This window comes from Lissotriton vulgaris, chromosome 3_1 (assembly GCF_964263255.1).
Source record: "Lissotriton vulgaris chromosome 3_1, aLisVul1.2, whole genome shotgun sequence".
In the NCBI taxonomy this organism is placed as follows: domain Eukaryota; kingdom Metazoa; phylum Chordata; class Amphibia; order Caudata; family Salamandridae; genus Lissotriton; species Lissotriton vulgaris.
In genome coordinates this window covers 489,313,320-489,376,126 of record NC_141689.1, presented here as the reverse complement: position 1 = coordinate 489,376,126, position 62,807 = coordinate 489,313,320, and the positions used below count along the sequence as shown (strand labels likewise).

The 62,807-nt window shown below is 45.0% G+C and overlaps 1 protein-coding gene across 1 annotated transcript; it reads right to left on the bottom strand.

Annotated features, from left to right (window-relative positions):
* Positions 1 to 3,087: 3,087 nt before the first annotated feature.
* LOC147726657 (uncharacterized) lies at positions 3,088 to 51,154 on the bottom strand. The gene is made up of 5 exons (XM_086960715.1): positions 50,880 to 51,154; positions 38,134 to 38,291; positions 28,870 to 29,038; positions 20,010 to 20,145; positions 3,088 to 3,458 (listed from the first exon to the last, which is right to left on the bottom strand). The coding sequence occupies exons 1-5, from the start codon at positions 50,926 to 50,928 to the stop codon at positions 3,203 to 3,205; spliced, it is 768 nt and encodes a 255-aa protein (XP_086816841.1). The 5' UTR covers positions 50,929 to 51,154; the 3' UTR covers positions 3,088 to 3,202.
* Positions 51,155 to 62,807: the final 11,653 nt, after the last annotated feature.

The following is a 62,807-nucleotide window of genomic DNA, read 5'->3' as shown; positions in this document are numbered from 1 at the left end:
CACTCTATTTCTCTATCTATCACCCTCACTCTATCTATCGCCCTCACTCTATCTATCTATCTATCTATCTATCTATCTATCTATCTATCTATCTATCTATCGCCCTCACTCTATCTATCTATCACCCTCATTCTATCTATCTATCGCCCTCACTCTATCTATCTATCACCCTCTATCTATTTATCTATCTATTTATCTATCGCCCTCACTCTATCTATCTATCACCCTCACTCTATCACCCTCACTCTATCTATCACCCTCACTCTATCTATCACCCTCACTCTATCCATCGCCATCACTCTATATATCTATCGATCGGCCTCACTCTATCTATCTATCTGTCTATCTATCTATCTATCGCCCTCACTCTATCTATCTATCTATCGATCGCCCTCACTCTATCTATCAATCGCCCTCACTCTATCTATTTGTCTATCTATCTATCGCCCTCACTCTATCTGTCTATCACCCTCACTCTATCATATCAGCCTCACTCTATCTATCTATCGCCCTCACTCTATCTATCGCCCTCACTCTATCTATCACCATGTAAATGTAAATGTATTGCGATTTATATAGCGCACGTATCACCCGAAGGCATCAAGGCGCTTGCCTTGGGAACCCGTCCTGGTATTCCCCTGTGAGATAACCCCAGCAGGGTATCCACAAGGTGAAAGCCAGGCATCCCGCCGCGAGGGGCCGTAGTGGAGATTAAGCAAGCTATTGCCCAGAGTCGCAGAGTGTGAACCCGTGAGTCGAGTAGGCACCGGAACGAGAATTATCGAGTCTGTGGAATTTTTGAGCCCAAGACCCGCCGAGGCGGGGAATTGAACCCTGGTCCAAGACCGATCTCAGCTTCCGGGTCTGCCGCCTCTAACCCCCTGAGCCACACTTCTCCATCAATCTATCTATCGCCCTCATTCTATCTATCTGTCTATCTATCGCCCTCACTCTATCTATCACACTCACTCTATCCATCGCCATCACTCTATCTATCTGTCTATCTATCACCCTCACTCTATTTATTTATCTATCGCCCTCACTCTATCTATCTGTCTATCTATCTATCGCCCTCACTCTACCTATCTATCTATCTGTCTATCTATCTATCTATTGATCGCCCTCACTCTATCTATGTCTATCTATCTATCGCCCTCACTCTATCTATCGCCCTCCCTCTATCTATCTATCACCCTCACTTTATCTATTGCACCACCACCACATCACTCAGGGGCACCTCAACATCACTATGCGCTACCACAGCATCACTGAACGCTACTGCATCACTCGTCGCCACCACAACATCACTCAGCACCACCACAGCTTCAATCTGTGCAACCATTCAACAACAACTGGTTCAAATATGTTCTCTCAATGTTTCAAGCTTCATTACAAATGTCACAAAAAGATGTTAATATTTTACTTCTGTTCTTGGATTTTCGTCACAATAAAATACACTGAACATAATCTTCACAAAAGTTATTTACAAAAGTTCATGCTATTGCCATTATAAATTACAATAACTTTTATTATAAAAAATTTAAAACCATTATTTGTAATATCAATACATCTAAGTCACGTAAATACAATACATAATGAATTACAAATGCTATAGATGTCACATTTGCGAAAGTTATAACTATTGGCATTGTAAATGACAAAGCTATTAATTTCGCTATTTTTAAAACCAACACATAAATAAAAAAATGTGTCATTTACAATACCAGTAGCTCAAACTTTCCTAATGCGAGACCTATTGCATTGCAAATGCTTGTTTCTAGTTGGTTGCAGCTGACGATTTTGCAGCCCATGTGACCCGTGAGTTATTTCCTGTGCCAAGATGTAAATAATGCTACCTCTGGAATTTTTGACACCAGGTTACCCAAAACATTTGTCCCCATGAGGCCTTTTCTCCAAGCCACAGTTTACTATGCTGCACCGGGAAAATGCCCAGGTACAGGAAAGCCACAGGTTTCCCATGAGTACATCCGGGAAACTGTGACTCACATAGTCACATAGTTTTTCAAACATAAGCTGGGACAGTTTAGTGATTACATAACGAAAATAAATACAACAAAAGAGTACACTCAGATGGGAGAGGACATTTCCAACATACTTTTACATTTTTTTGAAACGCAGTCATAGGGTCCGATTCACAAAAAAGCCATGCAATTACACCTGTAGACATACACATGGCTGTGCAAGTAAGATTTTTTTTACAATTCACAAACATTCCAATTAGAATGCCTGATAAGCAGTGCCCGTGGGCACTGGGGCAATACCAATGCTGAGATCTACGCCAGATAATACTCTGCGTTGGTGAATACGGGCTGCTATGCAAATACATCTTTTTTTCTTCTATATCATTTCTCCACAAGGAATAAAAAGTTCTCTGTCCGAGACCACTTTCCGCACGCCCATAGTTTGGGAGTATTCTGTTCCTGTTTTCACTCTGGAACAGCCTTTTGCTGTGTTAAATTTTAAACTGTTCCATGGTGGGAAAGGGACAGAGAGGTGTTTGTGAATGCCAACATGAACTCACGTTATTGAGCGTTCATAAACTCTCAAGGCAAACCACGCCTGGATTCACCCATTTTCTGCTCCACGTGTGTGGTGTTTACTGCCACTGCAGTTGGAGTGCTCAGTTAGGTATTAGTAAAAGCATGTATGCCAGCCAGGAATTCATTTAGTAGAGCTATTTTTGACTATAAACATGAGTTACGGCCATGGATGTCTGTGAATCGGGCTCCCCTGTTTCTGTTTACGCCTCTATCTTTAACAGCAGCTCTTTGCCAAAACCCAGATCTGGCCATGTACTAATGAACAGGAAATCCCAACAACACAAACCTATCTTTTTATTTTGCTCATTGCCAGAGAGATTTTAGTTGATACCGCCTCTTTGGTATTCACTCCTCTAACCTTTTATGGAACAGAGTTACCCTCCTGACGTATAGTGCACAGAAGATCGCAGAGTAACAGTCATTTTCTTGAGTTTTAGGCAAAATGCACATTTTGTAATGGAATGTTTACGTTTATATCCACACTTTCACATTTGAAAACGTATAAAAATAACAGCTTTATAAAAAAAACATATTTCCGAACTTGAAAATAAGGAATACATTCCAGAAAATCTATCAAAACTTGTATTTTTCTTGTAACATATATACAAGCCATAATGCTCTGTGGTTTTCTACTTTAGAATTCAGTGAAACATAAGTGCCAAGTGTGTCCTTCTTTGGGGTGCATGCGCGCTTCCAGGCAAGAAATCCACGCTGAGTCCTAAGTCCTTTACAGTCACCTTAGACGTTGCTGTTCCCTCCAGTCTTGTGATCAGGGCTTGCAGCTCACCGTTGAGGTTTTTCAGCGCTTCGTTTTCTCTCCTTGTGATATCGTGTTCGTTTAATGCCAGATCTGTCTGCCACCGGACAAAGGCAATTCTTTCTTCAAGTTGCTTCAGGCTAAAGAAGAGCAGAATTGATTATCGTTGATCAGGCAGTTGGTGATATATTTTACAAGAACTGTACTCAACCAAGCATTATGCATTAGTTGCTGCTGTTTGTTATCAAATATACATATACATCGTCCATCTGATCTCAGCGGGCATATTCGTTATACCGGTTTGATTTACGCGTGCGGATGTCTTGGCTTACTCGTGCAAGCTACTGACAAAATGTTCATTTGCAATAATAAATCGTTTTACTCACAAGTATCATCATCGCATACGATTTTTTTAGGTCTCGCCTAGGCAGCACTTGCGCTATGTCTTCGAGACATGCTGTATTCAAGTATAGACTTGAAGCTCCACCCACTCTCAACCCATATTTTGAATTGGCTGCTGTAACTGTCCTGTGTAAATGTTGGCTTTTGATTGGTTTATAGGCTTATTAGTACCTCCTTAGTACCTCCCTGTTTTCAATTGTTACCTCCCATCAAGGCTGGCCTTTTTACATGTGTTGTTGCTAAGTATATTTTATTTAAACCCTGTCAGCACTATTTTCTTAAATGACTTCTCCTGACTGTTGTTGCAGGCAGGACATGCTCTCCCGCAACTGCTTGTTTTTTATACATGTGGGGCATGCCTTATGTTTTACCGCTTCTAAGGTGTAAAAGAAGTGGCATGACATGAGGGGCCATTGTGTACCTCATCTGCTCCTCCTTTCGGCCCAAAACAGCATCATCCTTATTGCCCTTTCTAGTGTTTCTCCCTCCAATGACTCTTCCTACTCTCACCCAACTGTCTTCCTTCATAGTATGATTTTTGTTGCCTCCTACTAAACGTCTCTTCCCTCTGTAGCATCTTCTTGGTCATTGTCTCCTCTGCTCTTCTCTTCATGGCTTCCCTTTTCAGGTTGCCACTCTATAAGCAAAAGCACAAAAACATCAATGGGCAAGGTCTGAACCCGCGGTCACACGGCACACATAATACATTTTTAGGCCATTTTAGTCACTTTGAAGCCTTGGCCAGCGGCTCTATGTGAAACTGAAAGTGGAGAATTTCACATGCAGCTCTGCTTGCGGCAGAGGGGCAAGGGGTGGAGGGATGCAGGCTTGCAGTACAAAGGCAGTTCTCAGAAGAAGCCATGGCACAGCTAAGGGGGAAAAACAGGCTGCTACTGGATTGAGCAGTAGGAGGTTACTGAGGCAATGTCTGCTGGTGGTAAAGAAGGTGTTTCAAGTCGCTACAGACCAATACAAAAACAAGGACGTTCCTGCATAAGACAATGCACAATGAGTGGAAAGAGTTAATTTAACATCCGAAAGGCTAAAACAAAAAATGTGAGACATAACAGTGGCAGAAAGCAGCAGTCTAAGGTTGTTCATTATGTAGCCGCGTGAAACAAGGTACACAGACAGTTACATCATTTTTAAGGTTATTTACCTAAGATTCCTGGACAAAAACAGTCCTATCGACTTCCTTACTTAGTCAGGATTGGATTACATACATTTTGTTTTTAAAATCAGCATTGAAGCAATTACCACACAAGTTCCGCTCTGCCGGTCACGTCATGCACAAGAGTACGCCGGAAGCACCATAGTAGGCAGGGAGCTAACCTCAGCTTATATGAAGAGAAGCTTACTCTTCCCTTGAGTGTGTCAAAATCAGATGCAGCCGTTTTAAGTCCCAGGAACACGTACAGCACCTTGAGCACAAAGTGGTTGACACTGGCCTGTGCAGGAGTGGACATGGGTCCCAATTAAGCATAGACAAGAATATGTGCTCACAGCTGTAGTCCTCATAACTTGTACCACATTTATTACTACATTAAAGGGGTCCCGTTTTACAAACAGTTCAACACCAGCCATAGCCAAACAGAACCAATAGACATGCAACATTATATAGGTTCTTCCTACAGGTGATAACCACCAACCCTTCTTTCTACATCCTCCAATTCCATGCTATCTCAAAAGCCCCCAATCCACTACAGCCCTAAACCCCTGCATGAATCTGACTTAAAATAATGACAACTGTTCCTCTTCCCTTCACCCTGTCCTTGCCCTCCATCCTCTGCATGCCTTACGGTCAGAGTATAGCCTGCGTACTGACCACACCTCTCCTCAAATCACAAACACACCTGTGTGACCATTCACTGCAATCTAACAATATCTACTCTCTGCTAGCCTACTTAATCATCTCTTTTTGCTCTCTAGGGGCAGAAGACTAACCCCAATAATCAACAAATACTAATAATCACTAAAATAAATCACCAACCTTTTGGTAGTAGTATGCTACCTGCCACAAAGCACTTCAACAACTTGTCAAGGTGTAGTAAACGCCGTAATAAATTCAATTACAAAACACAGTGGCACTCAATATACCACACACTCAGTGAATCCAAGCATTTCAATCACAAGTGCAGAAACATTACACAAGACCATCTGCCACCCCAAATCCACAAAGCCACATCTTAAGTGTACAATAAAAAGCTTCCAGGGGACAGAAAAGAAATAATGGCTACAACAATTTCACCAAAGATGCCTAAAATGTTTGGCCCTCAAATGTGTCCAAGCACAACCCTGAATGTAGCATGAAAACATCTGTAATCATTGACACCAACATTTGTGAGAGGCAAATGGAGAACAACATGCAGAGTAGTAGAACTATGCAATACTTCAGGACCGTAAAAAACATTTCCTTTGGTGCCAAAGCTTTGAAAACCTGCAAGGGGTGCGTAAACACGCACTTTGTACATATAGTCCTTGCTTACTAGAAGCATGGCTGGCAGTAAAAGAGGCGCAGTTACTGCCAGCCTTGCTTCTTGTAAGCAATGACTAGAAGTGCAAAGTGTGTGTTTACGCACCGCTTGCAGGTTTACAAAACATAAAAAAAGGCATTGTTATTTACAATGCTGATAGCTCGAACTCTCACACATGCAAAACCTATTGCTTTGCTAATACTCGCTACAGTTTCAAGTAGGAATAGCTCCAAGAAGCATAAGGTTCCAATGATAGTCAATGGTCACTGTAGATTGGAAATTAGGTGCAATTTGATGCTGACCACAATGGAGGTTGGTCAGATACACCAACCAGAAATGTTCTGGTCCAAGGTTTTACCTTTTGACTATAGTCTTTATAGTCCCAATCCACCACAGAAGTAGACTTCTAAAGCCCCAGGACCACAGCAGAGGCACTTAGCGACTCACAGTGTGTTAGGCTTAGGTCAAATAGTGGTGTCCAGTACAGGTCCAATTGCCACAGGTCAGCATGGAAGTTGCAGTCTTATAGCTTGTTGTGTTTCTGTAATTTTAACAGGAGGTCAGCTTATGACCCTTGAAATCCAGTTATTTGTCCTTGGTAAAAGAAATAGTAGGTCCAGTCCTGCAGAGTTCTTCTCAGGTCGCAGATAGCAGGTTCAGTCCAGCTCTGATCTTTCTCAGGTTTAGGAGTGTTCTGAAGTGAGTGCCTGGAGGTGCCTCATTTATGCCTAGCGGAAACTAGGGGGTGATAATGACTTCTGGGCATGGTCTAACCAATGGGCTAAGAAGTTCCTTGGCCAAACACTTAGGGCTTTCTCAGGATGGCAAAAGTCATCAGTCACACTAAACTTGGGGTGTGAGGGCAACACTAAACTTGGGCTTTGAGGGCGGGGTGCCTTTAACCGCCACATAAATATTTTTCTTAAAAACTGTACTTAAAAAATTAAGTGCATCCTCAAAATATCGAAATATTTCCATTTCAGAATCACCATAAGCCACAGCTTTAAGAGCAGGTGTCTTTAGTAAAACTTTACACCAATGCTGTTTAAATGTGTCTTCAGCATTAAGGGTGAACCAGAATCAGCCTAAATTCCTAACTCTACATTTCCAATAAACTGAACAATAAGGTCCTTTCTGGCTGGCTACACCACCCATGTCAATTTGTACTTTTACTGTAAATATCACTTATGAAACATCTTCCCTGACTGGTTCTAGAATTGTTAATCCTGCACACATGCATAAAGTGACCAACTGTCTTGTACTTGTTACATTTCCTACTATGCACAGGGCAAATAGAATTCTTATCAAAATGTGTGCCTAAACCACATCTAAAACACACTAAACTTCTAAAAAAATATGGTGGATGTTGAATGTGACCACTCATAGCCATTTTAAATTATAGCCTTGCAGTACTGTTAGGACCACAAAGAAACTTGTAACTATTGTGGTACCCCCAAAAATTATCGGGTGAAATAATCCACAAAATCAATGATTCAAACTTCTGACTGTCGATAACGCTCAACGGCGCAAAGTAAGCTAGTTCCATTATTTTCCAGAAATACACGTGCACTGTTGAGTGCTCTGTTTCAACTTTGGGGCAATATTGCCTCCAGTGCATCAAGAGCGGGGGTGCTGGTAGCCAAAGGGGGTGATCAGGTGTGAGTCACAACGTCAGCGGAATATTCTGAGGGCGAGAATGTGAAGTAGCGCCAGCACTGCCGAATCTTGAGTTGGTGGGAAAGCATGTTGTGTGTCTCGGTGTTTGGCGGGAGCTCCAAGGCAAAGGCATGTGCACTTGGTGCAAGCTGGCAGCTCGTCCTTAATTGGTGGTTTGAGTGCCAAACACTATGGTTTGGCATCTGGTGGCACGGGTCAGGGTAGACTGTTAGAAGAAAGGGTTAAGTTCACCTTCTGGCGGCAATATGCTGGCAGTAAGTACCCCAAGCAGGTGCTATTGGTCTATCCTCAGGGGGGGTTTAGGCCACAGGGTGTCACTGCCCCATTGTCCTGTTTTTACAGTAGGGTGATGATTTTAAAACAGCTGGGTATGCTGGAGTCTACTAGGGAAGAGGATGTGGCCTCATGGCTAGAGCGGTCAACCTCGTCGTTGGGGACCAGGTTCGAGTCTCATCAGGAACGCCCATCATCCTGTGAGTCTTGGCAAATCACTCAATCCCCCCCGAGCCTGAGAACAAAATGAATGGTTACGTTTTTGACGGAAGTGGAGTGGTGTGGCTCACTGGTTAGAGGCGGCAGACTCGGAAGCAGAGAACGGTCTGAGACCAGGGTTCAATTCCCGACGTGGCAGGGTCGTGGACCAGGGTCAGCGGACTCGCTAATTCTCGCCTTGGTGCCTACTCTAACCAGGGATCACACTCGGCAACTCTGGGCATTAGCTTGCCTCATCTCTACAATGGCCCCACACATTCGCCGGGGATGCCTGGTTTCACCTTGGAGATACCCAGTAGGGACCATCTCACAGGGATAGCCAGGACGGGTTCCCCAGCGGTCTACAGCGCCACGACGCCTCAGGGCAGCAGTGCGCTTTACAAGACGCATACATTACATTACAAGACGCATACATTACATAAATTGGTAGTTTTGTGTATTTTATGAGACTGTGATGTAACTTCAAAGAGACTCATGATAGAGCTTGCACAGTCTCATCAGTTCAAAAAGGAAGCATGTTTAATATTCTTACAATGGTAGCCGTAGTTGTTGCTTGATTACCTTATGCAACTATGAAACAATGACAGTCAATAGTCCTGGCTGGCTATAGGTCCAATGTTACGGGATGAGCAAATAGATGGATACCATGGCAGAAGAGGCAGAACTATGCTGCACGCTATGCCTCGCAAAGATGCCAGCGTAACTGTTAATCCAATGCCAAGAGAGAACCTCTATAATCGGGCTAGAATCAGTAGGACATCAGGTGGCTTTACTAAATATGTTGAAGTGTGCAGATGGCACAGTTGATAATGGTGCAGGATAATTACTCTTTAAGGTCCGTCTTGTGCAAGTCAAATGGGGACGACTTGTACATAGATAAACATGCTGGTTTTAATCAATACTTTTAGTTAGAAGGGATGATTGGCCTATTTCTGACATGCCAATGACTATTATTCTTTGACTTGAAACAGGGTCATGTCCAGCTGGTCTAAGCTGGGTGGGGTGAGTTTCCTAACAGCCGATATGTATCATTGACAGTTCACAGAGCACCTTCCCAATGACCAGGTAGGCACATCGTGAAAGTCTTAAATCTTTATCACAGTTTGGTTTATGAGTTGAGATCAGGATATGGGAAAGGACTGGTTCCAAACCACTATATTAAGCTCAAGTAACATCATTGTTGAGTGATATTAAAGAGCGCCGAAATGAATAACTCCTTTTCTCGTACAGCCACACGGACGGCAGAGTTTGATAGTAAAAGTGGAGCAGAATCTATCGGTTGGTGTGCAAGTCAGTGAAAGCCAAAAGGGTATTACGAGGTGTTGGAAGCTGGGTCTTAGAAATCCAGATGGAGCATGGGTAGATTAGTGGGCAGCAGACCCATAGCACCCCACAAGTTGCCCCAGCACTGGTATTAAAGTATTTCCAACTTTATTATTAGGATAGTGAAATTTAGATTGTCATTTCCTCATAAGGGACAGCAAAATCACATTGCCAAGTCCATATAGGCAGCTTAGGAGGTGCACAATGGTCCCACATTTGCTGCTCGTCAGGTTCCCAGGATGGCACCTAGCGCGGGCATTACTGCCCTCTCTTGAGGGCATCAAGCTGCATTCTGGTTGGTATTATAGATGAACAACAAAGCTCTATAATGGAAACACAGGAAAATGTGTTATACAGTGGACACCCTGACCACATGTAGTGAAGGTGCCCTTATGTCAAAGGAAGGTACAAGAAAGAAGTTCAGACAATTGCCTATAAATACACAATGTAGTCAAGCAGGGTATAGGGGCTTCCATTACTTAAGGTAATCTGATTAGAAGTTGTGCCATTATGGATAAGACTCAGCCAGCAGTAGCACGTCCAGTTGGGGATAGTTTGTCTTCAGTCACATGCAAGTGTGTCAAGTGAACTGGGACATGTACCTAGGTCACGCACATTAGGCACAGGGGTTCCAGTAGGATCCACATAAATGGGGACTGCACCAGAACATGAAACTGCAACAGTTCGACTCCGACATAATGTCGCTGCACCACTCAGATTGTTAATCGTTAAACGGCCTTTGAGGAAGATCAGCTGAACAGCAAAGGATTCAACTGCACTTGGAAAATTCCTTTAGAGGATTATTGGACAGATTGAATCATTTCTCAGGCCACTTGTTTATAAGCACCAGAAGCTGGGGAGGCTCTTAGCTTGGTGAGGACGGTCACAGACGTTTAATAGCCTGTTGCGGCCAATCGAGCAGAACATTTCCACACCCTTTCTACTAACGGGAGCCTCTATGTGGTTTACAGTGAGGGTTGCTTGCCATGAGTGTGGTGGCTTTGTCTGTTAAAGAGCATTTCAGGATTTCCATGGCTTTTAGTCAAACGACCACTGCTCAAGAGGATGGAGGGTGATTACAAAGGACAGAGGATGATTGATGGCGATGGCAATGCTAGACTGCCAGCTTGCTGAGTAAAATGTATCGTATCACCAAGTAGATGGGTGCTAGGAGGCAAACCAGGGTATATGCAGGCATGTTATCCCGGTGGAGGGTAATCAATTCCGGGAATAAACTTAGCGAGCTAGATCCTATTCTTCAATGGGCTCACTCAGCAGTGAAGAAAGCAAGAATTTAAAACAAATCTAGGTACTCATGTGCAGATGCACAAGAGACAAATATCCACTGGAAACAGATTCAACACCATTAGCTTGTTCGCCCTAGTTTATCAATAAGATTGTCAGTGCAATGTCTGATCAATTGGGCAAAGTAGTCGCATTCCGCAAACAAAGGCATGTTATAGGTTGCACAGTCATAGCAGTTCATACCACACCACAGAGGGTTGCTTCAGTTAAGCTAGAAATTACTGCTACAGCGCCACTGCCGCTAGGCAGGTTGTGGGAGCTCTCATCTAACAAAGGTGCTGGGGTTCCAAAAGTTGGTGAAACGCTGGGTTAGAGCACAAAAAGGCTACAAGGTAGTGAAATTATTGGCATTCCCATTATTCGAGAAAGGCCAGGGAACGGTACACATGGTACTCCTCCTGTTCCCATCATTTGCCATCTCTTTGGTATACATTAGCAAAAGTTTGGAAGTAGATGACGTAGGCCAGGGCGGGGACATCTGCATGAACCTAAATAGCAGTCAGACGATGTAGGGCTCCCCTCCCTCACCTTATTGCATTAGATGGTAGGGCGGTGGGACCGACTACGCTATAGGCGTTACATTTGTCCATATAGGGGGAGAAGGATATATTGGCAAGAACCTGCAATGAAGTGGGTTTTCTATAGGTTTTCCTTTTGTCCATCTCTATAAAAGATGTGCACCCTGTAAAAGTGAGAGAATGGGTAACAGAATCCTGCAGTTAAGCAACACTGGTGGGCTGCGTACATTTGTCACTCCAAAAAATGTGCTGTGACTCCAACTGTGTGCACAATACAAACATTCCCTGAAACCAGATTTGACACCATTAATGTGTTCGCCATGGTTTAGCAATACACATTTCTGTGCAAATATCTGGTAAAATTCAGCAAAGTATGTGCACTGTGTAACCGAGGGCATGTTACAGGTTGCTTCAGTTAGGCAAAACATTAGCCCCACCCCCTGATAGCCAAGGTAGCTAGGCTGGTTGTGGAAGTTATCATCTAACAAGTGTGCTGCAGTTTCAAAAGTTGGGTAAACTGTTGTTTAGAGCACAACAAGGCTATAATGTATTAAAGAACATTTGTCATTTCCATTACTCAAGAAAAGCAGGTATCTGTACATATTGTTCCACTCCTGTTCCCACCCATTTGTCTGCTCCATGGTACACATTGGCAGAAGTTAGAAAGTGCACGACTTGTGCTGGGAGAGGACATCAGCATGGCAACACAGCAGCTAAATATTGCAGTCAGGGGGTGATGGGCTGGCATTCAATATGGACATGTAATGAAGCAGAATACAGGGTAAGGGGCAAGCGCAATGCTATAGGTGTTACATTGGCTATACACGGGCAGAAGGGTATAGTGCCAGGAATCCGCAAATAGAGTGGTTTTAAAAAGGTGAGTTGCATACGTTTTCAATTCCATAAAAGTGTGTGGAGAAACAAGGGTTAGGAGCACAAATGCAGACAGTTACTAGAACACAGTGTGCAATCAAATTTGGAAGGAGCAGGTAAATTTCCCACTGCTGGTGCGGCACACGGTTATCAGTTTGAACCCCCATATTTGTGAATAACCATGTACACGGTTAAACAAGGGCTTAGTCAACCCTAAATGTAAGGCACATATAGCACCCGGTGCACAATGGAGTAAATCAGACATAACTATGGTTCCGAAGAGCAGTAGTTTTGCATCCCCTATTGGGTAAGAATCCTTTTTTCCAAACTCTTTTTCTTGAGCAAAACAACAAAAAGCACAGTAAGACAAGACATCAGTTGTACAGTAAATGTACAGATTGCTCACAGTGTACTGTTCCAGAAATAATTCTTAATTCGGACATCTTCCCCTCGATATTTATTAGGTCTTGCAGTCTTACGTCACGGTGACGTAGCTCCACCGTAGTAGACAAGAATATTTCACCCCTGTGCATGTTCCAGGCAGCCCACTTACAATATCATTTTTTAGGGCTTCCTCTGTGTTTAAAAACTTCCATCTCTGCCATCATTGCTCTTTACATATCTCCAACCCATTCTCTGATTGTTGTTGATTCCCCCACACCCCATTTTTGTGCGATGTTTCGCTTTGCGGGGGCCCAGCCTAATGAAACCCATGATTTCTCAGTTTGGGTTAGATGCGTGGCCTCCCATATGTTTAGTAGGCATAATTTTGGTGTGGCAGTTAGTTTCCCCCTCCCCTGCTCTCTCCATTTGTTCTGTGAATGCTTTCCAGTACGTTTGGGCAACTGGACATTCCCACAATGTGTGAAAGAAAGTTCCTTCCTGGTGGCACTGCCTAAGGCAATAATTGTTGTCTCTCCTACCAATCCTGACCAGAACTCCAGCTGCAAGGTAGACGCAATGCCGAATTTTAAGTCTCATGGGAATGGCTATTTCCCTGGGGGCGCCCAAAGCGGGGTGGCCAGAGCGTCTCGCCAATCGTCTTCCTCTAACTCACCCAGGTCCACCAATGCTGCTGCAAGCGCGGTAACAAGTCAGGTTGGCTATTGATAAATTTTTTGTATGCTAGGCATATGACCTTCTTGGTCATGGGGTCGAGCATTAGTCTGTCTTCTAGAGGGGAAACTTCAGGAAGTGGGCCACCCCCGGTATTGCTTTTTTGAGAGCATGGCTGATCTGCAGATATCTGAATGTTTTGGATTGTGCAAGGTCTTATTCCTTCTGTAGTTCTGCGAATGTGGCCAACCCTCTTGTATTTCACGTCCCCCACAGTTGATATACCAAATAGATCCCACTTATCGAATCCAGGGCAAGCGCTCAGACGGCCCAACTGTTCGGGTTCCCAGAGTGGAGTCGCAAGTGTAATTTTGTTGTGCCAACCCAGTTTTTTGTTGACCGCCTGCCAGACTTCAATTGTGCGGGCAGTCGGCCCTGTAAGACCCAATTTCCTGGGGTTCATGTATTGTGCTCTGTGGTACCCACCCAATTGGTGTGGAAACTCTGGTCGCCCCAAGAACTATGGCCCCAGTGGTTGACCAGCACGAGTTGAGATGCCCAATAGTATGACCTGAGGTCAGGTAAGCCGATTCCCCGGTCATACCATCACACTGTTAATTTCTGCATCAATATGCGCGGCGCCCATCCGTCCCACAGCAGGGTGTGCACGGCGCTATCAATGTTTGAGAAGTAGGCGTCTGGGGCCCTGTAGGGAGTGTTTTGCAGAGCATAGAGAAAGCGGGGCAGTGCCAACATTTTAAAAAGAAGCTCACGCCCCAGAAGAGTCAATGGTAGGGAATGACAGTCTTTTATATCAGTGTAGAAGCACGTCAGGGACCCTTGCAGATGTGTTTCGTAGAAGCGATTGGATCCGTCGTTATGTATATTCCTAGATAACAGAAGCCCTCCGCTGCCACAGGGATGTTATACTCCCTTGATATGCGCGGCTGCGGGCCATGCAATTGGAATAACTGCGACTTGCCGAATATGTGGAAAATGTGGAGGATAAGTGGAAAGGTAGATGCGGGGGAAGCCATATAAAACAATATATCATCCACATACAGAGAGATTCTGCAATTGTGATTCCCAGTTCATTTGAGTCCCCGGATCAGAGGGTCTCCCCTCACCCAGATCGCCAATGAATGGTTCTAATGCTAAAGCAAATTTCAGGGGTGAAAGGGGGCACCCTTGCCGAGTACCCCCACCCAGCTGAAACTGTCGAGATGTGTGCCAGTTCACCACGATTTGGAGTGTCGGGTTGGTGTATAATAACTTGATCCATTTAATGATATTGGGCCTGAAGCCCATTCTTTTGATGACAGCAAACATATATGTCCATTCAATAGTATCAAAGGCCATTTTGACATTGAGGGACAACAGGGCCACATCTTCCCTTATCGTGTGTTCCCTGCCCAGCACCCCATGCAGGCGTCGTAGATTCAATGCCGTGTTCCAGCCGGGCATAAAGCCTGACTGGTCCGGGTATATCAGACCAGTTATCAATGGGAAGAATCTATTGGCTAATAATTTTGTGAGTATTTTAGCCTCTGCTGTGAGGAGAAAAGTAGGCCTGTATGCCTTACAGTCGGTGGTTGGTTTGCCCTGTTTGCCAATTACCACGATCGTGGCTAACCGCATCTCATCTGGCAACAGACCTTTCTCATAACTTTCTAAATACATCTAGCAGAGGTGGAGAGTTAGTTTGGTGGCAGCCGACTTGAAAAGCTCAATTGGGAGCCTTTCGGGTCCCATGGCCTTGCCCGAGCGTATGTCTTGAATGGCATGTTAAATTTCTACTACTGTGGGTTCCCCTTCAAGAGAGTCTCTCATCTGGTGAGAGGCAGTTAACCTTGAGAATGGAGAGGGGGTCCAGTGCAGTAAGTGGAGTGACCGCCACCTCCGACGTATACACTGATTCAAAGTAAGTAGCGAATGCTTCTGCAATTTCCGGGGGATCAGTTATGTCTTCTCCCTCGGGCACTTGTAGTTGGTGTACCCGCCTTTATACCTGCTCCCTCCTTTCCAACCAGGCCAATAGCTTACCCGTTCTCTCCCCATGTCCATACATCTTGTGATAGATTGACTTTTGTTTTGCCTTGGCCGCCTCTGTGAGGAGCGGTTTGTAGTCTAGTGTCTTGACAGCCAATAACTGCTGAGCAGCATGGTTGGAGGACTGTGTCAGGGTTTTTTCCACCCTCAGGATTTCTACTTCACGTTGGTCTATGCGCTTCGTTAATGCCTTCTTATGTCCCACCATCAAGGCCACCGCCCTTCCCTTAATAACTGCCCGAATGCCCCCCACAGAATTTGGGACGAAGTTACAGAGCCATCATTTTCCTTAAAGTATAGGTTGGAATCTTTTAATAGTGTCGCCTTGATGTGTGGTATTTTAAACGCCCATGGGTTTATCGTCCGGCTCGTACGTCTATATTGGGGACCCACCATCATTTTAGTCAGAATGGGGAAATGGTCCGAAATTCCATGCGCCTGGCAGCGGGTCTCACTAAATTCGGACAAGTCCTCAGCATATGTAAGCATGTAATCTATACACAATTGACTGTTGTGGACCCCTGATGGAAGGTGAATTGTGTGGTTGTGGGGTTAAGTTGGCGCCAAGTGCAGAGGGGAATTCAGCCAGTCTAGCCAGGATCTCTGCGCGAGGGCAGGCGGTTGAGTAAACCGTCTACGGTGAGGTTGAAGTACCCTCCTACCGCTAACGTACCAAGCGGGAGATAAAGGATACATTTACTGAGATCTTGTAGGGTGGACTGTTGCAGTGCTGGGCAAACACAGACTGAGAGCACATTGAGTATTTTCCCCTCCCAGGAGCAAGATGCCGCCACAAATCTTCCCTGAGCATCCATGCATGTTTTCTTAACATTATAGGGGAAGTTCCTCCGCAGGAGCATGCAAGTCCCACGGGAACTGGAGGTAAACCCAGAAGGCGCTATCAATTGGTAGCCCCATCTGTTTAGGGCCTTGCAGGTATTGCCTATCAGGTGGTTTTCTTGTAGAAGAGCTATGTCAGGAGCCTGTCTCTTTAGATACTGCCGAATAATTCCTCACTTCCGTTTGTTCAAAAGCCCATTTATGTTCCATGTAAGGAATTTAAGGTCTGCCCTTTGCCCCATTGGCGTAGATGTGTGTGGAAGCCATGTGTGGTAATAGCAGTACAGCCATTACCCAGGGATTACAGTGATATTGAGTTTTAGGGCATTCAGATTATTTACTTGTAGTAAATTTGGACTCTCACAGCTGCTTGAAGACAGACACAGATTACGCCCCGATACTCTATTGTAATGACGCTGGATATTCGGGAGTGAGAATCTAGTTCCAGTATTGACCATTGAGTAATATTTTGTTGCTAAACTAAAACAAGTAACCAAACTACCACCCCCCCCCCACATAGAACTCCCTTCACCCCCCTCCCTGCATAACGGAATCCACTGACCCGCTTTCCCAACTGTGCAGAGTGCCCGTCGCCCTCCCAACCCTGAAGTGGAGGAAACGTAGGCTCAACCCTCTCCTCCCATCCCCCTCCCTGGTAGCCATATCTTATGCTACAGGCACCATTATGTACAGTTAATATATACTCATCGCAGTCCTGAGCAACATTCCCATGTCCTTGGTGCAGTTTTCCCACTCATTCTCTACCTGTAACAGGACTATATTGGCCGCCAGTATATAGACAGTTCTGCGTTAACCTTGGAGCCCATTTTGCCCCATCGAGGGTGAAGCGAAGCACTTTGAATGTCAGGATGAATGTCCACCATTCGAGTCTCGGCTCAAGCTCCTGGAATGATTTCACAAACCCCCCGTGGTGTGTTGTTCTCCATCGTCCTGGGTGGATTCTTGCCACTTTTGCGCCTTTACCACTCTCCGTTCTTCTCGGTCCAGGAGTCCTTTGTCACCCACTCTCCGCCAGCCGTCAAGCCAATACAATGCCTCCGCTGGGTCCGTAAAAAACAGCTTCTGCCCTCCGCCTCCACACGCAGTTTCGCAGGAAACAGTATGATGGATTTGACATCTTTGTCACTGAGAGCCTTTTTAACCTCCAGGAATGAACGTCTTTGTTTCTGGACTTTAGTGGTGGAAACAGGGAAAAACGTGATTGTGCTGTTTTCAAATTTGAGTGGGGGAGCACGTCGGGCCATTTGAAGAATATGGTCTTGGTCTCTAAAGTTAAACACTCTCACCGTTATAGGTAGAGAGGGTGCCCCAGGCTTGGGCCTACCCCCTAGTATACGGTGGGCCCGCTCAATTTGGGTAAGAATTCTTGCCGGCACGGTACTCCTGTATAGTAGGAGGCCAGCTGGCAGAGATAAGGGTATGGTGTAGGCCACAAACAATAGCTTGTTAACAAATACACTGTTGTCCTGAGAGGCGAACTCCAGTATGTTTTCCAGCGGATTCTGAAATCAGTGACTGGGGAGTGATGGGTAAATGTATGACCCGCAACACCTAACCAGTAGGCCTTTATTGACAGAGGGTACCATAGAGATTTTCATCCTGAACTGTGGTTAAAGTGGAGAACAGTTGTTCTCAATTTCGGGGAGGCCATGGAACATGGCTACGGATGAGTAAATAAAACTGTGGTTAAAACAGAGAACAGTAGTTCCCAATTTAAGTGGAGGCCATCGAACTTGCCTACGGAAGAGTAAATAAACTATGCACAAGACCACCAAGCAGGAGGACTTGGTTCAACTCTAATTCAAAACCAAATCAAATAAGAAGGGCTTGGTAAATAAGGCATGGTCCCTTCAATGCATACACCATGAGGTTCCCGCAATAAGGATGGGGAACACTTGCAGAGGTTGTGGAGCCTGCCATGGTGGGGGGTAGGCAGGGGGGGGAGGGGACGGATATGACGGGAGCCACATCCAGGGCTTTGGTGTAGTTACAGGGCGATCCGGAGGCCGATTGGTACGAGGGGTACCCTTTCAGGAGCACACTAGGGGTGCATAATGCCAAAATCCCAGGAGTCTTTACGGCAGGACCCTCGTTGAAAACGACAGCCCCCTTCTAGACCTTTAGGCATTTGTAAGCCTGAGCAACCGGGGGCTTGCCTGGGTACGCTACGCCCCTAAAAAAGGCATGAGTAAAAGTGATCGACTAGGGGTCCATGGTATGTAAGGGGGATAGCCCCCACATAAATGGTAGCACCGATTTGGTTGGCTACGGCAGGCAGGGCAGCTTAGGTTTGTCACCGCTGCCGGCCCTTGAATCACCCATTAAGTTTACCCACCAAGTTGGCATACTCCTTGTATGTAATAAACCTACAGCAAACTGTTTCCCAACAAAATGTGTGTGTCCTGTTTATTTTGCAAAGCACAACTAATTACTGCTAAGCAGGGGGGTTGCCGATATCGGCACTATGTACGTTGGTGCGATGACATTGATGCTCACTTGTCCTGACCTTTTCTTCAAGCATATGGCTCACGAAAGGCTAGTAACATAAGCAAAATGTGCCAGCATCTACCTAATCCCAATATGTCGAAAAATAAAATTGCCGCACACTGCCAGTCCAAGATTCAGCTGAAGAGCTCCGAAGAAGCACAGTGGGCGGGACTCCTGAAAGGCTGGAGACCAAGTATGCTGTGGAATGTCTCCAGGTGATCCAAGAAAGAATAAACACTCAAGCAATGAATTGAAAGTAGTTATGTATCTATCAAGAAAGCAAGCAAAACTAAAGGAGCCACCAGAACTGGAACGCATGACAACAAGCAAGTAGCAAGAGTGTGAATTTGTGTAGTACATAGAAATAGCTAACATAAATAAACAACGTGTACAGATACAACAGTAACCACTTAAAAGGGTCAATGGTGACCTTGTGTGCCGTAGAAAGTGATGACCAAGAGAAAGTGGAGTTGTATAATATGAGTTTACAGAATCCCTACAAAGAAGCTGAACACTGGCAGTGATGGGGAAGAACCACTGATGCTGGAAGCAATTCATCAGAAGGAAGAGCACTGGTATAGACTATTATTCTTGCCCCATTTAAGCACAGAAACGATGGCCTTTCTTACAGTAAAAAAGGGCCTGGCCTGAAATCTGACGGGAGTGGCAATATTACACTACCATGCAACACTCAAAAGGAAACATCACGGTTAAAAAATTCACTTGTTCACAATAAGCGGCAGCTCAAACCTTGCCGGAGAGTGTCAGAGAGTCATCAAACTTGAACACAGAATTTTAAATTCATGACGGTCCTCTCATGATGTTGGGCGCCAGTGGTTGTGGATGGGTGTTCGGCGTGATTGTGTTCAGAGTTGAAGGTGGTATTCCATATGAAAAGACACTGCTGTGATTTTATTACATTTATTTTTAACTCTCCACCCTCCAGCCGTTCCACCCCCAGCATCACTCGGACCTCCTATGCACTGTGTAAAAGAATTGATGGTTTCATTTAATTTGGGAGTATCTAAATTAAAAGAACCATGGGAAAAGGGATGACGATTGAGAACGTATATTTATATGAGCTAGTAGCGTTTTGTTGTTGCCGTGAATAATCTCAATAAACAGATTTTAAAAAAACAGGTAAGTATGTAAGAAAGCCTCAGTGGATACTTACTTATCCTGATATTTGCTCTTCAGATATTGTATTCTCTGGTGGAGTCTCATGTTTTCTTCTTTCAGAGCCCACTCATGCTCATTGCGGGCAAGCACAACTTCCTTCAAATTCCGCTTCTGATATGCTAGTGACTGACCTTTATAAAGAAGATAAGACATTTCTCATAAATTACGCTTCAAATTCCCTTGTTGAAATTGTTTCATTGATGCACAATAAATGCCAGGTTGTATAATGTGTGCAGTGAAAAAATATATGTTCATCATAATTGGAAGAACTATTCAAGCTGCAAAAATGTTAATAGCACATTTAGCAACAAGAGCCTTTACACATGGCGCTCCCGTTCCCCATAAATGAAGTACATAAAATCACTGACTTTTTTATGATTGATGTTATTTGTGAAAACAATATAAAGCGTAGAGATGCACCACAACAATAATCCAAAAACGAGAACAAAGATGTGATTATTTTCTTTATTTTTTTGTTTTTGGAAAAATTTCACATATTTGCAGTGAAGCCAGCCAAAGCATTTCGGCCATGAAATTGCCTTCTTCAGGGCAAGTATAAACAAACGAAGTTCAGCCTCGTAAAAGCATCACAATAAAGTTTAAGAATGGAACCACTGTATTTTGTTAATATTCTATCTTATGTAAATGAATTTATATAGCGCAAATCACCAACCGGTCTCTAAGCGCTTGCTTAGGGAACCCGTCCTGGTATTCCCCTGTGAGATAACCCTGGCAGGGTATCCGCAAGGTGAAAGCCAGGCATCCCGCCACGAGCGGCCGTTGTGGAGATTAAGCAAGCTATTGCCCAGAGTCGCAGAGTGTGAACCCGTGAATCGAGTAGGCACCGGAGCGAGAATTGTCGAGTCCATGGACATTTTAGGACTCAAGACCCCGCCGAGCCGGGAATTGAACCCTGGTCCCGGGCTGACCTCTGCTTCCAGGTCTGCCTCCTCTAACCAGTGAGCCACACTTCTCCACTTCTCTGCATCGCAAGCATTATTAAACATTGTTGTTCTATTCAAAAGGTAAATATTTGCCGCAAGAGTGACACCCTAATAGGGTAGTGACAATAGTTACAAGGGCTAATAAGCCCAAACAAGCACTATGATAGGTGATGTAGCAGCCAGCATCCGTCCGCTGCACCACGGTGTAGAGGATAAGGGAATATACACAGTATAGTGGATACCGAGGAAAGGAGGACCCACTGAGGTGAAGAAATTCTATTTATATAATAGCGACGGAGTGAGATTTTCATACAGTGTATGTACTTCTTTGGATTCCACATGTGTACAGAGTTTTGAAAGTCTTATTGCGTGACGAGACAGGCAGCATGACTTCAATGTCGAATTTTCCCTGAAGAAGGGTGAACTCACCTGAAATGCATTGGGATTCGCAAACAAGTTGTGTTCTACTTTGCTTTATTGTGTGTGATGATGTCTCCTATCTGCTGTGCTGAGAAACTTTGTGAAACAGAAAATTAGTTGCATTGCGATGGGCTGAAGCAGAGCTTTTCCTCCTGCCTACAGGACCTAATGCCTTTTTGTTTGGAGATTGGGCGGAGCAGGGCGCGCCTTACGTCCAGTAGGCTTGGGCAGATGCAGATTATGTGCACAAGATCCTCACTTCTATTTCCACAGAGGCGGCAGATGTGCTCTCCACGTTTCCTTTTCAAGGGAGGTAAGTGCTGAAGGATGCCCAGGCGATATCTTAAAATTTTTTCCTTAATCATGATTTTGAACCGTGCACTCAAGTAGGGTTGTGGATTGAGGGCTTTATAGGCACTGAGAACAGACTAGTTGTGTGCCCTTTTTACCAGAGTTGCTTTATCTTCGATTATAGATTTTAGCTTTTGCAGCTTTAGTTACTGCTATTTTGAAGCTCACATCGGTTGCTGGGATATCCCACAGATTGGTTAAGCCTAGTTTCGATAGGGAGTCTAGGACCTCATAGACTCCCTGGTGGGTGAGTTTCCTCGGTGTGAAAGTTTGTCCCAGAGGTGTGAGATTAGTGAGCCTTGGTCAACTCGCCTGATTTTATGCCAGTTTTTTATGAACGCCCCCCTTCTGGCCACAATCTGTTTCTGTAGACCAAATTCTAACCGGATTTGGGCTGGGGAAGCATAGTTCGGGATGTGGAAGATCGTTCTATAGGCACGGATGATGATTTTGTCCAAATTGATCGCATCCCTCTATAGCATTGGCTCGCTTCCGTAGGTTAACGTTGGTTGTAGCTTAGCCTATAAGACCTGTAGTGGTGGATCTACGGTTAGGTCCAGTAGTGCTTTTTTTAGGGGCTTCATTGCTATTGTTGTTGTGATGTCTTTCCTGTGTAGGGCCTCCATCTGGGGTTTGATGTCTTGTAAAACTCCAAGGTATTTGTATTTTATTGCAGTTTCTAAGTGATACCCGTCCAAGTTCCGGTGCAGCTATTTCTTTCTATTGTACATTATTGCCATTGTTTTTGTTAAGTTAATATGAAGAGTGTTTACTTGCGAAAAGTCTTAGGTAGTATTCAGTAGGTTCTGTAATCCAATTGGCGTTCTGTTTATTAAGACCAGGTTGTCCGCATATATAAGGTTGGAAAGGGACATATTTCCTAGTTTCAGGCGTGTACTGTGCTTTTATCCAGTTTCACCAGGAGGTCAGCCATGAAGAGGTTAAAAGGGGAAGGAGCTAGGACACACTCTTCTTTTAGCCCTTTGGTGGTGTTTATGTGCCTGGAGAGGTGTGGCCCTGATCCCAGCTTTAGTTTGACCCAGGTGTTTGTGTGTAGTAAGATCAGCTGGTTTAAGAGGGCAGGTGGAATACCCTATTTTTCTAATTTCTGCCACGGTCTACATGACCAAATGCAGATCTGTAATATATGAAGCATGTAAATAGTGGTTGCTTTGCCTCTTTGACTGCATCAATCAGCAGTGACAGGGCCAAGATGTTGGTGATGGATCCATTTGTCTGCAGAAGCTGGTTTGGTTTACTGGAATGATGGAATTTGATGAGGGCCAAGATGTAAGTTCTTCTAGGATCACCCCTTCTTAGTATTTAGCCTTGTTATCGATTAGAGAGACTAGACAATAGTTGTTTGCATTACACTTGTCGCCCTGCTTGTAGATTGGAGAGATCGTAAATCCCTTACAAGATTCCAGGATGGTTTCTTTCTCCAGTGCCTCGTTGAAGACTGGCACCAGAGCTTTACTCCAGTTCTATGGGTCATGTTTGTATAGGATGGGTGGTATTCCGTTGGGGCCTGGAGCACCTTCTGATCTCTCTTCGGCTATTTGCCTCCTGATTTACTGCGCTGATGTACTATGGAGTTCTTCGTTGCTGGTTTGAGGTGCTTCAATGCCTACTGCTTCTACTCCTTCGTTGGATGTGGTTTGGCTCTGTGTAGTGCCTGAGTGAGTGCCCCCTTTCATTTTGGCACAGGACTCTTCTCTGGTTTTTTCTCCTCTGATCCAGGCTCTTGGAGTGATGGTGCTGGAGTTTTGGTTTATGGTTCAGTCTGGTACCTGGGTGTGTGTCTTCACCTGGTTTGGCACAGAGTTTTTCACCGATCTTTTCTCCCCCTTGACCCTGGCTGTTAAAGTGGTGATGCAGGTGTTTTGCCCACTTTTCCTCTGAAGTGGGAGTTTATTCCTTGGTGACTTGGCCGCTGGAGGGTGTTAATTGTCCACCAGAACCGAGCAGCGTTCTTGTTCTTTTAATCGTGCAGCAGCCTTGCTCACAATCATTCATTTTCTTGTCTTTTTTGTCCCTTTTTGTTCTTTTCTGGATTTTCTCAGTTCTCCTTGCAGGGTTACGTTTGAGGGTTCCTGCGGAGTTGCCTTAATATTTGGTTTATGGAGCGTTTGAGTCTTCTGACCTGTGGAGTGATTATGTTTATTGAGTGGTTCCTTGCTGTTGACCCCTTTTTAGGTCTCGGCTGAGCGCGCGGAAGCGCGTTCTCACCGAGAACCTATTGTCGGCGGGTGTGCTTCCCAGGAGACAGACACTCCTGGCCGCGCGCATCGCTTGGAGGCGATTCCAAACTGACACGCGCTCAAATACGAGCGCTGTTGCCAGTTTCTTGCAATGCGCGCGTGGCTCCAGTACGAGCGCTGTTGCCAGTTTCTTGCAATGCGCGCCACTCCAATACAACACACTCATGCACAGAAACACACGCACAAGGGCAAACACACGCACGCACATACATATAGAGACATCACCCCCCCACATACACACACGCGCGCACACACACACAAGTGCACCGAGCCCCCCCGCCCCCACCGTCACCGTCGCACACATACATACATACACACACGAGTGCACCAAGCCCCCCCAGCCCTTTGGGAACTTACCGGGCCAATGTCGCGCAACCTCCTGCTGGCGGCTCCGGGGCTCTCCACCGCTCACAGGAGCCCCGGGCCGCGAGACGCATTGACTCCGCCTGCCTCCTCTTCCGGTCTGGACCAAGCCCCGCCCCCGTCACAGGCGCCCTTGCCTGACTTCCGGTGCTGGCGCGGCGGGATTCCGGTGGTGTAGACCTTTATTTTTGGGAGGAAGTGAGTTTGTGTCAAAATAGATTTAACACTGATCCTGCTGAGCCGGGGAGACTTACATCCGGTGTTATTTCATTAATGCCACAGAGCACAGGAATTTGTTCTGTTTTTGTAAAGGGAACGGACAGATTCAAACATGCTCTCCGCAAGAGTTATAAAGCGTCCACAGCACGGACTTACACAATTTGAAGGAACAAACAATGAAGCGTATGTACTGGTATCCCCGTGTTCATTAGAAAGCGCAGGATCCTTTTTTGCCCCGAACTGTGTAGCTAACAAACAGCTCTCTGATACATGGCGTTATTTTCGTTCTATTGGCAAATATCAATCTGTTAGGCCGGCTTTCTGAGACCATCAGAACTACAAGCCTGCTTCACCTCGCACTTGCCAACGATTGGGCAATTTCCATCCGCCTCCTGTCGAGTCTGTTCTCACGATGAGGGTCCTCCTGAGAGCTGGGGTGAGAGTACGGGCTGGAGAGAGGAGGTGCGTTTCATTGACATGAAAAAGAATTAGAGGGGTTCCTGTAAAGGTGTACATAGAAACTGACAGATACAATTGAAAATGAGCAATAGGCGCAAAACGCAAATATGCCTGTGCACACAAGAGCTCTGCGCACCTGGCATTTATGAGAAATAACCACAAAAACTGCACATATAAAGGGAAGCCCTCGGCTTATATGGATCCCTTTTTGCACGACTCGACTGTCCATTCCACCTGTGCCTTCCAACATACCAGTTGCGTAGCCAGGCGACCTTTTTATCATTACCTCACTTGTAAGCACGCAGGCATGCCGTACTAGATGGAATGGGGAGGAGTGTACCAAGCTGTACTACAGAACGGTTAAGAGAACCATTAAACCAGGCTTTGTGCTTTTTCCCGTTCAATGTCTCAGGGTCGTCAGCAGGATTGGAGCCATGTCAGTGCCAGGTCTGCGTGTGTACCTACCTGTCCCAAGCCTGTCTCTTTTGGGTCCCTTTTAGGAATAGCAACAGCGGGCACAGGGGGTGAGTGGCAGAAAACGTGAAAAGCCTTGGTGCAAGGTCATCGGTTTAGAGAGAAGAAACGTGACCGCACAGATCCAGCCCGAGGGGACGCCGAGAGAATGTGTCCCTGTGTATCTAGGGTGCGTTTCCACCAGCTGCCCGGGGCCCGGCGCTGTTTGCTCAGCCTGACTCTGCTGATAAGCCAGGATTCCAACTTGTGCAAGAGCTTTTGACTGGATTAATTATCCCCGCCTCTGAAAATTCAGTAAAAGTGGCGTTTTGTAAACAGAGTTAGATCTTGCAGATTGCGGGGGCGGGGCAGGGGTGACACGCTTGGGTGACTTTATTGGGCGGGCGTGTCAAGGCTTAAAGGGACTCACCGAGGGCAAATCTGAGGGCTGACCTAGTAGCCCTCTTTACAGCACAACTATGTAAAACGGAGTCCCGTTGTGAGATGAGACGTGCCTGAGGTGCATCATCAGAGCTGTGTGAATAATAACTGCGTCAGCCCCGTGCGTGAGGTGCATCATCAGAGCTGTGTGAATAATAACAGCTGTGAGCCCCGTGCCTGAGGTGCATCATCAGAGCTGTGTGAATAATAACAGCTGTGAGCCCGTGCCTGAGGTGCATCATCAGAGCTGTGTGTATAATAACTGCGTCAGCCCCGTGCGTGAGGTGCATCATCAGAGCTGTATGAATAATAACAGCTGTGAGCAACAGAATACTCTTGCACACACTCTCACTGCTCACCAATTCAAAGTTTGCTAAAAAATGTATGCAACGCATTGTCATACACAATGCCAATAACTCAAACTTTAATGCTGCGAGACCTATTGCATTGTAAATGCTTGTTTAATCCTACCTTGATGGCGTATAGATCCCTGAAGATCATTGTGAAGTTCTCCCATGTGGCTAAGGGGTATGACGTTGTGTCGAATTCTTGACGAAGGAAGACTTATGCATTTTCTGAGAGCTTCTCTACTGAATTCTTTGCCAATTGTTTTTCTGACCTGGTTTACAGTTGTGGGGTTTTGCTTGAGTGTTACTTCTTGTGGTAGGTGGTCACTTTGTTTGTTGTCTCCCAAATGGTAAGAGGAGATTTTATGAAATACGGAGTGTAACAAATGTATAGTTGAGAAGAAAAGTAGTTGTTGTTGAGTGAAATGTAGGTGCAGGAGGATTGTCCTCTTGGGAAGCAGCTGCTCAGGGCCCTTAAATTGCGATGTTCTAGTTCTCGTAGTAAGTAAATTGATGATCTGGTTTGCCTGTTTAGGTGAGTTGGTCCCTGGGTTGGAATTTCCCACTCCTCTGATAGATCCCAAAGTAGGTCCTCGTTGCATGAGCTGCCCAAAAGGTGAAGATTGAAATATCCCGCTATTACCTCTTATGGGTGGTTTTCAGATGCGGGATCTGTTCTAATACTCCCTGCATGAGTAGCCGGATCCTGTCAAGGTCTGGTGACAGTTAGTTGTTTCGACGGTCAGGCATCTACTTTGGCAGACAAGTTCACTCAGTGGCCTCGGTGTAATGTCATGTTTCAAAGTCACTTTAAGGGTGTTTTAACTCTGTGTGTGCTAGTGCGATAGCTTCAGATTCAGCCAGCGTGTTGGTCAGGCGTAGGCTCTGCTTCAGGGTAAATAGCTTCTTGATCTTGTTACATCTTTAGCCTTCAGTTCTATAAAGTACTGATTTAACGGAAATGCCAGGCAGGTTTTGTTTGCACTTGACCTTTGTTTGTCACAGACATGGTGAGGGTTTTAGATCTATTTTTGACAGTACGGACTGAGGTTGCTAGGTCATGTATGTCCCACTGGTTGCTTGTTTTGCTCCATCCCAAGTCTTATGAATATGCAATTGGTTATCACATGGATGGGTGTTATCAGCTGACAAAATGGTAGCCATTTTAATGGCTATGGGCCCAGTCATAGAGGGCCCGGTGTTTATCTTTTTGACCAACCTTGGACCGAGTTTTTAACAGTGGATGAGGTATTATCTGCTGAGAAACATGTCAATTCATGTGCTAAACTGTGATAATAGTGTGCGGTCTGCACCTGCAATGTTTCTTTCTTTAACGTCTTAGTGGTTGTTGTTTTTTTTTTTTAAATGATGTGGTTTCTTTTATTTTCAAATTAATTTCAGTTTTTGAGGGTGCAGAGAGCTGCTATTGCTAGGGGGTGTTTGCCTCAATTGTTGCAGGACTGGGTAGTGGATCTACTGCCCATTTGAAGGTATATGGGTATTTTAATGTTGTTTGGTTGCACTGATGTGATACTCCTTCCTAACTCATCTGTCTGTACTGCTTGTGTCTTTTTGATGTTCATTAAAAAAAAAATGCTCACTGACATATTCGGATGAGACCTCCCAAGGCCACTTCAGAAGAAAAACACGTCTGGGGCGTCACCATCCCTAAGGTGGTGGGGGCAGTAGCTCGTCTACCGCCCCTTTCGACGGTCTACATAAGGTGGAGGGCTCTGTTAACTGATTCAGATTTGTTTAGATAAATCAGTGGGGAAGAAGAACCACCTCCAGCCTGGCCAGCTGGGGCTCTCCCTTCCTTCTGCTTCTAAAACATGTGGCTGCAGCTCCGGATGCTAAGAAAGCCCTTAGTATGGTAATATGGCTTGCAGTCAGATATGGAGCAACATTGTGGAGAGATGCAATTTGTATTGGCCCTGCTCGTCTTTGACATGATCCATCCATTAGATTAGAAATAAAAATACAATAAATCAGTGAACATATGTCGATATATTCTCTGTTTTCAAGAAGTCACTATTTATACTCTTCAGATCATTGTTCTCATTAGTTGATGCCAGCGGTACTCACTTGCCTCCCTTTGTTTATATGGGCAATGAAGTCCCTCCTCACTTTTTACCTTACCTTTCAGCTGCTTTGGAGAGAGATGGATGACGGAAACAAGGGAAGGCCTGAAGCAGCTTCAGGGCGAGGTTTATCAGAGAGTTGCTGCCGCGGTGAAAACCACCTGCGTTGTTGAGGAGCCCCATGCATGCTAATGTCTGCTGGTGATTCCAAGTGGTGGGTACAGGTACTCATTTTAGGGGACAAGGACTTCTTTTTCAACATCAGCCTTTGACCCAGAACAAGAGAAAGGGGTGGAAAGGGAGGCAAAATGAGGAAAAGAAACATGGGAAAACAGTGACAAAGGGAGAAAAGAGGGGTAGAAAAGAACCTGTAAGAATAGGCAAAGAAATAGGAAGAAAGAAGTGGTAGAAGAAATAGACATAAAGTGGATTCCAGTTTAGGCTGCTTTGGTATTTGACAACCCTGGCATTTGTCACCAGTGGCCTTTATGTTAAAAATTCAATACAGATTCTTACCTGTAGAAAACGATGGCTCCTGTCTGGTTATTTCTCTAAAAAGTGTCTGAGCTAAATGCCGGTATCCCATCTCACGAAGCACATCACAGAAAGATTTGAACACGTGTTGATCTTCTGTCTTCAAGATTTCAAGAAGTTTGGCAACTTTACGCTCTGTAGAATCTTCCAGCTGAATAACAGAAATTGTACTCAAGTTTAAATTATTCCGTTTTAGAAAGAGATGCTAGTGTGCTCACTGGAATGTAGGTACTGGTGAGTTCAGAACATGCCTTTTATTCTATGTCTACCATTATTTTCTGATCTCTCTGGTACCAACAAATGACAGTTTTGTATAACTGCAAAGCCCTCAGGCTGTAATCAATAACAGAGTAGTATTTGTGTCTACATGACTGAGATGGGTAGATTGGTACTGGGTAAGGTCACCTCAAGCAAAATACCTTTTCATTGAGCTGCATCCCTGGAGCACATTGCCAAAGGTAAAGGGAGTCAAAGGGAGTCAAAGTTAAACATGGCAACACTTCCTACCACAAGTAAACCGTCTCAATGTGTCTTAGGAAGTGTAGTCATCTCAGCGTAATTCCTACGCTTCTGATTTTCTTTACTGCGGACTCGCCAACTTTCTCTGACCAAAACAAGTAGGATTTTTCAGGTTTCAAACATGAGCATAATGATAACATAACAGGAAATAATATCACATGATGTGACATAGATCAATTTACAGATAATGACAGTGTGCTCTTGGATACGGAGAGCATCACCAAGAGGGCGGGGCGGATACACTTATTGAGCTATCTTACTGCGCCCCATTGGAAATGGCAGCCGTCTAGCATCTACTACCCATCCTTTGCTAAATGAACATAAGTGATCTCCACCTCTACTCTTGAGGTCTCATTTATGGGTGTTTTGCCCTCGGGGAGCGCAGCAAGCCTTGCTGCTGTGCTGCCCTACGGCAAAAGAATAGGGCAGGAATGTGCTGTATCTATTAGATACGGTGCTTTCCTGCCCTTTTCACAGGCGCACAATGGGCTGCAGTACACCAAAGCAGGCACCTTTGCACCATGGTCCAAGGTGCCTGCATCGCAGGGATGATTCTTTATTGTGCAGGAAGGGAAATCTTCCTGTACAAAAACACATGAGGCTTTTTCCTCTTTCTATGTGTGCTGCAGAATTAAGCACACATAGAAAGAGGGAAACGAGGAGAAATAAAGATATTTCTCCTCGTTGTGCCTTCGTTACACCTCCCCTGGGAGGCATAATGGATGTGGCTAGGAACGCCCCAGCAACACCCATGGAACACCCCTTTCATGCAGTTTTCTGTGAGAAAGGGGCACATATTTATAAGGCCATGAAAAGCCACGTAAAAGGGCTTTACGTGGCCTTATAAATATGCCAGTGGCACAATGCGCAAGCAGAACATAAAAAAAGTGACATTCTTGTGGCGTAAAAGTGCCTTGGCTTTTTTATTATTATTGCTGCCTCTGCCTGTGTCCATCAATTGCATACATTTCCAGCTTTCGCTCAGGCCCTACACCCTCACTCACTAACCCGACTTGGTCCTAGTGAAGCTCGTTTAGAAAACCTTAGCTCAACCCTTGGTAGCTGTGGTTTCGGGCAGTGAGGCTTGGTCAAACAAACAAGTAAGTTCAAAGCATTTAGAAGTACAAAAACAGCTGAAATATTGGAGAAGGAAGGAATCCCTGTCTGTACCTTTAACTTCATTTCAGACCCCATCAGACTCTAAATAGGCACGTGCCTCACAAAATAGACGCATGAACTCATGTGTAGAATGTAAAAATAATGAAATACTCTCTGAAAGTGAAAGGCTTCCAGTGTTGAGACACAGTTGGGTTGAGACAGGAATTCACACTTTAACAGATGAAATCCAGCAAGAAACAAGCAAGATATATTCAGTGGATGCCATAATCTGACATTAATGGTGTTATGTGATGTGACAACAGCTGTTCTTCATTCTACCCATTAACAAACTTACTAAAGGAACATTCCCCCCTCCATCTCTGTGACGAACTGATATCAACCACGGCATACTAACACAATAGGAATTAATATACACAATGGATGAAGTACTTTATGTTTAGTCGGACTAGAAGCAATTCTTGCAAAAGGAATTTGGAGTCCTGATGAAGCTCTCAGCGTCGGAGAGTGAAACGCGTTGCTGCTTGCTGTTTTTCCCAAAGAAGATCAATGAAGAATATTCACTAGTGCCTACAAGTTGGGAATTTCTGGAAGATTTGTTGCACTGAATTCATGAATGGACTGATTATTACAGATGATTATATTAGTACATTGATGTTGCCTCTCCATTAGTTGAAATTGTATGGTATTCTGGGTCTATGACAGTTGATCCTGGGGGTTGTGCAATATTTCCTTTCATTGAAGGAGGACTTATCGGGGGACGCAACTGTTTTGTTATCTTAACTGTCCATTTATTTGTGAAAATTGTTTATAATGTTATCTTTCTTACAACTAGGGCAGAAATTATTTATGTATTGCATTTTCTGGTTTAATCCAGTATGATTTGGTTAATTTTTTCACTAGGCCTTTTCATGATGTTCTATAAACTTAGTTTGGTGCAAGTATAATTCAGACGTGGGGAAAAGATGGCGGCCGCGTTGAGCGGCTGAGCAGCAGCGATTCGGGAGTGAGGACATGGAGTGATGAGCTGGTTTTGCCTCAGAGCCGGTGCTTGACGATTTGGGTGATTCTCACGGTAACAAATGTTTACTTACCGACTTTCGCTGCCACCGGCTTTGCTTCGGATGCTCGCAGCGTCTGGGATCTCAGTTTGCCTGGAGTCGGGTAACACGGAAGCAGTCGGCGGAGTTAGTGGGCGGAGCAAACCTGGTGCACTCACGGTCATTCTCAGCGCTGGAGGGACGCGCTGCCGACCCGAGAGGATCGAGAGGGGTAAAGTGATCTGCTTCAGGGCCAGACAGCGAGGCAGCAGGATGGCCCCAAAAGTCAATATCGGCGGGAAGTCAACTAAGAAGAAGAATGTGGGCGAAATTGTGAGCACTCCCGCAGCAAGTAATGTTGGACAGAGTGAGGAGTCAGCTTTAACACCAGTGCGATCTCAACCCCCAGCGAAGGAAGTCAGGCCACCAGCGGACCCGCCAAACCACCGCTACTACTACTGCGAGTGTCAGCATAGTGGAGATGTTCGCCCGTGGTGGTAAGGAGAAAGGGGGTAAAGCTCCTGTAACTCTGAATGAAGCAGAGGTTGGAATGGTTGGTGGCAAGATACTGTTGGAGGTTCAGAACGACCTTGAGGCCAATGAAGCCGGCTTTTCAGACCGAGAAGGTAGAGAGGGGTCAGATCTGAATGCTCCCACGGTTACTAATTCAATAATGACTACGGTTGGGGGCGCTTCAGACACACTCGCTCAAGTTTCCCTGGTTAATCCTCCAGATGAGAATAACACCCAGGCAGATACTGTCAGTCTTATTCCTGGCTCAGCAAATGTAACACAAATGGAACGTCTGGAGGGTATGGGAGGCAGCGCTTTCAAAAACCATGATTTGACTAAGGTTGACCACACTGTAGTCAGTACTATGTCTGTGTCTAAGGGTATTATCTCAACTGAGGAGACGGCGGCAGCCAGCAACACTGAAAGTGAGAAAACCCCTAGTGAATGCTTTCACTCTGTGGCCGAAGAAGCAGACTGGTCTGAAGACGAGGGTGAACAAAGTTCAGATATAGATGGTAGCAATCTTGAGTCAGAAAGTGATCCGGAGGAGACCATTCCTGTAACGGCAGTGAAACCAGGAGTTTCCTTAAAAAAGATTGGGCAGAAGGGGTTGGCTTGGGATCATTCTCCTACTAATTTGCTTCAGGGCTCGCCTAATCAAACTCAAGACTTTGAGTCCACCCAACGGTCCATGTTAGAGGCGATCCATCAGGAAATTATCACGCATCGGGAGGAGACCAGGCAGGATAATCTTAAGTCCCAAGCAGCTATGAGGAAAATAAAGAGCGTTGTGAGGAAACTTTCAAAGAACTGTGCGACGGTGGATGATAGAGTGTCAAACCTCGAAGAAAGAGTGGTCTCCACTGAGGCTGAATCTGCTGCCGCCACCAGCAAGGTGGAATCTTACGGGGCACAAGCCCAGGACATACAGTGGAAACTGGAGGACCTTGAAAATAGGCTTAGGAGAAACAATCTAAGGGTCCCAGAAGGCTTGGAGGGGGGTGATGTGAGAATGTTTATTGCCAAATTATTCTCTAAAGCATTTCCTGAATTGGACAGTTGGTGCTGGGAGTCAGAAATTCAGCGGGCGCACAGAACCCCATTCAAGATAAAGCGAAACACAAGAGAAGGAGATAAACCCAGAGGAATCCTGATTTTTTTGGGGAACTTCATTCTGCGCCAGGCTATAGCGGAGAAGGCTAGACCGGACACAAAGAGAACAGTCGAGGGGTTATCATTTTTTGTCAGACCTGATTTCTGCCATGTGACGGTAGAAAGGCGTTGGAGGTTACGTCAATTGATTAAGCCTTTCCAAGATAAGAAAGTGCAAGTCTATCTTATAAACCCAGCCCAGCTCAAAATAATCCATGAAGGGAAAACCTTGTATTTCCCGTCAGAAATTAAGGCGAAGGAATTTCTGGACTCCATTTAAATTTTGTTTTGGAATTGTTGTTATCTCAGGGTGGGTTTAGGGGTACGGGCAGACAGATATCAGGATATACCAGTAGCTAAGTGTACATGAAGGGATAAGAGGCTATTGGGTATTGGTGGGATGATCTTTAAGGCATAGGCAATGAATGGAATTGTCAAGTGTTTGCTATTTGTTAATTCTGTGGCTGGTTATAGGATATTTGAGCTCTGAGGCTAAGGCCGGTAAGGCCAGTAAGTAGGTTGTCCTCGCCGCGACGCTGCTTCCATCACATGCACAGACATAGTCTGAGCACCCCACAGAAGTGGGAGAGTGGCCGAGGGGCCAGTGCAGGGAGTGGGGTGGTGGGTGCAAGGGGGGGCGGGAGGGGGTAGAGGTGGGAAGGGGGGGTAAACTTAAAAAAGAGAGCATGTGTCACTAATTCACTTACAAATTCAATTGTAAAAATAAGGGAAAAGAGGTGTTGCAATTATGTATTTAATATGTATTTTGTCGTTTGAGAAGCTGGCAATGTCTGGTGCAGGAGTATGCCTAAGGATTGGCTCCATAAACATTAATGGGTTGAATGACTGGAAAAAGAGGGGTAGATTTGAGGAATATCTTAAAATGACAGGGATTTGATATCCTTGGGATACAAGAGACTCATGTGCCATGGAAGAAAAAGCATTGGCTTAAGTTAAAAGGATATGATATTCTCTCATGCTCCTCTCAAACATCTACTATAAGGGGGGTAGCTATTATCGGGAAGGAGGGTTTGGGAGGCATCAAACGCTCGAACGCAGACGCCCTTGGCAGGTGGGCTGTGTGCGAAATGAACATGGGATTCACTGTCTGCTCAATCTATGCACCGAATTTGGATGACCCGGAGACCTTCGATTTTACGGAGAAGGAATTGTTAGATTGGCCTGCCCCAATAGTAGTTTGCGGAGATTTTAATATATCAGCCGATTTTACTAATGGTACCTCATATACTGGACGTAAACCCTGGGTATATAGAGCCATGTCGGCGCTGTTGCAGACACATGGTTTGAGAGATGTATGGGGTAATAAAGAATCAGGGGATACCGGGTTTACCTACTTCTCACATCCTTTTAACAAATACTGTAAATTAGACTACTTCTTCGTATCAGCTACTGAATTGAATAAGGTTGAAATCTCCAAACTTCCAATGATAATGTCAGATCACAATCCCCTGGTAATTACAATGGATGTTAATCGACCTATCAAGGGACCCAGACCATGGACTTTTGATAGGAAACTATTAACCGACACTGTCTATATAGAATGTATTAAAAATTGGTCAAAGGCTTTCTTCGATGCCAATAGATACAGTGCCTCCCGGGGGGTAGTATGGGACAGTTATAAGGCAGGGTTAAGAGGGGAGACCATTAGTTATTCTAACAGGCAATGGAAAAAGAGCAAACTGGAAAGGGAGCAACTATTGAATAGATTGAGTGAGGCAGAAGCACAGCACCGTAGAGATATATGTCAGGGGCTGCAAGGATTGGAAAGTCTACAGAGGATTAATACAATTAAAGCGGGACTACAGAGTCAATTGGCTAAAAAATCAGCGGCTGAATACCATACACAAAGAACCAGGTTATATGAGACAGGAGAACAGGCTGGGAAGGCACTAGCGTTGCGGATCAAACAGGCCACGTCGAAAAACGTAATTGCAAAAATAGAAGAACAGGGGAGAGCATATGAGGAACCATCTGAGATCTTAGAGGTCTTCAGAAGGTATTATCAAGACCTATATCAGGAAGAGGCGGAGATAGATGCCACAAGTAATAATTGGGCAAACACAGGTGTAAGACTGGGGCAGGAAGAGAGAGAAGCGCTTGAACAAGTCATTACTATGGACGAGGTCATAGGAGGATTACAAAGTTTGGCATTAGGAAAGGCGGTGGGTCTGGATGGGCTACCACTTGAGATTTATAAGTGTTTGCGGGAGGAAATATCCCCTCTCCTTCTAGACCTGTTTAACGGGATCATGATATCTGGCAAAATACCGGAGTCATGGATGAGCACCAACATTGTGATGTTCCACAAGAAGGGCAAACCTAAAGAAAACCCGGGGTCCTATCGGCCTATCTCCCTAGTCAATGCTGACAACAAGTTGTATTCTAAGATCTTGGCTACCCGATTTGGGAGGATCATCGCGGCTCTTGTATCGCCCTGGCAGCATGGGTTCATCCCAGGGAGAGGTACGACGGATCACATCAGAAGGGCTATTACTGTGTTTGATATCTGTGCTGCCAGTGGGGAGGGGGCCGCGATGGTCCTCCTCGATGCGGAAAAGGCATTTGACCGGGTAAGGTGGTCTTTCTTGTGGAAGGTGTTGGAGGAGAGAGAGTTCGGACCAAGGTTCCGACAGGCCATACAGGCAATGTATTCTACTCCTTCAGCTAGGATCCAATTGATGGGGGGGGGGGGGGCTCAGGAAAATTTTGTATAACGAGGGGGACCAGACAGGGCTGCCCCTGTTCTCCCATTCTATTTGCGATGTACATCGACCCTTTAATAACTCAAATAATGTCTAATATGGTGATAAAACCTGTAGTTATAAAAGAATTTCAAACAAAATTGCTCGCATACGCGGATGACCTAGCTGTCATCACAACTGATCCGGAATCTACTATGAGGGAAATAGTGACTTTGACAAACTTGTTCGGGGAATGCTCAGGATACAGATTAAACGAGGCTAAACCCCAAATTCTGTGTTCCAAGAATATAAAATAAACGGGATGCTAGATATGTCAATTCAGTGGTGTATCTTGGTATAACACTTAATTCACAACCAGGAAATATAATTAGAGATAATTTTACACCACTTCTGAAATCAATGGAACAAGATTTAAAAAGGATGGATACTTTACATCTAACGATAATAGGTAGGGCTAATGTCATTAAAATGACTATGTTTCCCAAGATTTTGTACAAGTTCAGGTCTATCCCTTTTAAAATAGAGGATAAACTAATAAAGGAAATTGAAGCAATTTTTATGAAATTCATATGGCAATACGGCAAGATCAGAAGATCAAATAAATTTATGTCTTTACCCCAGGAAAGGGGAGGTTTGGGTATGCCAAATATCAGGAATTATCACTGGTCCTGTCTCCTTACAGAAATGGCAATACATTTGATCAGGGGGGGGGGACAGGGAAGGGGCCAAGATGACATTCCATCTATATTCCAGCTGGCATTGGGTAATGAAGCTTTCGGGGTACTCTTGCGGAAAACGGAAAGAAGGTATTATAAGAAAACCCGGTATAAACTGCTCGAAGATATAGTGGGGGTCTGGGCATCGGTGCAGAAAGCAATGGGAATTTCTAGGTATAATCCCCATACTCCTTTGTGGAATTCTGGACTTTTCCCAAACTTGTGTATGGATGGATTTTGGAGACATTGGGAGCAGCAGGGCATTGTAACACCGGGGCAAATAATGGTGAAAGATGTATGTAGATCACTGCAGGACCTAAGGATGCGATATTCATTACAGGAAGGGCAAGAATATAAATATCTTCAGGTGGTAAACACAATTAGAGCAGTAAGACCCCGAATAATTTTGGGGAAAAGGAGTGCACTTCTGGATTATCTGAAGGGTGGGGGGGCGCAGAATAAATGGACTGTATAAAATTTTTATGGAAAGCTCTCCAGATGATATGGTCAAGACTGAGGCTGCTTGGGCGTTGAAATTGGGGGACCCAGAGACTGATCTGGATAGAGCCCTCTCACTCGACAAAAGATTACTCCGCTCCTCCAATCTTAAAGCTCAACATTTTAAAACCTTATTTAATCTATATTATACGCCATCCAAGCTGTTTGTTGGGGGAAGAGGGCTGATAGCGATTGCCCTAGATGTGGTAGAGGACCGGCAGATATTGTGCACATGTTTCATGGTTGTGAGAAATTGGAATTAATCAAATCGGAGATAGCGGCTTTTCTAGAGGGACTTTTAGATGTCAAATTAAATTTATCCACAACATTACTGATTATTGGGTGTGATATTAAACTGAATTTAAGCATCAAGGAGGAAGCCTTAGTTTTTATAGCGGCAGCTGTACTCCGAATATTAATATCAGCCGCCTGGAAAGAGAGAGAGGTTCCAACTTTTCAAATGTGGATGTGTAGGCTTCTCGGCATCCATAACATTGAGGGCGCCCTATATGAGCTCAAGGGCTTAAAAACCAAAGAGATGGGGCTACGGCTGTGGGCACCAGTAGCCAGATGGAGAGCGGCAAGGATGGGGGGTCTCTCAAGTGGGTCTACAAATGTTATGCCTTAGGATTTTCTTTTCTGTATAGTTTACTTTATTCAGAACGTGATTTGTGGCGACATGAAATGTAAAGAACTGGCTTTGATTTTGACCATTATTTGTTTTTATATGTCAACTTGGCATACTGCATTTTCTGGATTGAATTGCTTTTTGTTACGTGATATGTGTACACAACCTCAACAAAAAAAAAAAAAAACGTTTGGTGCAAGTATAAATCAACTCAGCTTTAAATGGTTTGTAGAAAACAACTGTGAATGTCACCTCTGTGTAGGATAGAGTAAGTGTACTGACATCTGAAAAAAATGATTTACCATATAGTTGAAAAAAACCAAATAATTTTAATTACGTACCTCAATCTCGCCTATTTGGTCTGTCGTCAAAACACCTCTCTCATTCAGTCTTCTGTACACCAAAGCACCTAGATGGAGATTCTTTGCAATGTAAGCATAATTGTGATGTAAGATTTGGGAGTGACTCTTATTCCCAGTCTTCCCTTCTTGTCCGCCACCTGAAAAAACAAAAGTAATCCAGATTACAATACCTGTAGACATTCTCAAGCGCAAATAGTACATGAAAATCTTCGGAATAATTTAGGGGCATATTATCAAGCACGGCCTTAACATTATCGCCGCTTTAGTGACAGAAAACTGCCGGTAAAGCGGCGATAATGGGCTTTATAATACGCTATAGAGAATTCCCATAGAAGCCCATGTTCGCACCAGAACATGGGCTTCTATGGGAATTCACAAGAGAGTATTATCAAGCCCATTATAGCCGCTTTAGCAGCAGTTTTCTGATGCTAAAGTGGCGATAATGTTAACGCCGTTTCTTGATAATATGCCCCTAAATGATCTAGGTTGTCCTCCTTTTCAGCAACTTCTGCTAATGACATACTGTAGAATATTAGAATCCCTGCCAGACGTTTAAACAGTTCATTTTCTCCTCTCAGTGCTAAGGAGAATACTGTATTTCTTTTGTTGTTTGCGAACACTCTACTTTTTAATATATATCACATATAGGGCTCCCGCTTTTATGGTAATTATTTTTTGGGGCATTTCCATCTGTATTTATCCATATCTATTTTTTGCTAATTGTATCTGTATTTATAAATATTTATTCAGGGATTTGTGAAAAAATGAAGTTGAAATTAGTATATTTCCACATTTATTTAACCAGTAAATATACACTCCTGCTTGAATGCCTACTAGGGTACAATGCTGTAAATACCAGCAGAAGATACATGAATGCACTTTTAAGAAAATATGCACATTTCAGTATCAACCTTGTGCATATCTACTGCTATTAAATCCTCTTTACTAAAATTCCTTTCTTTTTTAGCCCACTTACCTATCAATCCACACAGTTAATGGCCTGGCAGTCATGGCGGACAGTATTTGGAATTACTAAAAAAGTGAACCAATTCAGTTTTTTCCCACATTTAAAAGTAAATACAGACAAGAAAATACATGTTTTCTGTCTATATTTATCTGTAAAGATCAGTAAAAACGGAAAACAGGGAGCCTTAATTACATTTCACTGCCATGATGAAAACTTACCAATATTAGTCTTGCTCATTTTACCAGTATCAGGGTATTGGGGTTTCTTATTTTGCCAATACCATATTGCTGTCACTATCAGGTGGAAAACCTGGAGACAATGTTTGCCCAGAGATGGGCCTTGGAAGAAGAACCAATGGCCAGCAGTATAACTTGGAACATGGCGGCAGCAGACAAGCCTCTTCTTTTCTGCGGCAATCAATGAATACTTTTCAACTGTTTGCTCATCTCATCTCTGAGCTTGTGGTGTCATGAAGCTGGCCTTTTGGTGAAGAAATTGTAGCAAGTTTGCATATATCATCGTTTTCATTATGTTTTGAAGACACGTTTTGAGAATTGCAATACTAAACCTAACTACAAGACATGGGAGACTGTAATTTATTTAGGAGCATTTCTAAAGCACATCATGCACTAATCAGTTTTTTTGACAGCGTAAAAACATAATTGAGCGCTGAGAATGCGACCATCGATGCATACGTCAATGTCTATTTAAGGTGCATTCAAATTAATATGATACTGAAAGGGAATGATTCTATATTAATTATTTACTGTTAGTGAAACAACATTAAATGAAAGGACTGGTGCACTTCCCAAACCTAACACCAATGTTTGGACAGGAGTACTCGGTTTAGCTATGGACGTCGTTGCTGGTAGGATCTTTCTAGTTGGCGAGTAGCTTCAATATGCCCCTGAAAATACTATTGAATCAGGGGTCAGCAACCTATGGCTTAGCAGGTGGACAGAACTGTGGCGTCCTAGACTCCTGGAGACGTTTACACCTGAAAGAGTAAAGCTTTTAGAGGGCACAATTAGTATTAATACCAAATTATTATTTTGTTAGCAAGACACTTAAAGAAACAGTGGTAGGTGAGGAAGGAGATCTCATAATTAAATTAAGAAAGCCAACACCGACCCGAGTGAACCCTCCAACTACAGGCCGATCTCTCTCTTACCAGCCCCCGCCAAAGTGCTTGAAAAACTTGTTCAGCAACAACTAGCGCTTTTTTTAGAAACATCAGGTGCCTACCATGACTCTCAGCATGGCTTTAGACCAGGGTACAGCACTGAGTCAGCACTTATCGAGATGGCAGATGCAGTACGCTGGAGGATGGACGAGGGATCAAGAGCGGTGTTGGTGCTGGTTGACTTGTCAGCAGCATTCGACACCGTCTCCCACCCCCTCCTCCTAGACCGCCTACAATCCAAAGGCATCCAGGGTATGGCCTTAAAATGGATTGCATCCTTCTTGTCCAACCGTACGCAGGCAGTGTTCACCCCCCCATATACCTCAGATAGTCGCCCACTTCGATGGGGAGTCCCCCAAGGCTCCTCACTGAGCCCCCTCCTATTTAATGTTTATTTTTCACCCCTCTTTGATATCATCGCCCAAACTGGAATAAAGGCCACCTCCTACGCCAATGATATTCAACTTTTGTTTTCATTTAACAGCATTACCCAAACAACCTTTGACCCTCTAAAAAACTGCCTTCGCACAATCGCCCAGTGGATGGACAATAATTTCCTAAGGTTAAACGCAGGAAAAACGGAGGTACTTTTCTTTCACCAGCCGTCCCCACTAGATCCCAATATCTGGTGGGCTCTTGATTTGAGTGCACCACCCCAGCACAAAGACTCGGTGAAAAACTTAGGGGTTAGATGGGATGCTAACCTCACACTGCAACATCAAGTTCACACAGTCACTGCAGCATGCTTTGCCAAGATCAGAATGGTGAAAAATGTCATCAATTTCTTACCCAACAACACCAGGAAGATTGTAGTCCAGGCGTTGATCACCTCGCATCTGGACTACGCTAATGGCCTGTACACTGGGCTGTCTGTAGGTCTTTTTCATCGACTTCAGACAGTCCAGAATGCTGCAGTACGACTGGTTGGTGGCATTCCTCTACGCGAGCACATTTCACCCCACCGTCGCAGACTTCATTGGCTTCCTATACAAAAAAGGGCAGAATTCAAAGCACTGGTACTGGCTCACCGTGCATTGAGAGGCAAGGGCTGAGCCTACCTTTCCACCTGCCTCACCCCGTACAACAACACCAGGACTCTTCGTTCTTCATCAAAAAACTTCCTCAACACTCCCAGATTCAAAAAAACTCGCTCAGGCGGAAACACTTTCCAAGTATGTACTTCTGCCCTTTGGAACAAGTTACCAAAGTCCATCCGGATGATCCAGGAAGAACTACCCTTCCGGAAAGCCTTAAAAACTCGCTTGTTCTGTTAACCATGTCCTTTTTAAACAACACCTAATTCAGCATAAGATCGCACAGCAGCGCCGGGACACCCCGTTGGGGTATCTGTGCGCTATAACAAAATACACTAAATAAATAAATAATTATGTGTGATGAAGCTAGTAGATGAGGGTGCAATCTTGGGCTAATACTATGCTTTAGTAATTGTACTGATTATTAGATTAAGGTATTTGCAAAATGAATTTTGAGAAATCATATTGCCTTTAGGAATAGTCTGTGATGCAAACTGCTAACATAAATGAAGAGATCTATGAAGCAAGTTGTACTAATTGTTAAGAAAAAATATTAATAACAACAATAATAATAAAAATGATAATGATTAATTAATGATACTTAAATAATCATTAATAATTGCCTAATAATTAATACATACTAATTAGCTTGAGGCCCAATTAAAGACAGTGAAACCTATCTGTAGGCTCTGCTCCTTGGAGTAAAAATTCCAAAATACTTTTATAATTTAAATATAGAGTCAGAGGACACAAAAGAGAAGCGTAGAGGGACGATGTAATCACAAATCATCAGATTTACGCTGCGTTTTATAATGAGGTGACGGCTAGGGTTTCTGTTAAACATGGGAGAAATCCTTCATAACTTGGATGTCTTGTCTAGTTAGTAAACCCGACAGGCACTTGGAGAAACTTCAGATTCATGTCCCACCTAAACGGCACTGTTTTCCCCACAGAGATAAATACAATAGGGGTAATGACATGCATCTTCAGACTGCATTAAGTAGTTACCCCACGGCATAAACATCATCAGCAGATTAAAGATATGCAAATATTTTACAACATAAAACAAGACACCCCAAGTAAACTCTGAGATACCCAGAAAATACAACCAATACGAAATTGCAAATGAAATGGAAAGTACAGGAGCACATGCAAAACATGTATTGACACTTACACAACAGTTATCAATAGCACATTAGCATCATGTCCGATATGCATCTATGCAATCACATATTACACACCTTTGTTACAAATATTATCAAACGTATCAATGGTGTTTCTTCTTCTAAGGATAAGGATCTCCAAACATACAAGAATAAATATCTACTATGGACAGATGCCAATATTAGAGACTAGGGGGTCGATTCCGATTCGGGAAAAACCGCTCCGGATAGCCGTTCGGAGCGTTTTTCCCGTATGAATCGTACCCTGCAACATCTCCCGTACGTACGACGAAGTACGATTGGTACCAGGAGCAGGACTCCGTACGAATCGTACAAAGACCATACGACTCGAATCTCCGCACGAATCTTCCTCGGAACCCGCTGTACGCGACATCTGTACGGTTCGCGGGTGCTTTTTCCGACCCGGCAAGTACGATTTGTGTCAGGTACGCACCGTACGACCCTTTTTTTACGGGAGCTGAAAACAGACGTAAAAGCAGAGTTCGCCTCGAAGCAGGTACGGAAGGGCCCCCCCCGGGTACGGTGCGTACACCCCATGATCTCAGGGGTACGTTGCGTACCCCTGCGATCACGGGGTGTACTCAACGTACCCGCGATCTCGAGGTGTACGAACCGTACCCCATGTTCGCTGTGTGTACGGTGTGTACACACTGCGATCGTGGGGTTCGGTGCGTACACCCCATGATCGCAGGGGTACGCACCGTACCCCTGCGATCATGGGGTGTACGCACCGTATGGTGTGTAAGTGATTGTGTGCTTTTCCGTACGAATCGCCCTTACCTGACGTGGACCGTACGAATCGCCTCCTCATACCCCGGTCCGGATCGTACTCGTCGGGTCGTACGGCATGTGTACGAGTCGTACGGTTCACTGTTTCAGCCTTGCAATACGTACGGATCGCGACGATTTTGACGGATTGACGGAATACGGATCCTACTACGCGAATTGATGGGCGGGTACGAATCGTACAGCGATTGCTCCGGATGAAAATCGTACAGACGTTTTTTTCCCAAATCGGAATCGACCCCTAGGTGTACGCACCACAATTGGGGTTGGGCTTTTTTGTAGCTCACATAATACCCTAAAATAACTTTGCATGATATCCCAGTAATTAGAAACATACAATGAAGTAGATGTGAAACACTTTTTTTTCTACATGCTCTGCTCAAATCCTTATTTAGAAGACCCACAGTGGCCATTGTAGCCGGGATACAATTATATTTAAGATTTTATTTTGCTGAATCAGTCCAGGATATTGGCTGATTGAGAGAGTAGTTAAAATTGATAGCTCTCCACATGTTATTGTCTAATGTCATTTACAGTCCTGTAGCCCATTATTTTTCCTATATAGGAGAAAAATCCTTCAGTGGGAAAAGTTGCCTAATAATTGATAAATATGACAGGGATATGATGCCTTTCATCAGCTGGGGTTCCTCTGTTATGGTGGAGTAGCATCACCCCCTAGCCAGCAGGGGCAAATTTGAAAAATAAAATATTAATAAAATAGTTTTATTATCATTTTATTTTACTTCTCGGAGCCGAGTCTTTGGGGCGGGCCATATTGACGCCAGCACTGCAGCAAGCATGGACCAGGAGTGGTGGGCACTGCTGCAAAGGTGCTTGTCGGTTTGACAGGCTGTCTAAGGATGGCCAAAGCGGCATTCGCACTGAGATCTCTCCAAACCGAGCTGTGTTGTTGGGTGGAGAACAGCAGACACAGCTGCTTAGCTGGGTGGAGAACATCAGGCTCCCTGTCCCCATGGGTGTGCAAAACCAGCCCACTCAGGCCAATCCCACTTTTCTCATGCTGGGTAATTGTATTACCGACATGAGAGCAGCATCTGGATTGGCAATAGGGAAGTCTGGGAGCCTCAGCCTGTGCTCTAGCAGTAGAGCCAGAGGAGCAGAATAGCGGCAGGCAGCGGGCAGCAGCTAAGTTCTTTTTTTCTTTGTTATTGTCCCCCTGGAATGAGATACTTTGAAGAAGGGGCTGTCAGACTCTAGGAAAGTATGCTTAACAACAACTTTACGACTTAGCGTATGTTATTCACATTGAGGAAGATTATAATCACACTTTAAAAACAAAAAATAACAATAGGACCATTCTCTGTAACCAGAATCAAGGAGGAAATTATTGGCCTTAACCTGGACTGTCACCAGAGCGGTTTGTAAAGCATTGATCGATATTATTTGCTTTCAATCCCTTCCGAATAGTGACAAAACTTCATTCTCAATTCCCACTGACACTTTTATTTAGCTGCAGCGTTATTCAGTCAATTAAGGAAGTGATGCAATTTAAAATCTTTAAGAAGCACTGCTACAGCAAAGAAAAAAATCTATCCAAGCAAGTGTCACCCTAAAGTATTTTCCAAGACAAATTAGCTAATGTCCCATTATTACAAGAAAGAATACAGAAATTGTTCTCACAGTTATTGATATCTTTCATTTATATGCTCAGAAAAGGTTTAATAAAGATATAAAACAGTTTTGGTAGGAGTGTCATATTAATTCTAACCCCTCCCTTCCCCTCCCCTCTGGTAGGTTAATAATAGAGAGGCATTTCTCACAATCTTCATGCACCCTGGCAGCAAATGCCCTCACATTTTATTCTGATATTTTAGAAAGGTCCCTCAGAAAGACTATCTTTGTGGTTAAATTTCATTTTCTTTTGTTGCCTGTCAGACATTGACTTTGCATTGTTGCACCTCTGGGGAGTGATTGTGATTTAATCTGTGATGTTTATTTTAGCGTATAGTCTGCCTGTTTGTCATTGTCTATATGTGTCATATAAGTGTGCTGAGGCATGTTTTCCGCATATGCGCGCTATGTAAATTACATAAACTAACACATAATATCCCATAATTCTCTGTGGAATGTGGAGACCGTTTAAGCATATACCCAGTAGTGTCGCTTGAAACAACATTTTAAAATAGTAAAGATCAGACATTTCTGGAGATTAAGTTTCGTCTAAGTAGGTGACTCAGTTGATCAATTAGTTGAAGAACACAATCCAAAGCACTTGGTGCGGGACCAAAGAAACAGGATTTCATCAGCATATATGAAGAGTTTCTGCTTTTTTAGACTGTCACTTAAGATTTCATGAGTTTTAAGATCATTTCATATTGTGGATATAGGAGGCCCTATTGCTAAATTAAATAGATTGGGGGATAATGGATATGTATAAACCAAGTAACTATTCGTAAGTTGGTGAGCCTTCACATTTTGGTATATGGAAGAGAACAGTGCAATTATAGATGCGAGGGGAACCAAAGGCAAAGTGATTTTTTGTAATATTTGTAATTTTATACTGCAACATTGCGCCCTTCGGACACTTAACCTAGCTCTGCAAAATTGTATGTTCAATTACAGATGAAAGCATAATTTATTTATATAATACTCTGCACTGTACCCACAGCAGTATGCAACAGTGTACAATAAATATTCTGTGTATGTTCAAAAGCAGGGTGTTCGTTACACTTAGTCAGCAGGAATCAGAAAACACAATTATGAGGGAGCCATCTAACCCTTCATGGTCCTTTGCTAAAGAATACTATCCCTATATCATGAGGGATAAATATCAGTGTGCCAAGTTAATACCATTATTTCTATCTACCTTTGCCGGGAGTTGGTTTGTTAATCATTCATTGCCGTAGCTGGCAAGTTTTTGTCTTTGTGATATCAGTGAAAATGGCACAAGCAAATGATTAAGCAATGCCATGCTAAGGTGCCCTTGGTGGGATGAATGCCCAGTACTTAACTCGTATGTATATATGCAGTAAAGAGGTTACTTATTTAGAGGAAGGTTTGTCCATTTTGTGATCTCTGCCAATACGCAAGGTTCCGAACTGGGATGGTCTAATTAATTCTAAACATCAGTTACTGATACATACATTCTCTCTTTCTGTGTGTGTGTGTGTATATATATATATATATATATATATATATATATATATATATATATATATATATATATATATATATATATATATATACACTCTACACTCATTATGCCAACTGGTTACAGTCCACCTTAGATACAGTGGCACCTCAAAAACCCCTTAAGGAGAAAACCAACTCCAAAAAATCTCCGTGGTTCACCCCAGAGTTGAAAGAGCTAAAACGCATCTGCCGGAAACTGGAAAGAACTTGGAGAAACACTCTCAAGGAACAGGATAAAAGTAGCCATCGAGAGGCCATCAAAAAATATAAAGCTAAGATTATATTGGTACAAGCTCTGTTCTATGAGGAAAAAAATCACTAACTCTGCCAATTCCTCGAGGGAACTATTTCGGATAGCAAAATCCTTAATTAGTACCCCCCCTATCTTGCAAGACCCCCGTGAAGCCCAAACTCGCTGTGATACTCAGGCAGAGTACTTCTATCAAAAAATCCAAGCCATTTCCTCATCTTTCGCTCAGGTCAGCCAACATCTAGTGGAAACTGATTCTGCTCCTCCACCCACCGGCTATCAACTAGCTGAATTTCCACTACTAGATGAAGACCTGCTTAACTCTCTTATGCTGAAAGTTACATCAGGTTCCCCGTTAGATCCTGCTCCCCCACGACAGCTCTTGAAAATTGCGGACACCATTAGACCAGTAATTTTAAACATTGTAAATAGGTCAATCACCTCAGCAAAAGTTCCAGACATCTGGAAACGTGCACAAGTTAAGGATCTGCTAAAAAAAAAAACAACCTCGACCCCAGCAAAATGACTAACTACCGTCCCATCTCACTCCTCCCTTGGGTGGCTAAGCTGCTGGAGAAACATATCAACACCAGTCTTATGTCTTATCTGGAAGCGAACCATCTGCTCCATGATTCTCAAGCTGGATTTCGCCCAAAATTGGGGACAGAAGCGGCACTGTTGACTGTAACAGAATTAGCCCGCAGGCACATGGATCAAGGCGGCACCACAGCAATTATGCTGTTAGACCTAAGTGCCGCCTTTGATACCGTCAACAGTAACATTCTCCTCTCCCGATTAAAAATACTCGGAGTGACGGGAAGTGCCATCTTATGGCTACAATCTTTCCTGGAAAACCGAACTTTCCAGGTGGTGGAGGGCGACACTCATTCCAAAACCTGGCCTCTTAATCAAGGTGTGCCTCAGGGCTCCTCCCTGAGTCCCACGCTTTTTAACGTTTATATGCAACCATTGTCGGAGGTTGTTCACCCTTTTGGTTTTGAAATTGTGACCTATGCTGATGACACTCAGCTCGTGCTAGCTCTGAATCAGCCAGGTCACACTCCATCGAACCTGAGTAGTTGTCTAGTAGCAGTCAGAGATTGGATGGCCTCCTCCCATCTAAAACTTAATGGGGACAAAACTGAACTGATGTTCCTGGGGAACACAGCTCCCCCCAGTCCCACTTTTCTTTGGCCACCCTGTATGGGTTCCCCCCCTGAACCAAAAAAGCAAATCAAAAGCTTGGGCATGTGGCTAGACAATACCTTACTTTCAATCAGCAAGCCACCATACTGTCCGCCACTTGTTTCTGGCTGATGCGCATGCTGCGGAAAATTCTACCTCTTCTCCCTTTTCAGGCCCGCAGGATTTTGGTCCAGGCCATTGTCCTGTCCCGCCTAGATTACGGGAATGCCCTTTTTCTGGGTGCACCGATTAGCACACTCAAAAAACTGCAAGTCACCCAGAACGCAGCAGCACGTCTACTGCTAGGCCTCCCCCGCAGTCACTCAGGCACTACTGCCCTTAGAAATTTACACTGGTTGCCCATCCAAGCCAGAGTAAAATTTAAAGCGATGTGCATAATGCACAAGGCCATGTGGAAAAATGCTCCCGCAATGATCTGCTCCTTAGCCACTCCTTACCATCCCCAAAGATCACTGCGTTCAAGCACAGCCTTCTTGGTAACAATACGCAAAGTCAAACGGGCCAGGTGGGGCGGACGCTCCTTCTCCCTGAATGCGGCCGAGACTTGGAATTCTTTACCCTCCTCGCTCCGGAATGAGCCCAATCTTTTAAAATTTCGAAAAACCCTTAAAACTTTTATTTTTTTCACATAATTTTGCAGTCTCCCAGAAGTAAGCAACCTCAGCGCTACGAGGTCTTCGGGTAGTAATGCGCTCTACAAAACCCACTTTCATTTCATTTCGTTTCATATATATATCGTCGCTACTTCCTTCTTGTGTTCGTCAAAGAAGAGACAGCACTCACGGGATGAGGGTCAAAGTTTTTATTTTAGACTCTTAGAGCACCAGACGCTTTTCGGCTACTGCCTTTGTCACTGGTACACTGACGCGCCATTTTTTTCTTATTTAAATACCCCTCACGTGTCATATTTAGTCATAGAGGTAGAGAGAGGACTTATACATCATTACTGTGTGACATATTGGAATGGTTATATACAGCATTTTGTAATCGTGATATAATTCATTTCGCCCTGGATGGGCACCTTTAAATTACGTGCTGTTACCTTATTTTCTACATTTTCGATTCGTAATCGCTGACTGTGTCCTGTTTACATTATTACGATTAGAACAATTTTATAATTTTTTTTACAATTTGGCAGTAGTGTTACCTTAGGGTAAGAATGAGCCTACGTCTTCATCCATTTCCTGTTTTTTAATCGTTGTTATGTACTGGTGTGTCCACCGGCTTACACTGCTGAGATGCCCGTTTTTTAGTGATTCCTTGTGTGTGTGAAATTTCTTTGGAGAGCGGTGGTGACCGTTTATTTATTGATGAGATAATGCCAGTATAAATGTTTGGCTTATTTGCATACATTTCTTCTAGGTCACCACACTACTGCAGGACCCCTCGGCCTGCCCCCTTACAGACCCAGAGAGGTTGTATTTTCCTTTTTCTTTATTATTCTTTTATCACTGTGTAGTACTGAGCACTTGAGGTCCTGAGGAATTGCCATTTGGGCAAGAAACATGTTGACCTGACCAGAGGGTCCGAGGTAGTCCGCTGTGCCCCTTACAGTCTCTATCTCCCCTCCCACCTTTTTAATCAAGGGAGTTAGCCACGCGAATAAATGTCCTTGTGAACTGACTTACCTTTTTTAAATCACAATCCCCTCACGACTACACCTTCACCTGACCCCTCACACGCACTCAACCATTGGCTGGAACAAAAGAACTCCGACAAAGAGCGCCTATTAGGCGCCTGTCAGACATTGCAGTGCCAGTCTGATGAGGAGCAGGAGGCCAATGATGAAGCATGACATCTAGCTCGCTAGGTGTGTGAGGCCTCTTAGTTCCAACAAGGGAACTTCTTGCTCCCTGTCTTTGCTCTCCTCTTATACAAACATACACACTTTCTTTTCTATTCTTCTGGGAACTTTGTACCTTCTGCTGTTTATGGTTGACTGGACATGTACACTGGACCCCGTTAAATAATGTCCAGAATTGGTTCCCCCTTTTTGTATTGAATCCGGACTTGTTGCCTTTTGTCTACTGATGGCTCATTAAAAGGGCCATTGTAGAGAAAAAACAATTTTCTTTACCCAGTCTCGCATCTTCTATCACCATCAACTGGCCTTCCAAAATGTTGGGTTGTGGGATCGGGTCTCCTTTCGTTGTCACAAGGTGACGCCTTTAAGTGCTTCCCTAGTGCAGGTTTTACACTCTTTTCTGCAATACTAGTAAATGCTTTCGTCATTTGTGAAGCAATGGAGCTCACAAGGTCAAGGCCAATGTAACCATATCTGTGTCATTTCATCTTGCGTTCCATCACATGTGGCTGTGGGGCCCTACCTGAAAAAGACTATTCTGATCAGATATAAATGTAGAAACTTATGTAATACTTTTTATGTCTTTGTGGGATTTGTGTACCTTGCTTTTCGTTTAGATTTGCGTAGATATTCTAAAGTTCGAAAATATTATTGTGTTACTGTAAAATGATTCTCTAATGTTAGGTTTATTTTAGTCTATTAAAAATATGTTGACTGACTGACTCTCTCAATCTGTCAAAATGAATAGTCACATGCCATTTTGATAGCCATTGATGCAGGCAGTGGCAGATAGCTTGCCATATAAGACAAGGAAGTTCTAGACCAGATACCACCCAAGAATTCCTATATTCCTATTTTCTTACGAAGGGTGTCGTAATTGATGAATGGGTATCTTCACAGAGCAGCAACGTACGTACGGTGCTTTAATTTGTTTGAGTCATACCACCATGCATACACCACAACACTGGATCAAAATTTTTTTTTTATGATTATACAAAAATATTCTCTTGCCACGCAATCATGCAAAATTACGGATACAAAAGGGATGATAACGTGTTTTTTCTAGACCGATCCTGTTGCAGTTCGAAAGTATGACAGGTGTCTTTTCATATAGTGCCTAGGGGCTTGTTTTATTTTTGCTTATTGCGCTGCACTCACCGTAAACCGGTCTCTGGTTGAAAGCGACTTTCCTTTTGGAGGTCGTCATTCTCCGCGGTGCACTGAAGGAGGCTGTGGAAAGCCCTGAGAGGTCGGTCAGGCTCGCCCGGCTGCCCTTCGTGCTGATGGCAACCGTCTGGCTTGCAGTACCCTTTGCTTCTTCTTCGAACACGTTATTTTCATTTTCTATTTTAATTTATTTTCTTCCATGTACACATCATGTTGACTGGGCGCTGGCTTCTGGCGTGTGAAACACGTAATCCTGCCCTGTGTTTGGTTTCCAGTTCCCTGGGCGAGGCAGGCATGCCCGTTGCTACGAGAAGTGGAAGGCGCTGCCTGGCACAGGGAATACCAGCCTTGTAATGCCTGGCTGGTGCAGAATTGTAGAGGTTTAAAGCGGAAATTGATCGTTTTCGAAAGGAAAACTAATAACTGTTCACTTTATGCAAACTCTTGATGGCTTTCTTTCTCAGTGTACAGTGTTATAACTAGAAATGGGTTTGTTTCGTTATTGATATGTGGGGAGAGGATGTGGCGTTACGGCCAGAGCTTCCGACTTTGGAGCTGGGGAACCAGGCTAAGTCAAATCAATGTTATTGTATTGGTAATACAATTCTTAAACAGACAGTAACAAGTGTTGAAAGTACAGAGTGCTAAGAAAGCCTTGTGATAAAACCATATGATAACAAGCATTTGCAATGCAATGGTCTCGGCATCATTAAAGGTAGAGCTATTGGCATTGCTCATGACATTTTTTTTCTTTAAATCAAAAATAAATGGGCATTGTCATTAACATTGCCAATACACAGCACTCTGCACTCAACAGCACACAGTGCTCTGCACACTTGCTCTGCACTCACTGCTCTGCACACTCACTCTGCACACTCACTACTCTGCACACTCACCACTCTGCGCACTCACCACTCTGCACTCACCACTCTGCACTCACCACTCTGCACTCACCACTCTGCACTCACCACTCTGCACTCTGTACTCACTACTCTGCACTCACCACTCTTCACTCACCACTCTGCACTCACCACTCTGCACTCACCACTCTGCCCTCACCACTCACCACTCTGCACTCACCACTCTGCCCTCACCACTCTGCCCTCACCACTCACCACTCTGCAATCACCACTCTGCACTCACCACTCTGCACTCACCACTCTGCACTCACCACTCTGCACTCACCACTCTGCACTCTCCACTCTGCACTCACCACTCTGCACTCACCACTCTGCACTCACCACTCTGCACTCACCACTCTGCACTCACCACTCGCCACTCTGCACTCACCACTCACCACTCTGCACTCACCACTCTGCACTCACCACTCTGCACTCACCACTCTGCACTCACCACTCACCACTCACCACTAAAAATACAGAAAGCGGACACCTCCCTGTTAGAATCCGAGGGAAGCGAAGACGCGCCCAGAGATGACCACGTGAGCTCGTTCGCATGGGGAAGGAACATCGCTTAATCTTAAATACCATGAAGTGATTGTACTGTGGAAGAACGCCGCTACTCGGCCAGCATGGGCTCCAACTTGTTAAGCTCTTGAGATAACTAAATTAATTAGCGTGAATGCCCTTGTGGGAAATCAGCCCATTCTCTTGTACAAGCCGCCCGTGAATACAAAGAGAACACAGGCTACCTGATGTACGGCAGCCAACCAAAACACCGGCGGAAAGCAATTACTTTCCGTCAGGCCCGTACACTTCTCATAATAAGCGCCAATGGACGCGACATAAAGCAATCTGCAATGCATCTTTGTTCTGCAAAATAACCGCTCGTGGCCCGCATCGCTATTGTTTAGGCACTAATCAAATGCTACAGCTGGCTGCGCCGCACGACGCCCCCTGGCGGAGCCGCGCCTGTGACCATCACCGCTGTGCACACTGCACACCCCGAGAGCGAGAAAGGCCTCTCGGGTGTGACAAAGGATAAATAAGGTCGGCACTTTCACACTCACCCCTTGCTTGCAGCCATTGTAACTCCATAGACCACACTTTGTCCCCAGCAGTCCCTTAGTATCGCGGCCGCCCCGGAAGTCAGGCACGGTCGCCTGTGACGGGGGCGGGGCCACGTTCAGACCGGAAGAGGAGGCAGGCGGAGTCGTTGCGTCTCACGGCCCGGGGCTCCTGTGAGCGGTGTAGAGCCCCGGGGCCGCGCCAGCAGGAGGTTGGGCGCCGCGTGCTGAGGTAAGGTAAGTTCCAAAAGGCTGGAGCGGGATTGGTGCACGTGTGTGTGTGTGTGTGTGTGTATGCTCGTGTGTGTGTGTGTATGTATGTGTGCGACGGTGACGGCGGGGGGGGGAGGGGGGGCCTCGGTGCACTTGTGTGTGTGCGCGCGTGTGTGTATGTGTCAGGGGTGGTGTCTCTGTATGTATGTATGTGCGTGCGTGCATGGGCGCTTGTGTGTGTGTGTATGCGCATGCGTGTGTGGTGCTTGCGCTTCCCAGGAGACAGCGCCTGGCCACAGCGCGCGTTCCAGTTACAAATCGCCTGGAAGGATGCGCGCGGCCGGGACTGTCTCCTGGGAAGCATAGTCGCTGACAAAAGATCTTGGCGGAGACGCGCTTCCGCGCGTTGACGCCGAGACCTAAAAACAAGTTATCCTACCACCAGGGTAGCCCGGGACCGACTAGCTATAGTCTTTTACTTGCCCCCCCTACTCACTTACAGAGCCACAAGTGGGTAGGAACCCCAGAATACAACACACCGACCCTCTCAGGAATTGGGGTTACAGGGCACACTCTTTTGCTCTCACACTCGTGCTACTCCACAATAAGATATTACAGAGGCTTGAGGAAAGTGTAAAATGTTTATTTTAACTATCGTGCCCTAGTGTGCAGTATATGTGTCATATAAGTAAGAAAATGCCTAACACAAAGACAGTCAGCGTAGGAAGTAGTCCATACATCATAAAAGGAGCTGTCATTATATAAGGCAGGATAGCCTAGCCCCCTCCCCTTCTACAGAAGCAAAGTGATTATATATCAGAAGATCTCTGGGTGTTGGCAGCCGACCCCATACCTTAGTATATACAGATGAAAGTTCTACATCTCAAGCGCTGGTACAATCTCTTCCCTGGAAAGCTCCCTCTCCAAGTGTGGTGTTACCTATTCGTACATACCTATACAACAAAAGTACGTGTTCCTAAACAACAGCTGCATTTGTATGTTTTGTCTGGCTGCTAGGGCCTGAGCAGTACAGAATAATAAGGGGCATTGTTGTTTGACCTGGTCTACAGTGTTCAGACTAAATCCCAGGAAAGAACAGAACGCGGAAACAACAGCAGGTTCTGTGTGAAAGTACAGGGTGGCTCAAAGCAAAGATACGTTTGTATAGTAAAGTGCGCAAAGCAGAGGACAGTCTGCCACGTGCTCATGCTAACATAGGGAAATGACAATGGGCCTGCACAGAACACACAACATATCAACCCCATAAACACATATTTGGCTAACCCCGTGGTTCCCAATCTGTGCGCCGCGGCGCCCTGGTGCGCCGTGATGAGCCGCCAGGGGCGCCGTGCCACCACGCAGGAAGTGGGTCATATCAATTGCAGCCCAACATGCGGGTGGGTTTACACTACCATGCGGGGGGGTTTACACTACCTTTAAATGGTTTTGCCCACACACTGCCGCCATACGCTTCCGTGCATACGTACGCACGCACGTACGTATGCCTTGTACTTAAGCTTGGGGCATCCGAGAAACGTTGCTGCTGACCCCCGTGTTGTGCCCTGCTTTGAGCTTCGGCGAAACGCTGCTGGTGACCCCCGTGTTGTGCCTTCTTGGAACGTCGGCGAAACGCTGCTGGTGACCCCCGTGTTGTGCCCTGCTTGGAGCTTCGGCGAAACGCTGCTGGTGACCCCCGTGTTGTGCCCTGCTTGGAACGTCGGCGAAACGCTGCTGGTGACCCCCGTGTTGTGCCCTGCTTGGAGCTTCGGCGAAACGCTGCTGGTGACCCCTGTGTTGTGCCCTGTTTGGAACGTCGGCGAAACACTGCTGGTGACCCCCGTGTTGTGCCCTGCTTGGAACGTCGGCGAAACGCTGCTGTTGACCCCCGTGTTGTGCCCTGCTTGGAGCGTCGGTGAAACATGGCTGGTGACCCCCGTGTTGCGCCCTGCCCTGCCGTGCCTCGCCTGTTCAAATCGGTAAGTAAGCGGTGTTCTCTGTCTTATAACACTGTCTGATGATATACTGCTAAACTTGTATTAATATTGTCATTGGAAATTGACCCGGAAGTAACTTTCCCACAGAATCGGTCAAAAACCGGCATCTTGTACAATGGGTTCGGACACAACTGGCACTGAAGAGAATGGTTCCTGAGTGCATTGAAGTTAAGAAGGCAGCGGCTCGTAATATCTACTGGGGCTTTTAAGTTGCAAAACGGATGTAGCCAGTTTGGCCGTGTCTCGAGGAGTCCAGATATTCTTTAGGACAGCGGCTTCCGTGTCTTTTTTTTAAATATTGCTTTGAAGTGGAGTGGCAATTGGGGAGCTGTGACCCAGTTTATATTTTTCTGCCCCCTGTGCACTTCACCAGACACCGAGGGGGTTAATTCAATCTGTGTCACCTGGGTGTCGGGACCAGCACATAGGCTATTCTTAGACAAGAGACACATGAGGGTCTGTACTGTCGGCGGGGACATTAATATGATGTTTTAGCCTGGTGTATCTTTTATTTCAGGTTAAAGCAGGGCTCACTTTAATGTGATTCCAGGACCTTCCTTATGTAAAGAGGGTTCATTCTAGTACAGCTCGATTCTCTACAAGCCATACATTTTTAAAAGCGAGCCAAATGATCAAACCATTCAGAACAGTGGCTTTTCTAAGTCTTTATCCAGCTTTCCATTGGCTTTTCCAGTCTTTCTTGTACCCGTGTGTTCTCGGCTTTTCAGTGGGAGATAGTGTGAAGGGAGGTCTACGTGGAATGCCCGAAGATGTCAGAGCGCTTCACAATAGGAACAGTAATGATACATGAGAAAATTACAAGTGACCAAATTACAAAAGCAAACGTTAAGTTGCATGAGGCAGTAATATGAGCAAACAAAATACAAGTGGTAGCAAAAGGTACATTACAGGGGGCGCACGGTGGCAGATCTGGGGGGGTGTTAAATAGTCCGAAATTAACCAGGACAGGTGGGAACAAAGCAAAGCACACACAAATGAAACATCTGTATTTTGCAGTCATGATTGCACTCTTGCAGTTTTCCACTGATGGGTTTCCAAAAATGTATTTGCAAAAACTCAGGGTAAAAAGGCAAAACCGCAGAGTCTGGTGCTTTAATGCCACACCTTCATGTTATGCCCCATTTACAATGGAGTGGAGCTCAAACTTTGGAGGTATTTACCACTTCCAGTAAATACCCGATCCTCATCTTCCAGTATTTGCAGGTGCATTAACTGCCCCACCCTATGCCCCCCTGCTCAAAATGAGGGAATCTATATATGTAATTTCACCTCACATGGCTATCGTGAAAGTGCTGCACAGGTCAGGCACTTGTGGGCCTACGTGGAATGCCCGAAGATGTCAGAGCGCTTCACAGCAGGAACAATAATGATACATGAGAAAATTACAAGTGACCAAATTACAAAAGCAAACGTTAAGTTACATGAGGCAGTAATATGAGCAAGCCAAATACAAGAGGTAGCAAAAGGTACATTACAGGGGGAAAAGTGACATGTGTGCAAGTTACAAAAACGCACAAACTACAAGTAGAGGTATAATACTGCAATAAATGGCAGCCACTGAAGCACGGCTACTTGGGAGTGTCTAGGCGCCAGCTTCCAAAATAGACAAATTCCCGCACAACTGATTTACAAGTCACACTTCCAAATGGCCATCATCATCACGTGCTGCTATTGGAAATTAACATCAATATTAGATCCATCATTAGAAAGAGGATAACTTTTGTTCTTCTAATACTTGTCTTACCTGGATGTTTTGTACTTCAGACTTATTATACCGTGGAGACTGTGGATGAGACCCGGAAGAAACCTGGAAATACTTGAGCAGGGGAAAAGAAAAGAAGACCAGGAACTTTACAGATAGAAAGACCCCTCCATCTGAATAATTCAGACACGTGGAACTGATTCCCATCTTTCTGATTGACAATGAAGAGATTTCTAATGCCAAGTTCATCTGCACAAAGTGAAGTTGCAGGTTTTTCTGACAAAGACGATGGGAAACGAAAGGCCAAGTACAGAAAGTACGATGACAGGTATCTGGATTATGGTTTCACGTGTGTTCAGGTTAATAATGAGGAACGTCCTCAATGTGCAATCTGTTTAAAAGTTTTGGCTCTGGAATCCATGCTTCCAAGTAAACTTAAGCGGCATCTTGAAATTCTTCACCCAAATGTGGTCGGAAAAGTTGCAGAAGCCAAAATACAAAAGTCCACTTTCTCTAAACAAACCAAAATGAATAGTAATGCCCTCCTGACTCATATCAAGTGGCCTATCTAGTTGCACAGAGTAAAACAAAACACACAATTGCAGAAGAGCTGATTTTGCCTGCTGCTGTTAAAATGGTAACAAACATGGTTGGCGAAGATGCGGGTAAACAGCTGCTGAAAGTGCCTCTTTCTAATAATACTGTCAGCCGGAGGATAAATGATATGGCTGAAGATATTAATGATCAGCTCATCTGTAACCTAAGAGGAAAAGAATTTGCACTCCAGTTGGATGAGGCAACAGACAACCACAAAGACACCCATCTTATTTGCTATGTCCGGTTTCTACACGAAAAACAAATTGTTGAGGATTTGTTGTTCTGTAAAGAAATCAAAGGTGGAACTACAGGTCAAGACTTGTATGTAGTTGTGGATGATGTTATGCAACAGAATCAAATTGACTGGGAGAGATGTGTTGGAGTTTGTACAGATGGGGGTCGTTCAATGGCAGGATGCTACCAAGGACTTCAAGCTCGCATACGATCTAAAGCGCCCAATGCTGTTTGGACACACTGTATAATACACCGAGAAGCACTGGCAGCAGGAAACCTCAGTGAAGAACTGCATGGTATTTTGAAAATAGTAATCAAAGTGGTAAATCATATTAAAACAAGACCAATAAAAGCACGATTTTTTGCTAAACTGTGTGAGGACATGGGTGCCGACCACTCATGCCTCTTGTTCTACAGCAGCTCTTGGTGGTTGTCTCTTGGTAATTCCCTGCTTAGAGTGTATGAGCTGAGGAATGAAATATACTCATATTTACATGTTTTGCTGACAAATTTATTGATGCAGACTTTCTAATACAAATGGGTTTTCTTTCTGATCTATTTGAAAAACTGAATGTACTAAATAAGTCCTTGCAAGGCAATAACACTAACATCTTGCAACTGTCAGGCAAAGTTTCAGGCTTTAAGAACAAGGTGATCCTTTGGGAAAGCAGTTTAAGCAAGGGTGACTATAAATATTTTCCTTCATTGGACCAGTTTCTGCAGGAGAATGGAATGGTGTTAAAGGAAGAACTGCAGACAGTTTTTGTTCTGTATTTGTCTCAACTGCGTTTTTACCTTGACAAATATTTTCCAGAGGATGAAGTGGAGCCAATAAAATGGGTGAGCAACCCTTTCAATGCTGAGATACCTCAGCATCTCAACAATGAGGAAGCTGAACAGCTTATTGATGTTGCAAGTGACTTAGCATTGAAAGCAAGGTTCCAGTCTCAGTCACTGTTTGAGTTCTGGTGCCACGCTGGGGATGAATACCCAATGATAAGCAAAAGAGCCCTGCATGTTTTGATCCTGTTTGCTACTTCATACCTTTGTGAAGCTCGTTTCTCAGCAGTTGCAGTAATAAAGTCCAAATATAGGGCAAAAATTAACCTTGAAAAGGAAATGCGTGTTGCGATCTTCAGGAGCTATGTAAGGAAATACAAGCACACCCATCTCACTAGGATTTGCAAGGTAAATTCGGACTCTGTTGTTTTTCCTGGTCATTAAAAACTTCTGTATAATAAAATATCTTTTTACAAACTATTGTTGTGTGGTCCAAAAAAGTATTGTATTGTTTCTCACTTAACAAGCTGTTATTAAACAACTTATCTTCTTATTTTGTTACTAATATCATTATAATACCTTCATTGCGTCCCAATTACTTTAAGGAAGACAACTGGAAGTACTCCCGCGGTCGGGCTTACATCCCGTTTACCGGTAAAAAAAAACAAATGGTGGGGAGCCACGGCCAACTACCGATTAGGTCAGGGGAGCCATGGGTCAAAAAAATTTGGGAACCACTGGGCTAACCTGTACCCTCTGCTGCCTGACCCTCTACGGGTAATTCTATAATTGCTACTGCAGCTGCTACCAGTGTGACAGACACTGCTGCTATATTACTGGTACGACTGTGTCATCAGCTTGTTGCACTTCGCCTTGTGTGGATGACATGGTTGTTTTGAGCCATCCTTGTCTAGGCCTCCTGGTGAGACTGTGAGCCAATTGTGCAAGCCGCAAGTTAAAGATACAATGATAAAATATAAGATCACAGACCTACTACTGCCAGGAAAGGAGCTCTCTGCAGCATCAGAAGCGAAGAGCAAATTTTGTGCAAACTTTTGCCCTGTGTCCAGACTCCATAGAGGTCGCGCCGCTGGTGGGAGCTCTTCCGTGGTCGACGGAGTGCCTGTCAGCTCCCAGCGAGCGCTTGACCCCATCATCATTGGCTGCCTGCACCGGGGGACTGCGAGGACCAGAAGCCTTTGCTTCTTCCACCTGGTGCCTCTTCCCCCGGCGGTAACGCCCCCTATCTGCCGCCTTTAACTTTTCGCGACACCCGCTCCGCGGGTGCCGCTCACAGACCTACTACTGCCAGGAAAGGAGCTCTCTGCAGCATCAGAAGCGAAGAGCGAATTTTGTGCAAACTTTTGCCCTGTGTCCAGACTCCATAGAGGTCGCGCCGCTGGTGGGAGCTCTTCCGTGGTCAACGGAGTGCCTGTCAGCTCCCAGCGAGCGCTTGACCCCATCATCATTGGCTGCCTGCACCGGGGGACTGCGAGGACCAGAAGCCTTTGCTTCTTCCACCTGGTGCCTCTTCCCCCGGCGGTAACGCCCCCTATCTGCCGCCTTTAACTTTTCGCGACACCCGCTCCGCGGGTGCCGCTCACAGACCTACTACTGCCAGGAAAGGAGCTCTCTGCAGCATCAGAAGCGAAGAGCGAATTTTGTGCAAACTTTTGCCCTGTGTCCAGACTCCATAGAGGTCGCGCCGCTGGTGGGAGCTCTTCCGTGGTCGACGGAGTGCCTGTCAGCTCCCAGCGAGCGCTTGACCCCATCATCATTGGCTGCCTGCACCGGGGGACTGCGAGGACCAGAAGCCTTTGCTTCTTCCACCTGGTGCCTCTTCCCCCGGCGGTAACGCCCCCTATCTGCCGCCTTTAACTTTTCGCGACACCCGCTCCGCGGGTGCCGCTCACAGACCTACTACTGCCAGGAAAGGAGCTCTCTGCAGCATCAGAAGCGAAGAGCGAATTTTGTGCAAACTTTTGCCCTGTGTCCAGACTCCATAGAGGTCGCGCCGCTGGTGGGAGCTCTTCCGTGGTCGACGGAGTGCCTGTCAGCTCCCAGCGAGCGCTTGACCCCATCATCATTGGCTGCCTGCACCGGGGGACTGCGAGGACCAGAAGCCTTTGCTTCTTCCACCTGGTGCCTCTTCCCCCGGCGGTAACGCCCCCTATCTGCCGCCTTTAACTTTTCGCGACACCCGCTCCGCGGGTGCCGCTCACAGACCTACTACTGCCAGGAAAGGAGCTCTCTGCAGCATCAGAAGCGAAGATCGAATTTTGTGCAAACTTTTGCCCTGTGTCCAGACTCCATAGAGGTCGCGCCGCTGGTGGGAGCTCTTCCGTGGTCGACGGAGTGCCTGTCAGCTCCCAGCGAGCGCTTGACCCCATCATCACTGGCTGCCTGCACCGGGGGACTGCGAGGACCAGAAGCCTTTGCTTCTTCCACCTGGTGCCTCTTCCCCCGGCGGTAACGCCCCCGTGCATAAACCTCCCCTTAAATTAAACCACATCACACGCAACGCGGGACGCGCGCGAGGAGAAGCGCGAGGCGAAGCCCGGGCCAAGGGCGGGCCCGTTTCAGCCCGTTCCAGACTGTGAGAGACTGGACTGGGCCACGGTATTTGTGTTTATCCTACCCATTTGTAGATCTGTTTTGATAAAAATTGTGGGGTCTTACATCCTAGTCAATAGTCAACAGTGAGACCTGTCTGCTCGTGCCCTATCATCTATTACGTCTGGGACGCATAGCGTCCGATCATGACTAGAGCTACTAGAAGCAAAAAGACAGATAAAACTACTGACATAACTGGTCCACTTGACTTATTTTTAAATAAGGCCAATGCAGCTATTGATAATACCATCCAATTGATAGATCGACGGGTGTCTCACGAACTGGAGATTGCCAGAAAAAGATCGTCAATGGGCCCCTTGGCGTTAGCACAAACTCCAACTTATAAGGGTCCGATCACTCCCCTGTTGAATCAAGCAAGTGCACTAGTTCACACAGTTCCAAATACTGTGGACCTGTCAGCAACACAATTGTCATTAGGATCTGATTCTGTGGAGGATCTGGAAAAAACACCGGACTTACAACTCCTACAAAATCAAGACAGGGCATTAGAACCTAACGCCACGGGGGAAAGGGAGGGTGCCATACCTAAGAGGTTAAGCAAGGGGTTGATCACACATGAGATCACATCGGTTCCACCTAATTGTGTGAACCCTTGCAACCTGAATAAGAATAGTAATAACATTGTAGTGCTCCAAACCCCACCACCCACCAATAGTGTGATCCCTAACATGCCCCCACAGAACACTGCGCCACTGGGGAACTTAGATGCACTAGGTGCAGTAGGCGGTATACACAAACCATGCACCACATGTGTGACACTACATGACTTTCTTACAAATAGCATGGGGGAATTGTTAAAATACCATCTGAAACCCTTGGAAAAAAGTATAAGGATAATCGAAAAACAACTTGCTAAATTAAATACTCCTGCATTTACTCAGAAGTCATTGAGTACCCTAGATACGGGGGAGGGGAAAACCAAACAGCCAAGTAAACCGGCTCAACCACTTACCTTACCAGCTGTGTGTCCAAAGCCCCGTGCACAAGATAAAGAAGGAAACACCCAGACTACTAAAAGTGTCAAACAAAACTCACAAAATACCCCTAAACCCCTAAATGCAGAGGGGAAGGGCCAATCCAATATCACCAGCGACAATGCGCAACCCACCCCAGCCCTAGTGGCTTTAAACACTCAGCTAGCCAATCTTAAGGAGACGTCACATAAATCACAAAAAACCCAGTCCTTCCAATCTCAGGGAAAACAGAGGACGGGCACTAGGTTCAGGCGGCCGTTTCATCTCCCACCTGAGGCTACCCCGTACACTGTTGTCCTAACAGGGGTGTCAGAACTGCCAGATGGCTCGGATGAGCCCCCGTGGTCACTAAGGAACAAAGTTCTGCAATGGCTAAGCCAAAACAGACCTATACAGCCATCGCATCTTAGCAGAATAAATTCAGTCAGAAGAATGTTTTGGATTGGGGACACGAAAAAAAGCCTACAGGGTGACTGTGTTATAGTCAATTGTGACGATCCTGCTATGGTTGACTATATCTCTTCTCGGCCAGCGCTCGAAAAAAGGGGGGGGGGGTGGACGTACAGCGTCTTTCCTTCTTTTATCCACCGTTAAATATTCCCAATTATGAGAATACAACTGGTTGGGATGAAGTCCAAGACTGGCCTTGGACACAGGTGGGGTACACTAATAGAAGCAGAAATAGGAACAACAATAATTACTGGAAAAGAGGCTGGGATTCTCGCCCATGGTACCATAGTAGAGGTAACCCAAATCCTGATTATTGGGGGGGGGGTTCCCACAAGGAACAGATATGACTGCTTA

Coding starts and splice junctions, on each gene's coding strand:
- LOC147726657 (XM_086960715.1), bottom strand. CDS start 50,928: ATGACGACCTCCAAAAGGAAAGTCGCTTTCAACCAGAGACCGGTTTAC. Junction 38,292..50,879: donor CAACCAGAGACCGGTTTACG/GTGAGTGCAGCG, acceptor TTGTTTTTTCAG/GTGGCGGACAAGAAGGGAAG. Junction 3,459..20,009: donor AAGAGCAAATATCAGGATAA/GTAAGTATCCAC, acceptor GCTCTTCTTTAG/CCTGAAGCAACTTGAAGAAA.